At 45.3% G+C, this 72,089-nt stretch overlaps 3 non-coding genes and 2 pseudogenes across 3 annotated transcripts; 1 reads left to right on the top strand and 4 right to left on the bottom strand.

Annotated features, from left to right (window-relative positions):
* Positions 1 to 13,037: 13,037 nt before the first annotated feature.
* trnar-acg (transfer RNA arginine (anticodon ACG)) lies at positions 13,038 to 13,110 on the bottom strand. The gene has a single exon. It is a non-coding gene; the product is annotated as a tRNA-Arg (tRNA).
* Positions 13,111 to 13,192: 82 nt separating this feature from the next.
* On the bottom strand, positions 13,193 to 13,265 carry trnav-uac (transfer RNA valine (anticodon UAC)). Its single transcript has one exon. It is a non-coding gene; the product is annotated as a tRNA-Val (tRNA).
* A 2,863-nt stretch (positions 13,266 to 16,128) lies between these two features.
* Positions 16,129 to 16,201, bottom strand: trnav-aac (transfer RNA valine (anticodon AAC)). Its single transcript has one exon. It is a non-coding gene; the product is annotated as a tRNA-Val (tRNA).
* Positions 16,202 to 29,019: 12,818 nt separating this feature from the next.
* On the bottom strand, positions 29,020 to 49,702 carry LOC140422616 (uncharacterized; annotated as a pseudogene).
* Positions 49,703 to 50,261: 559 nt separating this feature from the next.
* On the top strand, positions 50,262 to 62,047 carry LOC140422615 (uncharacterized; annotated as a pseudogene).
* The last annotated feature ends 10,042 nt before the right edge of the window (positions 62,048 to 72,089 follow it).

Here is a 72,089-nt window from a genome sequence, read left to right as displayed (position 1 = left end):
GGGTTATTGGGAAAGCGCAGGGGATGGAGCCTGGGCGCAGTACACATTTCAGAGGTTGGTGCAAGTTCGAATGGCCTCCATTTGCACTGATTCTATGATTGCCTAATAACGCCTCTATTTCAGCATTCTCCCGATTGTTTCAATTGCCTCATTGCCCTATTAGACTAGTCCCTCCCCATTCCTGTGCCACCCTGCAGCCCAATAACAATTTGTAGCAAATGGTTGCAATGCTTAACAATATAACGTCCGTGCAATGCTAACCATTATAATTCATATTTCTGCAGTCTAATAAACAGTTGTTCTATAAGTGTGACGGGTAATTTATTGACCATTTATTGTCCTGCTCTGTAATAAAAAATTAGTTGATGCACTCTAATATACCACAATGCAATAACGTTTCCAGCACGATCCTTAAAAGGAAGAGACAAGATTTCTGGAGATTCAGAAGAAAAACAAATATTATAGTTGAGATTCCTCTCTTACCTGGGACACCAATAATAGCGAGTGCTGGGTATTAAATGACATAAAATGGTCCATTCGCTGGTCCATGCATCGTCTTTCAGGAACCAATTGAATTATGCCAGGTGTACATACTCGCTCTGCAAGGCGTGCAAAGGGTCCCTCACTTATAACAATGAGAGTCTCCAGAGGGGCAATTAACTTCCAACATGCACTTTAGTTACAGATCGGTGAACAAACAAATTAAGAAACGAGTCCATGCCTTTCATTTGTTCCCTTAGGAAGGGGAGTGAATTCATTGCCAACGTGGCAGCACGGTAGCATTGTGGATAGCACAATTGCTTCACAGCTCCAGGGTCCCAGGTTCGATTCTGGCTTGGGTCACTGTCTGTGTGGAGTCTGCACATCCTTTCTGTGTGTGCGTGGGTTTCCTCCAGGTGCTCCGGTTTCCTCCCACAGTCCAAAGACGAGCAGGTTAGATGGATTGGCCATGATAAATTGCCCTTAGGGTCCAAAATTGCCCTTAGTGTTGGGTGGGGTTACTGGGTTATGGGGATAGGGTGGAGGTGTGGACCTTGGGTAGGGTGCTCTTTCCAAGAGCCGGTACAGACTCGATCGGTGGAATGGCTTCCTTCTGCACTGTATATTCTATGAAACTGCTGACTGCAGCTTCTGTGGTCCCTCCTAGCCCCAAGATAGTTCTCTGCATCTCCATCAATCAGAATTCCTCTTGTTAACTCTGAGCTGAAGTTTGGTCTCTGATAAAAATCTGCCTCTTTCAATCTCTGACATATTGTGCTTTTAGTTGATGGATACGTGGTTTGCGTATTTGTAAGTGTTCTGGTGTTTAGTGTTGCATTGATACACTAATATTGAAAGATATTTGCAATGAAGGAACTTGAAATAACTCATCGCTAACATGGGAGGGCGGATGAGGTCGAGCCGATCGCAGGCAAATGCTTTGTCCTAATAAACCGTACATACTGAAAGTGCCTTAAAATGGTTCAGTATGAATTTAAAGTTTTAGTGAAGGAACAATTGATACCTGGCTGGTGGAATATCAATTCCGATATCATTGGGGCAAGTAATTATCGAGACATGACTCAGAAGCAATAGCACCAAGTGCAGTGAAAATGGAGGCACGATCTATAAAATCTAGAAATGAACATTTTTCGGTCAGTGAGCTGTGGTGGCAAAATTACTGAATATATTTAAGAAGGAAATAGATTTCTGAACACTAAATGTGTCAAAGTGTATGGGGAATGTGCTGGGGTATAGTTTTAATAGAGAACTATTGAAATGAAATGAAAATCGCTTAGTGTCACAAGGAGGCTTCAATGAAGTTACTGTGAAAAGCACCTAGTCGCCACATTCCGGCGCCTGTTCGGGGAGGCTATTACAGGAATTGAACCGTGCTGCTGGCCTGCTTTGTCTGCTTTCAAAGCCAGCGATTTAGTCCTGTGCTAAACAGCCACATTGTGATCATGTTGGATGGAGGAACAGGCTCCAAGCGCCAAATGGCCTACTCCTACTACTATCTAAAATGTTTTGATATTTCGATGATGCACGGTTCTGTGTGGTATTACCTGAGATTGTACCTCGTAAACTACAGAGGCATTGTCTAGCTTAGTGCATCATTTCATTATAGTATAAAAGCAAATTACTGCGGATGCTGGAATCTGAAACAAAAGAGAAAATACTGGAAAATCTCACCAGGTTTGGCAGCACCTGTAGGGAGAGAAAAGAGCTAACGTTTCGAGTCCGATGACTCTTTGTCAAAGCTTTGACAGTCATTGGACTCGAAACGTTAGCTCTTTTCTCTCCATTCTGATGCTGTCAGACCTGCTGAGATTTTCCAGCATTTACTCTTTTATTTCATTATAGTAGGTGCAGTATCAGTTACTGCTGCACACACCATGCCATTGCTCATATCGCACTTGATTTGGCCACTGTTTATACTACACTGTGTTATGTTGTTATTAATACTCCACGTCGGAGGCATGTTGGTGACAAGATCTAATGCAATATAAATGTACATATGGTCTCGTGGACTTTATTTTTAATTTTTCCAATTAAGTGGTAATTTAGCATGGCCAATTCACCTTTCCTGCACATGTTTGGATTGTGGGGGTCAGATCCACCGTCCCTCTGAAAGAGCATCCTACTTGGCCCACTCCCCAGCCCTAAACCCTGCAACCCCACTTAACCTGCACATCCTTGGACATTAAGGGACAATTTTCGCATGGCTAATCCACTTATCCTGCACATCTATGTTGCTGATGGTGTAGCCACTGGGATGGCCACGTCCCGATTACAAAATGGACACTTGCAAAGAATGCAGGAAAAATTGGTCAATGCTAAGAAACAAGCAGGTGCAAGCTCTGTCTGTTGATTAGAAACTTAAACTCTCAGACAGGACAGAAACAACCAATGAATCTACATACTAATGAGCCATCTCCGGGGACAAAAGGGAAACATTTAGATACACAATGTTAAGGCAGGCTCCCCGGCGCCAGAAGAGGCTAATACAAAGCAGACTGACAGTCACCAGGACACGCCCAGCGATCAGGGAACCACCCCTCTATTGGAGGAAAATCGATGCAACTGATTGAGAAAGACCCAATTAGTTGAGGTCAAGTTCAAGGTCCGCCCAAAAGCGCGCGGAGCCCTTTTCAGTATAAAAGATATTCCCCAAGGGAGAATCTTCCTCCTTTGGCTTTGGCTCTCACCGAGAGAGAGACGAGCCTAGCAGCTGCACCAGACCAACTAAGTTCCAAGTTAACGCACGCTACGAGATAGACGCTCCTAGTGGCTACACTGTAAACAGCTCAACCTATCAGCCTCAGAACCGAGCAACGGCCATTGTTCCTCTGACTGAGTGGGCACCCGAAAGTAAGTATAGGCTTTAGTAATAGTGGTAGTCTAATTTGTAGAGTTTATGCATGAGTAGATTTGACTGTGTGTAAATAAATGAGCATTGCTTTTGAACATGCTAACTGGTGTATCGAGTCATTGATCAGTATTCGGTTCTGAACCTTGTGGCGGTGTCAAAAGATACCTGGCGACTCTTGAGTAAACATAATTAAACAAAGCCAAATTAAGAGCCAAACAAAGAGAGCAACAATGGCTCAGTATATCATCATATTCGCAAGGCCTAATGTTCATGCAAAATACAGAGTTCTCATCCAAACACCCATTGTTTACAACAATGCCCACCAAATTCATTAGCATTTCATTTGTTCCAGCTCTGGGCGAAAGAACTGCCCACCTCACATTATAAATAACCTGTTCCTGTCAACCAATTTAAAGATTGCTCCTGAGGAAGGAGCAGTGCTCCGAAAGCTAGTGATATCGAAACAAACCTGTTGGACTTTAACCTGGGGTTGTAAGACTTCTTACTATTTAAAGATTAGCATGGGGATGAACAAATTCACGTTGTCGCTTTCGATCTGCGCCAACAGGATGAACTGGAGATCCAATGCCCTGTGAGAACATTGATTCAATTGAAGAGAAAAGGAGCTTACAGGCAATTGGATGTGACTCGATGACGTTGTGAGCAATGTACCAATCAGCAGGCACTCGGATGTGACTCAACCTCTTCTCAACTCTTGGCGAAAACAATTTCAGCCTCAACCAGTTCTGCTGAAAGCTGCCACGATCTCTCTGCAAACATGTCACCTGTTACTTTGTATTTATTCCTCACAGCGGTCTCGCTTTTAACCGGTAAGTTCACCGTTTACTCAACTCTTTGTCACAACTTTTCTACACATGACATTCCGTCAGGCAGTTCGCTCAATACAAGGGGGTGGTGTGGGTGGTCGGACAAATAGATTGACCCCAACTTCGAAAGGTCATCCGAATTTCGCTGGTCCCAGCACGGAACACTGCTGGAAGTCGGCACATTTCCCGAGGGGATGAGAGCGGAAGAGTTGGGCTGAGATTGAAGCTCCTCTGGTGCCAGTGAATGACCTTGACAAACAGCAGACTGTCAAACACACAGACCGTTAGGACTTTGCGCTTCCAGTTACAGTGACTGAAGGTGAGGACCGGATCTCGTTAGAAAGAACGGAATCTTTGTGTTAGAAGATTTATTTAATCCGTCCAAACATTTTCCCGTTGCAACCACTGAGCTGTGGAAAATATATTTCTATTGTCTTGTCTGATCACTCTCTGAGGTTATTAGTCAGGATGACGGGACGAATCTGCGGTATAGACTTAGTGAATTCGCATTGTTTAATTTATAATCATTCTGGGTTCTTACAGGACATTGTCGAGGAGATTCCGTTTCACAGACACCGGCTGCAGTCACAGTGAGTGAAGGAGATGATGTTCAGTTGTTCTGTAATTATACAGCTACAAGCACGAACACTTATTACCTATTTTGGTACCGTAAGTATCCCAGCGGATCCATGGAGTACCTGCTGCAGATTAGTAAATACACCGGGAACACAGAGAGATCCCCAGGGGACCGTTTTTCAGCGGAGCTCAATGATACAATCCGCACCGTCCGGCTGAGCGTGACTAATACGGAGCTGACAGACTCCGCGGTGTATTACTGCGCGCGGAGACGCACAGAGACACAGAACTGGGCTGAACGTGTACAAAAACTGTCAGCACTCAGCATAACAGAGCGTTAGGCACACACTGTGATGAGCGGCGTGTCTGAAATGGAGCCTGAAATCGAGGTGAGATCTCAACTTTTCAATTCTAACATATACTTTTAGCACTAATAAATTTATTGCCAAAATAAAGCAATGGAATGGGGCAGTTTCGAGAATGAAAATTAGAATATTGATAGAGCTTCAGGTTCCAAAGTGTTTCACCATCCCTGTTACAACAAAATGTAGAAAACCCAGCAGATAATTGAACTCAGCATATCATCCCATACAGTAATGTTTAACCGTCTCGCTGTTACAGGAATTGTGATTGGTGGATGGATATTGGACAGGGCGTCTCTCCTGCTCTTTTTTTGGAAATGGTGGCCATGCGATGTAAATACCTCCATTGGTATGTGTTCCACTGTGTCTGCTTCGCACAGAGATACATTCTGGAGGAAGGCAGTGTCCTCAATTTAACATATCATCCAGAGGCCAGGAACTCTGAGAGTGCAGCATTCCCTGAGGAATGCACCGTCTCCTCGATAAATTCCAGGATTGTTGTTCCTGACGGACTGCCCGTGTCCTGTTGAGGGGGAAAAAAACTCTGAACAGGCTGGAGACAGAATCCTGGAAAATCCCAGGAGATGGTGACCACTTATTTATCCAATCCGGGAAAAGGAGACTGGAATAAAGAATAGGAAATTAATAACAAATTAATGATCCCCATGGGAAAAGGAGGAGAATTAATTTAACCCCTGGAGTAAAATATGACTTGGCAAGCGAAAGTAAGACTTTTACTGATGTCGCCCCTGTTACCCACTCCGGATGGCCGAAAACATTTTCAAACCTCAGGAAGTTCATTTCCACTGCAGTCGGTGTCGTGATGTTGGAGATATTATTAACACAGAGGGCTTTGGGAATGTTTAATTCTCCGACAGAAAGTGTTGTTATCCTAATGCTTGAGCAAAGGGATTTGAGAGTCTAGGCATTTCCCTGGTTACCTTGTCGCAAATAGTAACCAGAACATTCTGTAACGACTTGGTGGACATCCCTTTCTCTTTCTCTCTGATATATTGCGGAATCACATTGATTAGAAACCTGCTAAATCTTAGTCAGACCACCCAGTGATATTGGAATACAACTATTTATTATGTTCACTGTCTCAGTCTCCACTGCCACCCTTCACACCCTCCAGGTACCACCATCGCTGGTTGACCACGGGCTTCCATTAGATTGACCTATGATTATGTTTGAGTGCAGTGGTTTCAATTGCCTCCTGCAGTTTGGTTGACGAGAAAACTCTCCAGCTCTTACGACCTGTCATTGGGCATAATGGAAGAGTTTACAAGCTGATCATCAGTCGGTTTAACCAGGCTACGAACCAGAAAGTCCTGAAGTGGGACTGGATTTCAGAGCCTCAGGACCAGAAACGTGCTCTGTGCGAGAGCTTCTGTAAGTCATACATAGGTTTTTGCCCTAAATACATGAAATGGCACGAAGCACAGATATTTCCTGTGCTCCTCAGCTGTCAGTTGTAACGGCGGTGAACTGACGCCTCTGTAAGTTTTGAACACAGATAAAGTACTAGCGCGCCATCCAGTGGAGTGTTGTCTGTGAAACATCGATTCTAAATTTATCCTCGAATATGGCGGGATTTTTATTGTGACAGCTTATTACGGGTTTTATTACTTTGATTATTTTATCACCGCATCTGATAGATTTTTCATTGCATTACCGGATCCGCTCTGTGCCTCACTGTGTCTGCTTCACACAGAGATACATTCCGGAGTCCTGGATCGCGCTGCCATCCATAGATATGGTATTGGACTTCTTTGTTCTGTTAAAGGACAGGGTGTAGCGTCCTTTGGTCTGATTCCCCTGGTAAATGGAGGCGATAAATGTGGGAGCTCCCTGTCAGTGTCTGTCTGTACCAGACTATGGAATAGCCATAACCAATGGAGAGCCGACAGTTCATTTCAGCCCGATCCCCTGCCCGAGACAACTCCTACTCAGGGTGGGAGCTCTGATCCTCACACTGAACGGCTACGATAAAAAAGAATCACGCATAAACCACACGGCATGAAGAGATTGTTAAAACAATGCATCAGATAAGAAAATGAACTCACCCAACATCAGTAGCATCAGAGCTCCAGCTGGAAACAGCTCTTTCCTGGGGTTTCTGGTCACGATGATGATGGTGGACAAAAGGCGGATGAATCCGGGTCTGATTTCCAGACTGGGACTTGCTGCCGAGTCCGGGACTGAATGCTCTGCGGGTGAGGAGAGGGAGAGCTTTACATTCTCCCCCTGAATGTGAGACTGATGGGCCATATTGTCACCGATTGGACTATTATGGGATGTCGTTATCTGCCGTTACTCACGGTGCCACTGTGCGATTTGTTGTTTCTCAATTCATGGACCACGCGAATCGTCACTGATTCCAACCCTCTCTGCTTCCTGTGTGTAAGAGCAGGTTAACATGATTCATATAGTCAGTGCTCTGTTGTCTTTATAACAGAACAGAACCGTTCGTTATCTTCGAATCATAGAGTTTGACAGTCCAAAAAGAGGACATTCGCTCAGTACATATGTACTGTCTCGCATAAAGAGTTATCCACTGATTAATCATGATTGTTTCCATACATTTCATCATTTTAAAATTTCTATTTACTGGTCAGATATTTCTTCCTTAAGCTGATTGATAGATTCTGTTCCCGGCCCTGTTTCTCGTGCACTTGCTCCAGTTGCTGAAGTCTCTGCTCAGGATTATTGTCTCTTCACCTTTCCCAATCCCTCCCACACTGTCTGTGAAGTTAATACCAAACGAAAGAAGAGTCACAGAACCGATCCACGTGTTTGAACAGCATTTCCATCAGTGATCTGTACATATTTATGTGTGTCTGTATCTGTTCGAATATCTGCAACGCTGTTGATAAAACCGGGATCCTTTACCTCTTTAACGTCATCAGCAACGTGTCAAATTTCTGCATCGAACCCTGAATGCTTTCTCCTCTTTGACTCATTCAAATTATATTTACTTCTTAGTTCCTTCCTCGTTCTATCTACTTTATGTGTGTATATGATATAAACAGACACAACATTTATGGTTGTACTTTAGATCATCAGCTCTGTTGTTTGGTGGTTATTTAATGCAGGAAAAGATATGCTGGAGCAGACATACAGATTCCTGCACCATTGCATTGTTTACAGAACCAATGATAGGAAGAGGCCAGACGCAGTGATGTCTCCACCAGCACAATCGGTTCAGATCGAGAGCAGCAAACGGAAGTTGTGCGGTGGACACCGCAGTCTCTAAACTGAGCAAACTGTGCGGCGGTTACCAGCTGCCGTCACAAGTGCTGGAGCGGAAATAGCGACCACCCCGGAAGTCTGTGACCACCCTGCACCTGCTCGCTGCTCAAGTGACTGAGAACAAAGTGTGGGAGTGATATGAACGGCCCTGAACCATAGAGATTTAGGGAACGGAATGAGGGTTCAGTTTTCCTGTGTCTATTTGAAAACGCTGTCCCAATCGACTTTCACACCCCACATTACCCATGCTGCTTTCCCTTCACAATTCTCTTTTGAAAGTTGCCGTTGAATCTTCTTCCTTCGCCATTTCATGCGTGGAATTACGGACGGTACCATATCGTAACGTAATAAATAAAATATCTGCTGCTTTTGGAAACAATTAGTTGTGTTCTATACTACCCAAAATACATAATTTTAGAACATCGTTTGAGTGTCGCTTCTACTTTCTTTGTTAAAAACAATGAAGGCAAGCATCTCTAGCCTTGTGCAAAGATGTGCCTCATGCCTCCTATTCTGATATACAACCCGCACTTTCTCCGACGCCTTAACAATAAAGAACAAAGAACAATACAGCACAAAAACGGGCCCTTCGGCCCTCCAAGCCTGTGCCGGTCATGATACCAACCTTTGTTCCTACTTTGTCCTGCACAGGTTTTGGACAGAGCCGGTCAGCAAATAATTCAACAGGTTTCGCGTCACATTTAGAATCATCTGACATAAACATCAACAGCACTATAAGCTGAGTGTAAGAAGCTCCAATTTGCGTTTCTGGGAAACATTCGTATCTTGTGTGTTTCCGTGCACGCGGAATTCATTCAATGGCCGCATTCTAACAGCAATGAGATAAATCCGGCAGCAGAGGGCGCCATGTTCAAGCAGGGGCGTGATGACGTCATGCGACGGAACTGTCAAAGCCGATAGGTTTGGGAGACGAGGCGATGTCATAATGGGTTTGGTAGCCTGGGTGATGTCGCAATGGGCCTGGTCCCCTGCAGTGTGTGGGTGGAACAATGAGCTGAACAGAGCCCGGGTTCCCTCTCTCCTCTCAATCTCTGCCTCATCCCATTCCCATTCACTCACAGAGATTCAGCCAGACATGTTTCGGCTAATACTGGCGGCGCTGTTGGGCGGTAAGTACTGGATAATGTTCACCATGCCTGATTAGCCGATAATAGATTGTAATAATTAATGATCAGAAATGTCTATCTGATGGGTAGAGTAGAGCTTCCACAAACTCACACATTTGCAAACAAATTTAGGTATCTTATGTTTAAACTCTTGATATTTAATTCCGCCACTATCGCAGGCTAACAATACGCAGATCCAGTAACTCAGTCACCGATGACAAAACCCGGGGCAGAAGGGGATTCGGTGCAGTTGCATTGTCAATATTCAGAGCCGGACACTCGCTACGCCCAATGGTATCAGCAGCAAACGGCACAGCCATCAATCTGGATTATTCGCAATGTAATAACTCTGAAGAAAGATGCAGTTTCAGACGATATCTGGCACTGCTGACAAGTCTGAACAGAACGGTTACCTCAATATAAGCGCCCTCAGTATGGAGGACGGGGCGGTCTATTACTGTGCAATGAGGCACAGCGTTGTATATAACATAACACGCCGTAGAAAAACATTAGCGAGTATTTACTGGACAGCCAAGCTTTATTTAGTGTCATTGCTTGCGGGAATAATTTCACGAAAGCAGTCAGGTCTATCTATTGCAGTTATATTGCTGTCTCTGTTCTTGTACAAGTCAACACAGAGACAGTTTGGTAAATCATAAGGCTCATCTCCATGCGGCGATTTCTACAGTAAATTTAAACATGGAAGACCCACGTACTAGCAGAGGTAGTGAAAACTATCTGATGTGGAGCTAATAATACCGACAATTATGGATAATATTTCCAAAACTTAAGGCAGCACGGTAGCCTTGTGGATAGCACAATTGCTTCACAGCTCCAGGGTCCCAGGTTCGATTCCAGCTTGGGTCACTGTCTGTGCGGAGTCTGCACATCCTCCCCGTGTGTGCGTGGGTTTCCTCCGGGTGCTCCGGTTTCCTCCCACAGTCCAAAGATGTGCGGGTTAGGTGGATTGGCCATGATAAATTGCCCTTAGTGTCCAAAATTGCCCTTAGTGTTGGGTGGGATTACTGGGTTATGGGGATAGGGTGGCGGTGTTGACCTTGGGTAGGGTGCTCTTTCCAAGAGCCGGTGCAGACTCGATGGGCCGAATGGCCTCCTTCTGCACTGTAAATTCTATGAAATTCTATGAAATTAACTCAGGTGGACCAAACGCCACAAACGCCACTGAGTCTCGGCCATCCCATCCTGTAATGAATCTAAAAATGTGAGAAAGTCTGAAATGCGCAATAACCATTTCAATAGAGCATCACAAAGCAACACGATTATTATTATCGTGCAGGACCATGTGACGTTTTGGTGTATAGTTTAGCCTTCAACAAAAATATAAATTTTTTGGTCGATGTTGATCGATGTTGACCATTTCTGCCCAATGATAAGGCGCCATCCAGGTTAGGGGCAGACTTCACCTGCTGAGAGACGGAGGGGCAGGTCCCAAGGTGAGTGCAACAACATCCCAGGGGCTATGTCGACTCCACCAGTTAAAAAAACCCTGAAGCGCCGCTGATGTGAATTTGTGCTGTCCCTACAGATCCTCACACTTGCTGCATTCACGCAGCTGTTGATCAATCTGCCCCGACAGCTCCTCCAAACACATCTTTTCATTCTTTGTTTCTTCCATTGCTCCAACAGAGAGCTGGCACAGACACGGCAGCCGGAATGGCCTCATTCTGTGGTGTAATCATTCTCTGATTCGATTCTAACCTCACCCTGTGGCCAGGAACACAAGGCCTTTTCTCATTTAATCTCTCCTGACTTGCGCATTATCAGAGCCCTTTCCTGTTGTTCTGTTTCCTCCCTCCGGGATTTCACTTGGTTAATACATCCTACATTTCTAACCTGTCCCAGTTTAAATGAAAGGTGATGGTGAAAGACGAGCTTTGTTGTCCTGTCGACAAATGCCGCCTGGCTCCCTGAGTTGTTCAAGTATTTTCCGCTTTCTCCGCAGATGTTAGATCGAATTTCGATGCCAATGACAGTCTGCTTAGGTTATTTTTGAGGGTCTCGTTGGTCTAGGAGTGTGATTCTCGCTTCGGGTGTCTCGGTGTCGAAATTTGCGAGAAATCCCGCCTTCAAATCTCGGATGAGCCCTTTGATGCTGTTTTCTGTTGGTCACGCGACATGTTTTCTTCATTTCTTTGCGGCGCAGACGGCGGGATTCATTCACATGGGGTTCGCATTGAGAAGCTGAGCTCACACTGCAGGGAGCCAGTACGTTCCCGAGGAAATCGAGACATTTTCGAAAAGCTTGTCTATGTGTGGACATTCACTTATCTCTATTGACTAATTCCAGTGGATTCAGGCAGCTCTCTGTCAGTTTCATTTTATTCAGTTCAACAACATCAGACTGTGTAATCTTTCTCCCCCCTCCACCATCTGTTTCCATCAACTTATTTTCATTCCTTCCATTGCTCCCCTCCCCCCGCCCATAAAATCCTGCTTGAGCAATCTGATCCCTGTTGCCAATTGTTCTCTGACACAGTGCTTACTTTGTTCTCCCATTAACACATTGTGACTTCTTAATGCGCCATCAGCACCTTTCTTAGCCTTGATTAGCCTCATTTACATTGCCTTTTTCTTTCTGTCCGAGACATTTTCGTCATTTTCCACCGATTGCTGACCACTCTATTGAGTCCCAATAGGGCACCCCCCCCCCCCCCCGCCCATCCACAATAGGCTGAATCTGACCCCATTTCCAGTTCTCCAGCTTTGACAAAGAGTCACCCAGACGCGGAACGACAGCTGCCATCTCGCTCCACAGAGGCTGTCAGACTTGCTGAGATTGTCCAGTATTTTCTGTTTTTGTTTCAGAATGAAGCATCCGCAGTAAGTTGCATTTGTCGTTCATTTAGACATGTTTGAGATGGTGAATAAGTATGTTCATCTGCATTTGTAAATGCATGAAATTATGTTGTGGGTGTACTAGCTCCGAATATCCAAAATAGGAAGATCCTTTTCTTCTCATTGCCTGTCGAAAATTCAGTACTTGTGACTTAATGTGGAATTTATTTGAGTGGCTCATGAGAGACTAAACCTCATAATCCTCGAACATACGAGATCGGGGAACAAAAGTACTTTGTGCAAACATTCCTCACACAACATGAGAAGCACTTGATGTTTCTACCCGGTATGGACCCGGGGACCTTTCGCATGTTAGGGGAATGTGCTAACCACTGCACTACCGAAACCGCTGGCGGTGCAGTAATCAATGGACTTGTGCAATGTTCAACCTCACTGTGTTGCCGCCTCTTCTCATGGTTCGGCTGAGATGCCATGTCACTTATTACAAGAAGACAGCCGTTTCTCTAAAACCGATGTCTCAACTTATAAACAATCAGGAATGGAACTTTACAGACCTGAAGATAAGTTATGTTTTGCTTGAAGTGGAAGTTAAATTGAGAAGGCAGGGCTTTCGTAAATAACCACAACCGATACGAGAATGGAAGATGTCCTGCTCACTTTGCTCTGCATCAAGAATCAGCTGTCCCACCCACTGAGTTAAAGCGCAGGCCAAAATTCAGAAGTCCGAGCCAGCCAGGAGTCGAACCAGGAATCTCCTGATTCGTAGTCAGGCGCGTTATCCATTGCGCCACTGGCCCATTCGAGTGCATGCATTTGGCTGTTCCTCGTTGACGAAGACCAGTTACGAGATAGTCTGCAGACTAAACCGGAAGTATGAGATGTTTCTGCCCGGTTTCGAACCGGGGACTTTTCGCGTGTAAGGCGAATGTGATAACCGCTACACCACAGAAACAGCTGGCAATTAACGGACGTGTACAATGTTCAACCTCACTGTGTTGCTGCCGATTCGCATGGCGAGGCTGAGAGTCCAGGCCAGGCCACTTGTTACAAGACGACAGCTGTTTATTAAAAAAAACAGATGTTTCAACATATAAAACCATTGGATGTAGAAATTATATCGAACTGAACATAAGTTCTATTTTGCTTAGCTCGGTCTTAAATTTGTGCCCTGTGGTCTCGAGCTATGGTTCTCGTTTACGGATTTTTAATCAATGCGAGCGGTCGTGGGTTTAAATCCAGGACAAGCCCTTTACTCCAGGTCAGGCATTATGAATTGTTTGCGACGCTGACGGCGGCGTTGGTTTGCATTGGCCCACTCTGAAAAAGGTTTCTCGGGACTCGGGATGTTTACGTCGTTTCTCTCCCCACAGATGATGCTCGAGGGAGACAGTGTCTGAGCTGGAGTGCGTTTGGATAGAATTGATGCTCCAGATCTGCGTTAACTTCACAAGGACGTGACCCATCTAATCCACAGAGCCAAAGTGGAGAATTGAACTGACTGGAGAGCTGCATCTTAACGCTGACCTCCCGGACCTCGGCCTCCTGAAATGTTCCAAAGAAGCTCAACAAACACTCGAGGAACAGCTGCGCATCTTTCCACTGGGCTCAATACAGCTTTCACACTCAGAGTGTGTGCAACAGTCTCACACTGTAAATGCTGCCCCCATTCTGTGTGTACTTCCATCGCAGATTTGGGTTTGAATCTTGTTTCCACTTGTTCTTTGTATCCGGGCGGTAGTTGTTGAGAGCTGGCACAGACACAGCGGCTGGAATGGCCTCATACTGTGGTGTAATTATTCTCTCATTCGATGCTAACCTCACTCTGTGGCCAGGGAACCCTCGGGCTTTTCTCATTTAATCTCTCCTGACTTGCACCCTATCAGAGCCCTTTCCTGTTGTTCTGTTTGCTCCCTCCGGGATTCACTTGGTTAAAACGTCCGACATTTCTAACCGGTCCCGGCTTTAATGAAAGGTGACGGTGAAAGACGAGCTTTGTTCTCCTGTCGACAAATCCCGCCTGACTCGCTGAGTTGTTCCAGTATTTTCCGCAGATGTTAGATCGACTTTCGATGGCAATAACAGCGTGCTTCTGTTACTTTTCCAGGGCTCGTTGATCTAGGGGTATGATTCTCGCTTTGGGTGTCTCGGTTTCGAAAGTTGCGCGAGGTCACGGGTTTAAATCCCGGACGAGCCCTTTGATAAGGTTTTCTGTTGGTCAAGCGACATGTTTTCTTCATTTCTTTGCGGCGCATTCGGCGGGATTCATTAACATTGGGTTTCCTTTGAGAAGCTCAGCTCACACAGCAGGGAACCAACACGTTCCCGAGACAATCGAGACATTTTCTAAAAGCTTGTCTGTGATTAGACATTCACTTACCTCTATTGACTAATTCCAGTGGATTCAGGCAGCTCTCTGTCTGTTTCATTTTATTCAGTTCAACAACATCAGACTGTGTAATCTCTCTTCCCCCTCCACCATCTGTTTCCATCAACTTATTTTCATTCCTTCCATTGATATGTTTTACCCTCAGCATTGCCCCCTCCCCCAGCCCATACCATCCTATATGAGCAATCTGATCCCTGTCGCGAATTGATCTCTGACACACTGCTTACTTTGTTCTGCTATTAACACATTCTGATCTCTTGAGGCGCCACTGTCAGCACCTTTGTTAGCCTTGATTAGCGTCATTGACATTCCATTTTTCATTCTGTCCGAGACATTGACGTCATTTTCCACCTATTGCTGACCACTCTATCGAGGCCCAATACGGGACCCCACCCCCGCCCATCCACAATAGTCTGAATCTGACCCCATTTCCAGTTCTCCAGCTTTGACAAAGAGTCACCCAGACCCGGAACGACAACTGCCACCTCGCTCCACGGAGGCTGTCAGACCTGCTGAGATTGTCCAGTATTTTCTGTTTTTGTTTCAGAATGAAGCATCCGCAGTAAGTTGCATTTGTCGTTCATTTAGACATGTTTGAGATGGTGAATAAGTATGTTCATCTGCATTTGTAAATGCATGAAATTCTGTTGTGGGTGTACTAGCTCCGAATATCCAAAATAGGAAGATCCTTTTCTTCTCATTGCCTGTCGAAAATTCAGTACTTGTGACTTAATGTGGAATTTATTTTAGTGGCTCATGACAGACTAAATCTCATAATCCTCGAACATACGAGAACGGGGAACAAAAGTACTTTGTGCAAACATTCCTCCCACAACATGAGAAGCACTTAATGTTTCTACCCGGTATGGACCCGGGACCTTTCGCATGTTAGGGGAATGTGCTAACCACGACATTACAGAAACCGTTGGCGGTGCAGTAATCAATGGACTTGTGCAATGTTCAACCTCACTGTGTTGCCGCCTCTTGTCATGGTTCGGCAGGGAGGTCATGTCACTTATTACATGAAGACAGCCGTTTCTTTAAAACCGATGTCTCAACTTATAAAACAATCAGGAATCAAACTTTACAGACCTAAAGATAAGTTATGTTTTGCTTGAAGTGGAAGTTAAATTGAGAAGGCAGGGCTTTCCTAAATAACCACAACCGATACGAGAATTGAAGATGTTCTGCTCACTTTGCTCTGCATCAAGAATCAGCTGTCCCACACACTGAGTTTCAGCGCACACCAAAATTCAGAAGTCCGAGACATCCAGGAGTCGAACCTGGAATCGGCTAACACGTAGTCAGACGCGTAAACCATTGTGCCACTGGCTCGTACGGATAAATGCATTTGGTTGTTCCTCGTTGATGAAGACCAGTTACGAGATTGAGGTAATATTCAGCAACAGACGAAACTAGAAGTACGAGATGTTTCTGCCTGGTTTCGAACCGGGGACTTTTCGCGTGTTAGGCGAATGTGATAACCACTACACTACAGAAACAGCTGGCGATCAACTGACGTGTACAATGTGCAACCTCACTGTGTTGCTGCAGATTCGCATGGTGAGGCTGAGGGGTCAGGTCACTTATTACAACACGACAGCTGTTTTTTTTAAAAAACAGATGTTTCAACATATAAAACCATGAGATGTAGAAATTATATCGACCTTGACATAAGTTATATTTTGCTTAAGCTCGGTTTTAAATTTGTGCTCTTTGGTCTCGAGGTATGGTTCTCGTTTAGGATTTTCAATCAATGCCCATGCGAGCGGTCGTGGGTTTAAATCTAGGACAAGCCCTTTACTCCAGGTCTGACATTATGAATTGTTTGCGATGCTGACGGCGGGGTTGGTTTGCATTGGCCCACTCTGAAAAAGATTCCTCAGGTCTCGGGATGTTTATGTCGTTTCTCTCCCCACAGATGATGCTCGAGGGAGAGAGTGTCTGAGCTGGAGTGCGTTTGGATAGAATTGATGCTCGAAAAGATGCACACACATCTTTTGTTTCTTTGTTTGTTCCATTGCGCTAACAGAGAGCTGGCACGGACACAGCAACCCGAATGGCCTCATTCTGCGGTGTAATTATTCTCTGATTCGATGCTAACCTCAGCCTGTGGCCTCGGGCCCAAAGCCTTTTCTCATTTAATCTCTCCTGACTTGCACCCGGTCAGAGCCCTTTCCTGTTGTTCTGTTTGCTCCCTCCGGGATTTCACTTGGTTACAACGTCCGACATTTCTAACCTGTCCCGGTTTTAATGAAAGTTGATGGTGAAAGAAGAGCTTTGTTGTCCTGTCGACAAATGCCGCCTGACTCCCTGAGTTGTTCCAGTATTTTCCGCTTTCTCCTCAGATGTTAGATGGACTTTCGATGGCAATGACAGTCTGATTCCGTTGCTTGCGAGGGCTTAGTTGGTCTAGGAGCATGATTCCCGCTTTGGGTGTCTTGGTGTCAAAACTTGCGAGAGGTCCCGGGTTCAAATTCCGGACAAACCCATTGGTGAGGTTTTTTGTTGGTCAAGCGACATGTTTTCTTCATTTGTTTGCGGCGCAGACGGCGGGATTCATTCACATTGGGTTTGCTTTGAGAAGCTGAGCTCACGCTGCAGGGAATCAATACGTTCCCGAGAAAACGGGACATTTTCGAAAAGCTTGTCGTTGTGTGGACCGAATCCCTCAACAGGCCCAAAACCACCTTCGAGTACGGAAGGCCAAGTGCAACTGACAGTATTGCACAGAGTGCATCTGACAAGAAGCACAATAAGGAGGTGGAGGACAAATGGTAACGGTGTCAGGGAGGCGCAGCCAACCACACCTGCATGTTCTGGATATGCCCCATACTTGACGGATTTTGGGCAGCCTTCATTGAGGCAATGTCCAAGGTTGTGAGGGTGGACCCGTGCCCGCGGAATGGCAGTATTCGGGGTATCGAACCAGCCAAAGCTATTCATGGGGAAAGGGGTCGACCCCCTTGCCTTTGCTTCCCTAATCGCCCACCGAGGAATCCTGTTCAGCTGACGATCAGCAGCATGACTCACGACAGCAGACTGGCTGGCAGACGTGTCGCAATTTCTCCACCTGGAGTAAATAAAATTTGCCATTTGAGGGTCGGAGGAGGGCTTGCAAAACGCGAGGAGAGAATTCACCACGCGTTCCAACACCGTTACGAAGCCAACAGCCAAAAGAGCGAGGGGAGGGTAAGTTTGTGTATGAACAAAGAACACAGAAAATTACAGCACAGGAACAGGCCCTTCGGCTTCTCACTCTGCAGTATGTTTAGCACAGTGCTAAACCACTGGCTTTGAAAGCAGACGCAAGACAGCCAGCAGCATGGTTCTATTCCCGTACCAGCCTCCCCGAACAGGCGCCGGAATGTGGCGACTTGGGGCTTTTCACAGTAACTTCATTTGATGCCGTCTTATGACAATAAGCGATTTTCATTTCATTCATTATCTAAACCTTTCGCCTATTTTCCAAGGATCGACTTCCCTCTGTTCTCCGCCCATTCATATATCTGTCCAGGTGCATCGTAAGTGATGCTATCGTGCCCGCATCTACCACCTCCAGGCACCCACCACCCTCTGCATTAAAACTTTTCCAGGCACATCTCCCTTAAACATTTCCCCTCTCACCTAGAAATCGTGACCCCTTGTAATTGACACCCCCACTCTTGGAAAAAGCTTGTTGCTATCCATCCTGTCCATACCCCTCATAATTATGTAGACCTCAATCAGGTCCCCCCTCAACCTCCGTCTTTCCAACGAAAACAATCCTAATCTACCCAACGTTTCTTCATAGCTAGCACCCTCCATACCAGGCAACATCCTGGAGAACCTCCTCTATACCCTCTCTAAAGCATCTACATCCTTCTGGTAATGTGTCGACCAGAACTGCACGCAGTATTCCAAATGTGGTCTAACCAAAGTCCTAAACAACTGTAACATGACCTGCCGACTCTTGTACTCAATACCCCGTCCGATGAAGGCAAGCATGCTGTCTGCCTCCTTGACCACTCTATCGACCTGCGTTGCCACCTTCAGGGTACAATGGACCTGAACTCCAAGATCAATTTTCCCCAGGACTCTTCCGTTGACCGGTCTTGAATTGAATCTTCCAAAATGCATCACTTCGCATTTGTCTGGATTGAACTCCATCTTCCATTTCTCTGCCCAACTCTCCAATCGATCTATATTTTGCTGTATTCTCTGACAGTCCCCCTCGCTATCTGCAACTCCACCAATCTTAGTATCATCTGCAAACTTGCTAATCAGACCACCTATACCTTCGTCCAGATCATTTATGTATATCACAAACAACAGTGGTCCGAGCACGGATTCCTGTGGAGCACCACTAGTCACCTTTCTCCATTTTGAGACACTCCCTTCCACCACTACTCTCTGTCTCCTGTTGCCCAGCCAGTTCTTTATCCATCTAGCTAGTACACCCTGAACCCCATTCGACTTCGCTTTTTCCATTAACCTGCCATGGGAAACTTTATCAAACGCCTTACTGAAGTCCATGTATATGACATCTACAACCCTTCCCTCATCAATTAACTTGGTCACTTCCTCAAATAATTTTATTAAGTTTGTAAGACATGGCCTTCCCTGCACAAAACCATGCTGCCTATCACTGATAAGTCTATTTTCTTCCAAATGTGAATAGATCCTATCCCTCAGTATCTTCTCCAACAGTTTGCCTACCACTGACGTCAAGCTCACAGGTCTATAATTCCCTGGATTATCCCTGCTACCCTTCTTAAACAAAGGGACAACATTAGCAATTCTCCAGTCCTCCGGGACCTCACTCGTGCTCAAGGATTCTGCAAAGATAACTGTTAAGGCCCCAGTTATTTCGTCCCTCGCTTCCCTCAGTAACCTGGGATAGATCCCATCCGGACCTGGGGACTTGACCACCTTAATGCCTTTTAGAATACCCAAAACTTCCCCCTTCCATATGCCGACTTGACCTAGAGCATTTTAACATCCATCCCTAACCTCAACATCCGTCATGTCCCTCTCCTTGGTGAACACCGATGCAAAGTACTCATTAAGACTCTCACCCATTTCTCCTGACTACGCATAAATTCCCCCTTTTGTCTTTGAGTGGACCAATCCTTTCTCTAGTTACTCCCTTGCTCCTTATATACGAATAAAAGGCTTTGGGATTGGTCTGTGTGTGAGGGTGGGTGGAGGGGGGGGGGTGACGGGACGGAACGAACGAGACAGCAGAGAACAGATAGGGAGGGGATGAGATTTGGAGGGAGGCTCGGGAGAGAGGAGGGGAGGCTGGAGCAACGCCAGAACGGATAATGGGGGCCGAGAGCAAGGCCACAAAGACCAGAACTCCTAAAGAAACACCGAAAACGAGACGAGGGGTGGGGGGCGGAGGGGGCGGGGGGGGGGGGGGTGATTGTAGGGGATCACGGCCAATCTACAAAGTGGGAGAAGAGAAGGCGAAGGGGAAAGAGCTGCATATATGTAAATAGATGACAATCGCCTATTGTATGATATCTGATCGAATAAAGTATCTTTAAACAACAAAAACGGGGGGCAGAGATGGTCAATGAGTGGGTGGGGTGGGTGTAAAGTTCTTGAATATTGTAATCGCTTCGCATACCCTTGTCTATTGTACAATGTATGAAATAAAAAACTGCAATAAAAACATTTTTAAAAAATTGTTACATCTGCCATTGAGCGTGCAGTAAATAAAAGTGGTTTGTTCGACCACTCTGCCTGCTATTTCGTATGTACCTCATGTTACATCCGAATGCTGGAGTATACACTTTGTCTTGTAAATGGTTTATTTTGTTCAGGACCATGAACTATTGTGGCTGTAACATCTTTGTAAACAAGCATGATTGCAGATTCTGCCTAATTCTGGATATATTAATAGTCCTTAACTTGATCATGAAGCACTGTTCAACCTAAAGCAACTCGTGATAATGGCGAAGGGAAAAGTGAGCAACTTCTTCAGCTCATTTCGGAACTTGGTCTGGGCTACTGCATAGATGAAGGTGTTGTTGCAGGAACTGAGTAACTGAAGCATGTTGGTCGTTTCTAGAAAGATGAAGTGTGGGTCGTTGAAATCCAGACCGGTGAAGTAGGCCTCAGCTGTAACACGAACGTATAGGAAATGTCCAACATATGTGACCCAGAGGAGGAGGAAGCTGAGCGAGATGGCGAAGAGCAGGACAATCGACTACTTGCGATTGGCAATCGCTGGATCTCCGTCACTCGCGGAGCCCTTCAGCCTCCTGCGAGCTCTGCTGGCTTCTACAATGTGTCTTACAGTCAGGGCGTTGAGCAGCAGAATGAAGAAGAACGGGAGAAAGGGGGTTAATATGTGGTCGAGCCAGTCATAGGCTTGCCACGATGGTATAGTGTAATAGCTGGATTTAATATCACAGAACCAGGGCACCCCGTCCAATATGTACAGGGGCTGGTAGGTGAAGTAAAAGGGGACGTTCTTGACGTAGCTCAGGGTAATGGCCATTCCGATGACCAGCAGTGCGGTTTTCTCGGTGCAGTATCTGGTCTTCAGTTTCTGATAGCAGATGGAGACAAAACGGTCGAAGGTGAAGGCCATGGTCAGCCAGACTGAACCATTGCGGGTCGCATACAGGAGCACGGTGCTGACAGCGCATCCGGGGGTGATCGATAGGACACTGTATCTGAAGTAAATGCCACCAATCCGGCTCAAGATAACAGAGGTGACCATGACAAGGAGGTTAGTCACTGCTATCGCTACCAGGTAGTAGGTGATACACCGAGACAGTCCGCACCGTCCTCGGGATAGGATGATGATCGCCACCAAGTTGGCTGTAATAGAGAAAAGACAAGCGTCACTGAGCAGATTCCAAAAAACAGCTACTCCCTGGTCCATTCCGCTGCTGAATCCCTCCTGACCTGCCCATTTCGCACCTCCAGATTTCAATTAATCCAAAGGCATTACTACTTGATGCTAATCCAATGCTGGATTAAACGTTTGTCAATTCACAGAATATCGCAATCAGCCCCTGCAACAAACTCCGCTCTCCACTGGGTCTATTCCCGTGGCTGGCCCTCTTCTGAAGTTACAGACCATTTACAATATTCAATTCCTGCTTGACCGTGGGCTGAACTTCCAAACGCCCACATTCCCAAACCGACCAGAGGCCCGGACACTGCAAACTTCTACATTTCTCCACAGCCCATTGTATCGCCCGTCTGAAAGTCTGCCTTAGCTGAAGAGCTACTCAAACCCTTATTGACCACTTTCATATATCTACACTCCCGATCATTGTAATAGTTTTTGTGTGTCTCCTCGTGTCTGCGTGGGTCTCCTCCGGGTGCTCCGGTTTCTTCCTACAATCCAAAGATATGCAGGTTAGGTGGATTGGCCATGTTAAATTGCCCTTTAGTCTCCAGAAAGGTTGGGTGGGGCTACTTGGTTACGGGGATACGGTGGAGGTGTGGTCTTGGGTGGGGTGCTTTTTCAAATGCCGATGCGGACTCGATGGGCCGAATTCTGGCCTTGGGTCTCTGTCTGTGTGGAGTTTGTACTTTCTCCCTGTGTCTGTGTGGTTTCCTCTGGGTGCCTCCCACAGCCCAAAGATATGCAGGTTAGGTGGATTGGCTATTCTAAATTGCCCCTTCGTGTCTAAAACAGGTGTGTAGGTTAGGTCAGGCTCAGGGGTTATTGGGAAAGCGCAGGGGATGGAGCCTGGGCGCAGTACACATTTCAGAGGTTGGTGCAAGTTCGAATGGCCTCCATTTGCACTGATTCTATGATTGCCTAATAACGCCTCTATTTCAGCATTCTCCCGATTGTTTCAATTGCCTCATTGCCCTATTAGACTAGTCCCTCCCCATTCCTGTGCCACCCTGCAGCCCAATAACAATTTGTAGCAAATGGTTGCAATGCTTAACAATATAACGTCCGTGCAATGCTAACCATTATAATTCATATTTCTGCAGTCTAATAAACAGTTGTTCTATAAGTGTGACGGGTAATTTATTGACCATTTATTGTCCTGCTCTGTAATAAAAAATTAGTTGATGCACTCTAATATACCACAATGCAATAACGTTTCCAGCACGATCCTTAAAAGGAAGAGACAAGATTTCTGGAGATTCAGAAGAAAAACAAATATTATAGTTGAGATTCCTCTCTTACCTGGGACACCAATAATAGCGAGTGCTGGGTATTAAATGACATAAAATGGTCCATTCGCTGGTCCATGCATCGTCTTTCAGGAACCAATTGAATTATGCCAGGTGTACATACTCGCTCTGCAAGGCGTGCAAAGGGTCCCTCACTTATAACAATGAGAGTCTCCAGAGGGGCAATTAACTTCCAACATGCACTTTAGTTACAGATCGGTGAACAAACAAATTAAGAAACGAGTCCATGCCTTTCATTTGTTCCCTTAGGAAGGGGAGTGAATTCATTGCCAACGTGGCAGCACGGTAGCATTGTGGATAGCACAATTGCTTCACAGCTCCAGGGTCCCAGGTTCGATTCTGGCTTGGGTCACTGTCTGTGTGGAGTCTGCACATCCTTTCTGTGTGTGCGTGGGTTTCCTCCAGGTGCTCCGGTTTCCTCCCACAGTCCAAAGACGAGCAGGTTAGATGGATTGGCCATGATAAATTGCCCTTAGGGTCCAAAATTGCCCTTAGTGTTGGGTGGGGTTACTGGGTTATGGGGATAGGGTGGAGGTGTGGACCTTGGGTAGGGTGCTCTTTCCAAGAGCCGGTACAGACTCGATCGGTGGAATGGCTTCCTTCTGCACTGTATATTCTATGAAACTGCTGACTGCAGCTTCTGTGGTCCCTCCTAGCCCCAAGATAGTTCTCTGCATCTCCATCAATCAGAATTCCTCTTGTTAACTCTGAGCTGAAGTTTGGTCTCTGATAAAAACCTGCCTCTTTCAATCTCTGACATATTGTGCTTTTAGTTGATGGATACGTGGTTTGCGTATTTGTAAGTGTTCTGGTGTTTAGTGTTGCATTGATACACTAATATTGAAAGATATTTGCAACGAAGGAACTTGAAATAACTCATCGCTAACATGGGAGGGCGGATGAGGTCGAGCCGATCGCAGGCAAATGCTTTGTCCTAATAAACCGTACATACTGAAAGTGCCTTAAAATGGTTCAGTATGAATTTAAAGTTTTAGTGAAGGAACAATTGATACCTGGCTGGTGGAATATCAATTCCGATATCATTGGGGCAAGTAATTATCGAGACATGACTCAGAAGCAATAGCACCAAGTGCAGTGAAAATGGAGGCACGATCTATAAAATCTAGAAATGAACATTTTTCGGTCAGTGAGCTGTGGTGGCAAAATTACTGAATATATTTAAGAAGGAAATAGATTTCTGAACACTAAATGTGTCAAAGTGTATGGGGAATGTGCTGGGGTATAGTTTTAATAGAGAACTATTGAAATGAAATGAAAATCGCTTAGTGTCACAAGGAGGCTTCAATGAAGTTACTGTGAAAAGCACCTAGTCGCCACATTCCGGCGCCTGTTCGGGGAGGCTGTTACAGGAATTGAACCGTGCTGCTGGCCTGCTTTGTCTGCTTTCAAAGCCAGCGATTTAGTCCTGTGCTAAACAGCCACATTGTGATCATGTTGGATGGAGGAACAGGCTCCAAGCGCCAAATGGCCTACTCCTACTACTATCTAAAATGTTTTGATATTTCGATGATGCACGGTTCTGTGTGGTATTACCTGAGATTGTACCTCGTAAACTACAGAGGCATTGTCTAGCTTAGTGCATCATTTCATTATAGTATAAAAGCAAATTACTGCGGATGCTGGAATCTGAAACAAAAGAGAAAATACTGGAAAATCTCACCAGGTTTGGCAGCACCTGTAGGGAGAGAAAAGAGCTAACGTTTCGAGTCCGATGACTCTTTGTCAAAGCTTTGACAGTCATTGGACTCGAAACGTTAGCTCTTTTCTCTCCATTCTGATGCTGTCAGACCTGCTGAGATTTTCCAGCATTTACTCTTTTATTTCATTATAGTAGGTGCAGTATCAGTTACTGCTGCACACACCATGCCATTGCTCATATCGCACTTGATTTGGCCACTGTTTATACTACACTGTGTTATGTTGTTATTAATACTCCACGTCGGAGGCATGTTGGTGACAAGATCTAATGCAATATAAATGTACATATGGTCTCGTGGACTTTATTTTTAATTTTTCCAATTAAGTGGTAATTTAGCATGGCCAATTCACCTTTCCTGCACATGTTTGGATTGTGGGGGTCAGATCCACGCAGACATGGGGAGAATGTGCAAACTCTATACGGGCAGTGGCCCCGGCGGTTCGAACCCAGGTCCTCGGCGCCGTGAGGTAGCAGTGCTAACCACTGCGCCAGCGTGCCACCCTCGTGGAGTATCAATAACAACTGTCCCACCACGACACCCAGGTCTCGTTGCACTTCCCATTTTCCTAAACTTACTCCATTCAGCGAATAATCTGCCTTCTTGTTTTTGCCACCAAGGAGGGTAACCTCACATGTACAGTCCTTGAAGGTTGGCATGCAGGTACAACAGGCGACGAGGAAAGCCAATGGTATGCTGGCCATCAGATAGAGAAGGTTTGAGCATAGGAGATTGCATGGCTTTCTACAGTTATACGGAGCCTTGGTGAGGCCACACCTTGAGTATTGTGTGTAGTTTTAGTCTTCTAGTTTGAGGAAGGACATTCTTGCTTTTGAGGGTGTCCAGCGAAAGTTCACCAGACTAATTCCCGGGATGGCAAGACTGACAAATGAAGAAAGACTGGATCGGCTGGGCTTGTGCTCACTGGAGTTTAGAAGGATGAGAGGCGATCTCATAGAAACATGTACAATCCTGATGGGACTGCACGGGCTAGATGCGGGACGAATGTTCCCGATGTTGGGACTAGGGGGTCACAGCCTAAGAATAAAGAATGAGTCATTCAGGACTGAGACGAGGACGAACTTCTTCTCTCAGAGAGTTGTCAACTTGTGGAATTGCCGTTGGGGCCAGTTCGTTGGATATATTCAAGAGGGAACTGCTCGTGGCCCTTGCGGCTGAAGGGAGCAAGGGAATGGAGAGAAAGTGGGAGTGTGAGACGGAATTTGCATTATCAGCCATGACCATTTGAATGGTGATGCAGGCTCGAAGAACCGAATGGCCTACTCCTGCACCGGTTTTCTACGTTTCTATGTTGATAAATATCAGGAACCGAACAAATGCAGATATGAAGTAGAAGAAATTTAAACACAGGGTTGTGAGAATATGGACCCTGTTGCCACACGGAGCTTGGAGGAGAGAGTATTGATACATTTATGGGAAGACTTGGAAATACTGGAAAGAGAACAGAATAGACCGACACACGGACTGGATGGGAATGGTCAATTAGATGTCGCGCGGGAGGGGACAGTCTGGTCTGGAGCATATAGAACATAGAACAATACAGCGCAGTACAGGCCCTTCGGCCCACGATGTTGCACCGAAACAAAAGCAATCTAACCTACACTATACCATTATCATCCATATGTTTATCCAATAAACTTTTAAATGCCCTCAATGTTGGCGAGTTCACTACTGTAGCAGGTAGGGCACTCCACGGCCTCACTACTCTTTGCGTAAAGAACCTACCTCTGACCTCTGTCTTATATCTATTACCCCTCAGTTTAAGGCTATGTCCCCTCGTGCTAGCCATTTCCATCCGCGGGAGAAGGCTCTCACTGTCCACCCTATCTAACCCTCTGATCGCAAATATATGCGCAAATACAATTTAGTTGGGCCGAATGGTCTATTCCTCTTCCGCAATTTCTATACTATGCAAACCGCAGATAATACTGCGCACAGAGAACCATGGAGAGAATCAGTCAATGGGCGGAATGAATTGTAATTGTCAGAGAGCCGGAAGGGGCAGTTCCCAGTGAGTAGCAGTGAAACCCACTGCGGAAACTGAGCAGACTGAACCCAACCGACAACTGTGAGATTGGACAAGTTCCCACGATGACGAGAAACACAAACAGCACAAAGTAAATTTAGAAACAAATCGAAACTAACAGTAAATACATAAATCTAAAGAGAAACGGAGAAAAAGAATTATTGATAGAAGAAAATTGTCAAATCGATGAAAAGTCAATCAGAAACTCCGGGAAATGTTAAACCGCAGTCAGGGATTGACCGCTGACCACCGGTGTTCAATATCAGTTGCGCCCCACAGTTCCTGTTGATTCGCAATAAATTATGTTGGATCTTGCTGTGCCTGGTGATAAAAACCGCTTGGGTTACTGTCCGCCCAGTTATTTTAGGAACAGATTGGCTCACGGATGAAAAAATGATCCCTTGGGTTTGTCTCTCAGCAAGGAAAAAAGGAACTGAGTAGTGATATCCATGGTAGAATCAAACAGAAATAAGGATGACATTCGCTACCTCGGGTGAATGTCTTTCCTTCATGAATGAAATACTATTCGACCATGATTTTCCCATAGCCCTGTTATTATCCTTTTCCCGTATTTGAACTTTACCCGTTTGTAAATCACTGTTCAATCAGCTCCCACCTCCCATTCTGACAGTGCATTCCAGATCGTTAGAGCTTGCTGGCTGGAATAAAATATCACCTCAGTCCCCAGTGGTTTGCATTGTAAGAATTGTATTGTAACAGTGAATACAATTCAAATGCAATTAAAGTGATAACATTGCCACACAAACTGAGCAATTCACACGATTGGCAAATACCCCAGGTTAATCAGTGGTTAAACCATTTTTCTTGATCCATGCTCACGTTTTTGTACAGCTCTCCCCGTGTTCTGTGTCACCGTGTGGGTAATCCTCACTATGTTCAGGTTTCTGTACAGCTCTCTCTGTGCTCTGTATCACTGTGTGTGTAATGCTCACCATGTTCAGGTTTCTGTACAGCTCTCCCCGTGTTCTGTATCACTGTGTGTGTAATCCTCACCATGATCAGGTTTCTGTACAGCTCTCTCCGTGCTCTGTATCACTGTGTGTGTAATCCTCACCATGTACAGGTTTCTGTCCAGCTCTCCCCGTGTTCTGTGTCACCGTGTGGGTAATCCTCACCATGTTCAGGTTTCTGTACAGCTCTCTCCGTGCTCTGTGTCACTGCGTGTGTAATCCTCACCATGTTCAGGTTTCTGTACAGCTCTCTCCGTGCTCTGTATCACTGTGTCTGTAATCCTCACCATGTTCAGGTTTCTGTGCAGCTCTCTCCGTGCTCTGTATCACTGTATGTGTAATCCTCAGCATGTTCAGGTTTCTGTACAGCTCTCTCCGTGCTCTGTATCACTGTGTGTGTAATCCTCACCATGTTCAGGTTAATGTACAGCTCTCCCCGTGTTCTGTGTCACCGTGTGGGTAATCATCACCATGTTCAGGTTTCTGTACAGCTCTCTCCGTGCTCTGTATCACTGTGTGTGTAATCCTCACCATGTTCAGGTTTCTGTGCAGCTCACTCCGTGCTCTGTGTCACTGTGTGTGTAATCCTCACCATGTTCAGGTTTCTGTACAGCTGTCTCCGTGCTCTGTGTCACTGTGTGTGTAATCCTCACCATGTTCAGGTTTCTGTACAGCTGTCTCCGTGCTCTGTGTCACTGTGTGTGTAATCCTCACCATTTTCAGGTTTCTGTACAGCTCTCTCCGTGCTCTGTATCACTGTGTGTGTAATCCTCACCATGTTCAGGTTTCTGTACAGCTCGCTCCGTGCTCTGTGTCACTGTGTGTGTAATCCTCACCATGTTCAGGTTTCTGTACAGCTCTCTCCGTGCTCTGTATCACTGTGTGTGTAATCCTCACCATGTTCAGGTTTCTGTGCAGCTCTCTCCGTGCTCTGTGTCACTGTGTGTGTAATCCTCACCATGTTCAGGTTTCTGTACAGCTGTTTCCGTGCTCTGTGTCACTGTGTGTGTAATCCTCACCATGTTCAGGTTTCTGTACAGCTCTCTCCGTGCTCTGTATCACTGTGTGTGTAATCCTCACCATGTTCAGGTTTCTGTACAGCTCGCTCCGTGCTCTGTGTCACTGTGTGTGTAATCCTCACCATGTTCAAGTTTCTGTACAGCTCACTCCGTGCTCTGTATCACTCTGTGTGTAATCCTCACCATGTTCAGGTTTCTGTACAGCTCTCTCCATGCTCCGTGTCACTGTGTGTGTAATCCTCACCATGTTCAGGTTTCTGTACAGCTCTCTCCGTGCTCTGTGTCACTGTGTGTGTAATCCTCACCATGTTCAGGTTTTTGTACAGCTCTTTCCGTGCCCTGAATCACTGTGTGTGTAATCCTCACCATGTTCAGGTTTTTGTACAGCTCTTTCCGTGCTCTGAATCACTGTGCTGCGCGGCGGCTCAGCTCACAGCAATACACAGCAGAGTCGCTCTGTTGAAGTTTGGAGATCTTTAACCGGCTGATTCTCTTGGCAGTATCAATAGAAGCAGAAATTCTCCCACCGGCAGCGTTTTCTTTATTCTCCTGTCCTGAAGTGTGTCTCTGAAGCAGGTATTCCGGAGCCTGTCCTGAGGAGTGACGGTACTAGTGTACTGTGTACTGACAGAATCCTGAATATTCCCAGTTTAAAGTAACTGTGTCACCGGGAGCAGAAGTTTGGAGAGGCGGGTTCTTGGACACCAAGGGACAGGAATCTGGCGGATGAAAAAAACGACGTTTGTTTTATTCGGAGAGCCATTATTTGTCAATCACGCGAATAGCTCAGTTGTTTATAGCATTGTTTTTATTTTAATTCTGCTTGAACTGTATGAACTTTTATGTCAACACGAACCAGTGAGGGATGAGTGGTTATTATCTTTAACGCCACAAGCTCGAAAGTTCCGCCATGCACTGTCGGAATGAGTGGTGGGAGCTGATTCCACAAAGGTTTATAATCTGGCAATGGTCAATGACCGGGATAGGAAAATGCAGATTTATGGGAAAATTAAATGGTTCATGGGAAGAATTGTATTTCATTGTCAAAAGGGCAGCATCTGCCCGTGGTGCCTAATGCAATCCTTACTTCTGTATGGTTTTACCGTGGATGTGACATTTCTGCTCCTATTTTCCTTGCTGAGGGACAGACGCGAGGGAACATTGTCATATCAGTGAGACAATCTGTTTCCTGATATAATTGGCCGAGTGTAACCGAACTGCATTTATCACTTAGCGCAGCAAGATCCAACAGAAACTGATTGCGATTCATTGGCTATGGATACAAACCGACGTTGGGCATCCGTAATTATATGTCAATCACTGACTGCAATTTATAATTTCCCGGAGTTTCTGATTGTCTTTTACTCTATTTGTCTATTTTCTTCAATCAATAATATTTTTCTCCGTTTCTCTTTAAATTGAATCATTTACTGTTAGTTTCATTTTATTTCTACATTTACTTTGCGCTGTCTTTGCTTTTCGTGATCATGGGAACTTGTCCCAAAGTCTCTCAGTTGTCGGCTGGGTTCAGTCTGTTCAGTTTCCGCAGTGGGTTTACTGTTACTCACTGGCAACTGCCTCTTCCGGCTCTCTGACAATTACAATTCTTTCTCTTTATTAACTGATTCTTTCCCGGGTTCTCTGAGCGGACTTTTCTGTAAGTTTTACATTGTGTATAATTTACTGGAGAGGAATGAACGATTTGGCCCAACTGATTTATGTCTGTGCATACTCCAGGTCAGCCTAACCCGCCCGAAATCGAGTTGGCCATTTCCATCCAGCACCTTGTTTCGCTCCATTCTGTTTCCCTTCCTTTATTTTCAATCCTACCCATTTCTGAATCAATAGTCTCTGCGCCAACCACTCAATGTGGCAGCGAATTGTATATCCTGATGTCTCTGAGTTGAAATATCTGTTTTCAATTTGTGTCTGTTTTCTGTTAATGACTATTACATGTTCACCGTCCCTTCCTCTGGAAGAACGCACAAATCGCCATTGAGATTTATGTTCATAATTTAATTTATGTATCAATCCTCCTCGTGATTCTTCATCCTTCGGTGAAAATGGACCCAACATGTTGAATCTTTCCAGAGAGATTTGCATTGTTGCTGATTTCCGTCCGCTGAACTGCAAGATTCAAAAGATAATTTCTAACGGGTAGAAGCAAAACCGACGAGACCTCCTTTCAAAGTTGACCCGCAATTCATTTATATCATCGCTGATCCCCTACCTCAACAACTAGTCCCCCATTGTCGCCATTACCTTTGATACTTTTGTATCTAATCATCTATTGAACACTTCTATGAATAAACTCACATCTGAGAATCCAGAACTCCCTGAGGAACAGAAATCAAAGATTCACAAGAATTGATTAACTGAAGAAATGTATCCTTTTCTTTACTCTACTGCCGAAACACATATTCTGAAACTGGGATCCCAAGTTATAACCTAAACAGCGTGGATACACTTACCCAGTATCTGCTCTGCCAAGCCCCTTGAACACATTGTATGTTCTGGCGAAGTTACATCTCCGAGCTCTACATTACATGGAATCTCGGTCTAAAGAACTTAATTTCAACTCACAGTAATGTATCTCAGGAATATTTGTTAAATTTCCTCCCAAGCATGGAGATCGTTTCTGAACTGAGGAGACTGGATCCTATGCAGCATTCCAGACCGTAGTCCATTTCAGTCCTTTCATCTCCAAACCCGATAATGCACCCGTGTATCTGGCTGTATTCAGAGATCATCCAATCTTTCTTTCCCCTCCATTAATTATATATTGCTGGTTCTAAATTAACATTCCCGCAGCTTATAATTGTCCTCTATGTTACCGTTCTCCTTTATTATTTTAAGACATGATCCTCATTCTCGCACTGCACTGTCACTGTTTCATTTAACAATAATCAGGGATATTGATAATTATCGCATTCCCACCTTTCAAACATCTGCATTCAAAATAGGAAGTGTCTGCATTCCCAAACTATCACATTTACATCTGATGGTGGAAAACAAGGAGCAAAGTGAATCTTATATGAAGGCAAATGAAATAAATGGCTGGTACAACGTAACTAATTTCAGTGACGTATTGCACATTAATAAAATTCCATCTGGAGCTGCAATAATCTTTTTCTGGAGTATGCTGTGTCACGCTCCTGCTGTCTAGGGGCAGGTATTGGACGAGCCGCTGCAGGTCTCTAACCTGGCTGTAGTCCTATTACACCATAAGACCATAAATATGAGAATGACTAGAGCGAGGGTAGGTCCGATCAAGGACAGTAGCGGGAGATTGTGTATTGAGTTTGAAGAGATAGGAGAGGTCTTGAACGAGTACTTTTCTTCTGTATTTACAAATGAGAGGGGCGATATTGTTGGAGAGGTCAGTGTGAAACAGACTGGTAAGCTCGAGGAAATACTTGTTAGGAAGGAAGATGTGTTGGGCATTTTGAAAAACTTGAGGATAGACAAGTCCCCCGGGCCTGACGGGATATACCCAAGGATTCTATGGGAAGCAAGAGATGAAATTGCAGAGCCGTTGGCAATGATCTTTTCGTCCTCACTGTCAACAGGGGTGGTACCAGGGGATTGGAGAGAGGCGAATGTCGTGCCCCTGTTCAAAAAAGGGACTAGGGATAACCCTGGGAATTACAGGCCAGTTAGTCTTACCTCGGTGGTAGGCAAAGTAATGGAAAGGGTACTGAAGGATAGGATTTCTGAGCATCTGGAAAGACACTGCTTGATTAGGGATAGTCAGCACGGATTTGTGAGCGGTAGGTCTTGCCTTACAAATCTTACTGAATTCTTTGAGGAGGTGACCAAGCATGTGGATGAAGGTAAAGCAGTGGATGTAGTGTACATGGATTTTAGTAAGGCATTTGATAAGGTTCCCCATGGTAGGCTTCTGCAGAAAGTAAGGAGGCATGGGATAGTGGGAAATTTGGCCAGTTGGATAACGAACTGGCTAATCGCTGGAAGTCAGAGAGTGGTGGTGGATGGCAAATATTCAGCCTGGATCCCAGTTACCAGTGGCGTACCGCAGGGATCAGTTCTGGGTCCTCTGCTGTTTGTGATTTTCATTAATGACTTGGATGAGGGAGTTGAAGGGTGGGTCAATAAATTTGCAGATGATACGAAGATTGGTGGAGTTGTGGCTAGTAAGGAGGGCTGTTGTCGGCTGCAAAGAGACATAGCTAGGATGCAGAGCTGGGCTGAGAAGTGGCAGATGGAGTTTAACCCTGAAAAGTGTGAGGTTGTCCATTTTGGAAGGACAAATATGAATGCGGAATACAGGGTTAACGGTAGAGTTCTTGGCAATGTGGAGGAGCAGAGAGATCGTGGGGTCTATGTTCATACATCTTTGAAAGTTGCCACTCAAGTGGATAGAGCTGTGAAGAAGGCCTACTGTGTGCTCGCGTTCATTAACAGAGGGATTGAATTTAAGAGCCGTGAGGTGATGATGCAGCTGTACAAAACTTTGGTAAGGCCACATTTGGAGTACTGTGTACAGTTCTGGTCACCTCATTTTAGGAAGGATGTGGAAGCTTTGGAAAAGGTGCAAAGAAGATTTACCAGGATGTTACCTGGAATGGAGAGTAGGTCTTACGAGGAAAGGTTGAGGGTGCTAGGCCTTTTCTCATTAGAACGGAGAAGGACGAGGGGCGACTTGACAGAGGTTTATTAGATGATCAGGGGAATAGATAGAGTAGACAGTCAGAGACTTTTTCCCCGGGTGGAACAAACCATTACAAGCGGACATAAATTTAAGGTGAAAGGTGGAAGATATAGGAGGGATATCAGAGGTAGGTTCTTTACCCAGAGAGTAGTGGGGGCATGGAATGCACTGCCTGTGGAAGCAGTTGAGTCGGAAACATTAGGGTCCCAGGTTCGATTCCGGCTTGGGTCACTGTCTGTGCGGAGTCTGCACGTCCTCCCCGTGTCTGCGTGGGTTTCCTCCGGGTGCTCCGGTTTCCTCCCACAGTCCAAAGATGTGCAGGGTAGGTGGATTGGCCATGATAAATTGCCCTTAGTGTCCAAAATTGCCCTTGGTGTTGGGTGGAGGTGTTGAGTTTGGGTAGGGTGTTCTTTCCAAGAGCCAGTGCAGACTCAGGGGGCCGAATGGCCTCCTTCTGCACTGTAAATTCAATGATAATCTATGATTAATCTAGGACAAAGGTTCGGCACAACATCGTGGGCCGAAGGGCCTGTTCTGTGCTGTATTTTCTATGTTCTATGTTCTATGTTAAGACAATAAGAAGTAGGAGCTGACGTTGGCCACTCGGTCCATCGAGCCTGTTCCTGCATTCAATGAGGTCATGGCTAATCTAATATAATCAAAAGAACAAAGAAAAGTAGAGCACAGGAACAGCCCCTTCGGCCCTCCAAGCCGACCATGCTGCCCGTCTAAACTAAAATCGTCTACACTTCTGGGGTCCGTATCTCTCTATTCCCGTTCTATTCATATATTTGTCAAGATGCCCCTTAAAGGTCACTATCCTTCCTGCTTTCACCACCTCCTCGGGCAACGAGTTCCAGGCACCCACTAACCTCTGTGTAAAAAACGTGCCTCGTAAATCTCCTCTAAACCGTCCCCCCCGTCACCCCCGTTGCCCGCCCCCCCCCCCCCCCCCCCCCGCGCACCTTAAACCTATGCCCGCTAGTAATTGACCCCTCTACCTGGAGAAAAAGTCTCTGGCTATCCACTCTGTCTCTGTCCCTCATAATTCTGTAGACCTCTATTACGTCCCCTCAAACTCCATCGTTCCAGTGAGAACAAACATAGTTTATTCAACCTATCTGAATAGCTAATGCCCTCCATACCAGGAAACATCCTAGTAAATCTCTTCTGCACCCTCTCGAAAGCCTCCACATCCTTCTGGTAGTGTGGCGACCAAAATTGAACACTATACTCCAAGTGTGGCCTAACAAAGGTTCTATATAGCTGCAACATGACGTGGCTATTTTTATACTCAATGCCCCGGCCAATGAAGGCAAGCATGCCGTATGCCTCTTGACTACCTTCTCTGCCTATGTTGCCACTTTTAGTGACCTGTGGACCTGTACCCAAGATCTCTCTGCCTGTCAATACTCTTTAGGGTTCTACCATTCACTGTATATTTTCTACCTGTATTAGACCTTCCAAAATGCAATACGTCACATTTGTCCGGATTAAACTCCATCTGCCATCTCTCAGCCCAAGTCTCCAAAGGAAATAAATCCTGCTGTATCCCCTGACAGTCTTAATCTCTATCCGCAATTCCACCAACCTTTGTGTCGTCCGCAAACTGACTAATCAGACGCGCTACATTTTCCTCCAAATCATTTGTATATACTACGAACAGCAAAGGTCCCAGCACTGATCCCTGCGAAACACCACTAGTCACAGCCCTCCAATCAGAAAAGCACCCTTCCATTGCTACTCTCTGCCTTCTATGACCTAGCAAGTTCTGTATCCATATAGACAACATACACTGCCCTACCTGCAGCAACCATCTTTGTGACCTCCTCGAAAAAGTCAAGTTAGCGAGACACAACATCCCCTTCACAAAACCGTGCTGTCTTTCGCTCATATGTCAACATGCTTCCAAATAGGAGTAGATCCTGTCTCGAAGAATTCTGTCCGGTAATTTCCCTACCAGTGACGTAAGGGTCACCGGCCTGTAGTCCCCCGGATTATCCTTGCTACCCTTCTTAAACAATGGAACAACATTGGCTATTATCCAGTCCTCCGGGACATCACCGGAAGACAGTGAGGGTCCAACGATTTCTGTCAAGACCTCAGCAGTTTTCTCTCTTGCCTCCTTCAGTATTCTGGGGCAGATCCCATCATGCCCTGGGGACTTATCCATCTTAATATTTTTCATGACGATAATCCTCAACTCTACTGTCCCACCTTATGCCCCTAGCGCTCGATCCCCTCATTGATTAAATATCTGCCTCTCTCAGCCTTGAACATGCTTAGCGCCAGTATTCCACAGATTCACGGCTCTCTGAGAGAACAGATTCCTCCTGATCTCTGTTTTACCTGGCGTGCTTTGACTCAGATATCATGCTCTCTGGTTCGAGACACAAGAGGAAATCCTCTCAGCATCCAGCCTGTCAAGCCCCCAGAGTATCCTATATGTCTCAATAAGGTTACGTCTCTTTCTTTGAAACTCCTTCATAGAAATTACCTCCAAAGACGGGATCAACCTCGTGATTTTTCTCCGGACTGTTTCAAATGTCGGTATATACATTTCCTGAAATGTTGAGTTTATTCACACGGTGCATCAATCACATTGCGCAGTTTGGAGAACGAACGGCTGCCGTGAAGAGAGCTCTAAGACCCGACGTGGTCAGCACGGGGGGCAGCATGGTAGCACAAGTGGGTAGAACTGTGGCTGCACAGCGCCAGGGTCCCAGGTTCGATTCCCTGCTGGGTCACTGCCTGTGCGGAGTCTGCACGTTCTCCCTGTGTCTCCGTGGGATTCCTCCGGGTGCTCCGGTTTCTTCCCACAGACCAAAGATGTGCTGGTTAGGTGGATTAGCCATGATAAATTGCCTTTAGTGACCAAAAAGGTTAGGAGGGGTTATTGGGTTACGGAATAGGGTGGAAATGTGGGCTTAAGTGGGTCGGTGCAGACTCGATGGGCCGAATGGCCTCCTTCTGCACTGTATGTTCTATGTTCTTGGTGCCCAAATGGACAGACAGAGACCCCCCTGACAGTCCAACTCCGACAGCGGAGTCCGCACGATCGACAATCTGCTTTCATTAAAAACAGTTAGGAATGAGAGAGCCTGTGATGTTGAGCATGTGCCATTAAACCGAGTAATGGTCCACAAACTGTCAACCGCCGCCAACACCACCCATCCACAATTACCACTACCCCTATCCCTCTAACCTCCTGCTCCATATACAGTTTCCACAGGAAAGACCTGGACCCAACTCCAGAATCATATTCTGCTCTGAAATCAGCATGGAAACAGGCCCTTCGGCCCAACCAGTCCATGCCGCCCAGTTTTTACCAATAAGCTAGTCCCAGTTGCCCGCACTTGGCCCATAACCCTCTATACCCATCTTACCCATGTAACTATCTAAATGCTTTTTAAAAGACACAATTGTACCCGCCTCTACTACTACCTCTGGCAGCCCATTCCAGACACTCACTACCCTCTGAGTGAATAAATTGCCCCTCTGGGCCCTTCTGAAACTCTCCCCTCTCACCTTAAACCTATGCCCTCTAGTTTTAGACTCCCCTAACTTTGGGAAAAGATGTTAACTATCTACCTTATCTATGCCCCTCATTATTTTATAGACCTCTATAAGATCACCCCTAAGCCTCCTACGCTCCAGGGAAAAAAGTCCCAGTCTATCCAGCCTCTCCTTATAACTCAAACCATCAAGTCACGGCAACATCCTAGTAAATCTTTTCTGCACTCTTTCTAGTTTAATAATATCCTTTCTATAATAGGGCGACCAGAACTGCACACAGTATTCCAAGTGTGGCCGTACCAATGTCTTGTACAACTTCAACAAGACGTCCCAACTCCTGTATTCAATGTTCTGACCAATGAAACCAAGCATGCCGAATGCCTACTTCACCACCCTGTCCACCTGCGACTCCACCTTCAAGGAGCTATGAACCTGTACTCCTAGATCTTTTTGTTCTATAGCTCTCCCCAACGCCATACCATTAACTGAGTAAGTAGGTCCTGGCCTGATTCGATCTGCCAAAATGCATCACCTCACATTTATCTAAATTAAACTCCATCTGCCATTCGTCGGCCCACTGGCCTAATTGATCAAGATCCCGTTGCAATCCTAGATAACCTTCTTCACTATCCACTGTGCCACCAATCTTGGTGTCCTCTGCAAACTGACTAACCATGCCTCCTAAATTCTCATCCAAATCATTAATATAAATCACAAATAACAGTGGACCCAGCACCGATCCACTGGTCACAGGCCTCCAGTTTGAAAAACAACCCTCTACAACCACGCTCTGTCTTCTGTCGTCCAGCCAATTTTGAATCCAATTGGCAACCTCACCCTGGATCCCGTGAGCTTTAACCTTCTGCAACAACCTACCATGCGGTACCTTGTCAAAAGCTTTGCTAAAGTCCATGTAGACAACGTCTACTGCAATGCCCTCATCTACCTTCTTGGTCACCCCCTCAAAAAACTCAATCAAATTTGTGAGACATGATTTTCCATGCACAAAGCTATGCTGACTGCCCCGAATCAGTCCTTGTCTCTCTAAATGCTTGTAGATCCTGTCTCTCAGAATATCTTCTAGCAACTTACCTACTACAGACGTTAGGCTCACCGGTCTGTAGTTCCCAGGCTTTTCCCTGCTGCCCTTCTTAAACAAGGGCACAACATTCGCCACTCTCCAATCTTCAGGCACCTCACCTGTGGCTGCCGATGATTCAAATATCTCTGTTAGGGGACCCGCAATTTCCTCCCTAGCCTCCCACAACATCCTGGGATACATTTCATCAGGTCCCGGGGATTTATCTACCTTGATGCGCTTTAAGACTTCTAGCACGTCCTCCTCTGTAATATGCACACTTCTCAAGACATCACTATTTATTTCCCTTAGTTTCCTAACATCCATGCCTTTCTCCACCGTGAATACCGATGAGAAATATTCATTCAGGATCTCACCCAACTCTTGTGGCTCTGCACATAGATGTCCTTGTTGATCCTTAAGAGGCCCTACTCTGTCCCTAGTTACTCTTTTCCCCTTTATGTATCTGTAGAATCTCTTTGGATTCTCCTTTGCATTATTTGCCAAAGCAATTTCATGTCCCTTTTTTGCCCTCCTGATTTCCCTCTTAACTCTATTTCGACAATCTTTATACTCTTCAAGGGATCCACTTGATCCCAGTTGTTTATGTACGTCATATGCCTTCTTCTTGTTTTTGACCAGAGTCTCAATATCTCGAGTCATCCAGGGTTCCCTACTTCTACCAGCCTTGCCCTTCACTCTAAAAGGAATGTGCTTACCCTGCACCCTGGTTAACACATTTTTAAAAGCCTCCCATTTACCAGCCGTCCCTTTGTCTGCCAACAGTCTCCCCAATCTACCTCTGAAAGTTCCTGTCTGATACCATCAAAATTTGCCTTGCCCCAATTAACAGAAGAACATAAGAACTAGGAGCAGGAGTAAGCCATCTGGCCCCTCGAGCCTGCTCCGCCATTCAATGAGATCATGGCTGATCTTTTGTGGACTCAGCTCCACTTTCCGGCCCGAACACCATAACCCTTAATCCCTTTATTCTTCAAAAAACTATCTATCTTTATCTTAAAAACATTTAATGAAGGAACCTCTACTGCTTCACTGGGCAAAGAATTCCATAGATTCACAACCCTTTGGGTGAAGAAGTTCCTCCTAAACTCAGTCCTAAATCTACTTCCCCTTATTTTGAGGCTATGCCCCCTAGTTCTGCTTTCACCCGCCAGTGGAAACAACCTGCCCGCATCTATCCTATCGATTCCCTTCATAATCTTATATGTTTCTATAAGAACCCCCTCATCCTTCTAAATTCCAACGAGTACAGTCCCAGTCTACTCAACCTCTCCTCGTAATCCAGCCACTTCAGCTCTGGGATTAACCTAGTGAATCTCCTCTGCACACCCTCCAGTGCCAGTACGTCCTTTCTCAAGTAAGGAGACCAAAACTGAACACAATACTCCAGGTGTGGCCTCACTAACACCTTATACAATTGCAGCATAACCTCGCTAGTCTTAAACTCCATCCCTCTAGCAATGAAGGACAAAATTCCATTTGCCTTCTTAATCACCTGTTGCACCTGAAAACCAACTTTCTGCGACTCATGCACGAGCACACCCAGGTCTCTCTGCACAGCAGCATGTTTTAATATTTTATCATTTAAATAATAATCCCTTTTGCCGTTATTCTTACCAAAATGGATAACCTCACATTTGTCAACATTATATTCCATCTGCCAGACCCTAGCCCATTCACTTAGCCTGTCCAAATCCCTCTGCAGACTTCCAGTATCCTCTGCACTTTTTGCTTTACCACTTATCTTAGTGTCGTCTGCAAACTTGGACACATTGCCCTTGGTCCCCAACTCCAAATCATCTATGTAAATTGTGAACAGTTGTGGGCCCAACACTGATCCCTGAGGGACACCACTAGCTACTGATTGCCAACCAGAGAAACACCCATTAATCCCCACTCTTTGCTTTCTATTAATTAACCAATCCTCTATCCATGCTCCTACTTTCCCCTTAATGCCATGCATCTTTATCTTATGCAACAAACTTTTGTGTGGCACCTTGTCAAAGGCTTTCTGGAAATCCAGATATACCACATCCATTGGCTCCCCGTTATCTACCGCACTGTTAATGTCCTCAAAAAATTCCACTAAATTAGTTAGGCACGACCTGCCCTTTATGAACCCATGCTGCGTCTGTCCAATGGGACAATTTCCATCCAGATGCCTCGCTATTTCTTCCTTGATGATAGATTCCAGCATCTTCCCTACTACCGAAGTTAAGCTCACTGGCCTATAATTACCCACTTTCTGCCTACCTCCTTTTTTAAACAGTGGTGTCACGTTTGCTAATTTCCAATCCGCCGGGACCACCCCAGAGTCTAGTGAATTTTGGTAAATTATCACTAGTGCATTTGCAATTTCCCTAGCCATCTCTTTTAGCACTCTGGGATGCATTCCATCAGGGCCAGGAGACTTGTCTACCTTTAGCCCCACTAGCTTGCCCATCACTACCTCCTTGGTGATATCAATCCTCTCAAGGTCCTCACCTGTCATAGCCTCATTTCCATCAGTCACTGGCATGTTATTTGTGTCTTCTACTGTGAAGACCGACCCAAAAAACCTGTTCAGTTCCTCAGCCATTTCCTCATCTCCCATTATTAAATCTCCCTTCTCATCCTCTAAAGGACCAATATTTACCTTAGCCACTCTTTTTTGTTTTATGTATTTGTAGGAACATTTACTATCTGTTTTTATATTCTGAGCAAGTTTACTCTCATAATCTATCTTACTCTTCTTTATAGCTTTTTTAGTAGCTTTCTGTTGCCCCCTCAAGATTTCCCAGTCCTCTAGTCTCCCACTGATCTTTGCTACTTTGTGTTTTTTCCTTCAATTTGATACTCTCCCTTATTTCCTTAGATATCCACGGTCGATTTTCCCTCTTTTTACCGTCCTTCCTTTTTGTTGGTATAAACCTTTGCTGGGCACTGTGAAAAATCACTTGGAAGGTTCTCCACTGTTCCTCAACTGTTTCACCATAAAGTCTTTGCTCCCAGTCTACCTTAGCTAGTTCTTCTCTCATCCCATTGTAATCGCCTTTTTTTAAGCACACAACACTAGTGCTTGATTTTACCTTCTCACCCTCCATCTGTATTTTAAATTCCACCATATTGTGATCGCTCCTTCCGAGAGGATCTCTAACTATGAGATCCTGAATCAATCCTGTCTCATTACACAGGACCAGATCTAGGACCGCTTGTTCCCTCATAGGTTCCATTACATACTGTTCGAGGAACCTATCGCGGAAACATTCTATAAACTCCTCCTCAAGGCTGCCTTGACCGACCTGGTTAAACCAATCAACATGTAGATTAAAATCCCCCATGATAACTGCTGTACCATTTCTACATGCATCTGTTATTTCTTTGTTTATTGCCTGCCCCACCATAATGTTACTATTTGGTGGCCTATAGATTACTCCTATCAGTGACTTTTTCGCCTTACTATTCCTGATTTCCACCCAAATGGATTCAACCTTATCCTCCATAGCACCGATGTCATCCCTTACTGTTGCCCGGATGTCATCCTTAAACAACAGAGCTACACCACCTCCCTTACCATCCACTCTGTCTTTCCGAAAAGTTTGATACCCTCGGATATTTAACTCCCAGCCGTGATCATCCTTTAACCATGTTTCAGTAATGGCCACTAAATCATAGTCATTCACGATGATTTGCGCCATCAACTCATTTACCTTATTCCGAATACTACGAGCATTCAGGTAAAGTACACTTATGTTGGCTTTTTTACCTCTGTTCTGAATCTTAACACCTCGATCAGTAACCTCTCCTAAGTTATAATTCCTCTTAACCTTTCTCCTAATTTTCCTTGTCGTCGAACCCACATCTTCCTGTAACAACCTGCCGCATCGCTTACCATTAATGTTTTCACTTCCCGTTTTATTTCTTTTGGTATTCCTGGTCCTATTCACTGAGCTCCCCTCAGTCACTGTACCTTGTACTGTCGCCCTTTTTGATTTTTGACTATGGCTTCTCTGCCTTACACTTTCCCCCTTACTGCCTTTTATTTCTGTCCCTGTTTTACTACCTTCCAACTTCCTGCACCGGTTCCCATCCCCCTGCCACATTAGTTTAAACTCTCCCCAACAGCTCTAGCAAACAACCCCCCTAGGACATCGGTTCCAGTTCTGCCCAGGTGCAGACCGTCCGGTTTGTACTGGTCCCACCTCCCCCAGAATCGGTTCCAATGTCCCAGGAGTTTGAATCCCTCCCTCTTGCACCATCTCTCGAGCCACGTATTCATCCTCTCTATCCTGACATTCCTACTCTGACTAGCTCGTGGCACTGGTAGCAATCCTGAGATTACTACCTTTGAGGTCCTACTTTTTAGTTTAACTCCTAGCTCCCTAAATTCAGCTTGTAGGACCTCGTCCCGTTTTTTACCTATATCGTTGGTGCCTACGTGCACCACGACAGCTGGCTGTTCACCCTCCCCCCCCGCAGAATGTCCTGCAGCCGCTCCGAGACATCCTTGACCCTTGCACCAGGGAGGCAACATACCATCCTGGAGTCTCGATTTCGTCCGCAGAACCGCCTGTCTATTCCCCTTACAATTGAGTCCCCTATCACTATAGCCCTGCCATTCTTCTTCCTGCCCAGCTGCGCAGCAGAGCCAGCCACGGTGCCATGAACCTGGCTGCTGCCGCCTTCCCCTGGTGAGCCATCTCCCTCAACAGTATCCAAAGCGGTATATCTGTTTTGCAGGGAGATGACCGCAGAGGACACCTGCACTGCCTTCCTACTCTTGCTGACTTTTGGTCACCCATTTACTACCTCCCTCAGTACCTTTCACCTGCGGTGTGACCAACTCGCTAAACGTGCTATCCACGACGTCCTCAGCATCGCGGACGCTCCAAAGTGAGTCCATCCGCAGCTCCAGAGCCGTCAAGCGGTCTAACAGGAGCTGCAACTGGACACACTTCCTGCACTTGAAGGAGCCAGGGACAGTGGACGTGGAATTTTAACTCTTGGGCCAGACCTATCATTCTCCATAGCTATCTTAAAACTAATGGAGTTATGGTCACTTGTCCCAAAGTGATCCCTCACTAACACTTCTGTCACTTGCCCTTCCTTATTTCCCAAGACGAGGTCAAGTTTTGCCCCCTCTCTAGTCGGCCCATCCACATACTGAATGAGAAATTCCTCCTGAATACACTCAACAAATTTCCCTCGATCCAAGCCCCTAATGCTATGGCTGTCCCAGTCAATGTTGGGAAAGTTAAAGTCCCCTACTATTACCACCCTGTTTTTCTTGCAGCTATCTGTAATCTCCTTACATATTTGCTCCTCAATTTCCCGCTGACTATTTGGGGGCCTGTAGTACAGTCCTATCAAGGTGATCTCTCCCTTCTTATTTTTCAGTTCCACCCATATAGACTCAGTGGGCGAACCCTCGGATATATCCCCTCTAAGTACTGCCGTGATGTTCTCCCTAATCAAAAACGCCACTCCCCCTCCTCTCTTACCTCCTGTTCTATCCTTTCTATAGCATCTGTACCCCGGAACATTGAGCTGCCAGTCCTGTCCCTCCCTTAGCCATGTTTCAGTCATAGCTATAATATCCCAGTCCCATGTGCCCATCCATGCCCTGAGTTCATCCGCTTTGCCCGTCAGGCCCCTTGCATTGAAATAAATGCAGTTTAATGTAGACTTTCCTTGCTCTCTGCCCTGCTTTCTCTGGTCATGCTTTACACACTCTCCCTTCCTGCCTTTTATTTCCGTCCCCACTGACTTCCTACATCGGTTCCCATCCCCCTGCCACATTAGTCTAAACCCTCCCCAACTGCACTAGCAAACACACCCCCGAGAACATTGGTTCCGGTCCCACGCAGATGCAGACCGTCCGATTTGTACAGGTCCCACCTCCCCCAGAACCGGTCCCAATGTCCCAGGAATTTGAAACCCTCCCTCTTGCACCATCTCTCAAGCCACGTATTCATCCTAGCTATCCTGTCATTCCTACTCTGACTATCACGTGGCACTGGTAACAATTCTGAGATTACTACCTTTGAGGTCCTACTTTTTAGTTTAACTCCTAACTCCCTAAATTCAGCTTGTAGGACCTCATCCCATTTTTTTACCTATATCGTTGGTGCCTATATGCACCACGACAGCTGGCTGTTCACCCTCCCCCTCCAGAATGCCCTGCAGCCGCTCCGAGACATCCTTGACCCTTGCACCAGGGAGGCAACATACCAACCTGGATTCTCGTTTGCGTCAGCAGAAACGCTTGTCTATTCCCCTTACAATTGAATCCCCTATCACTATAGCTCTGCCACTCTTTTTCCCGCCCTTCTGTGCAGCAGAGCCAGCCATGGTGCCATGAACCTGGCTGCTGCCACCTTCCCCTGGTGAGCCATCTCCCCCAACAGTTTCCAAAACGGTAAATCTGCACGGCCTTCCTACTCTTCCTCTGTCTGTTGGTCACCCATTCCCTATTTGCCTCAGTAATTTTAATCTGCGGTGTGACCAACTCACTGGATGTGCTATCCACAACTTCCTCGGCATCGCGGATGCTCCAGGATTCCTCAGCATCGCGGATGATCTGCAGCCAATAATATTACTTATAACACAGATGAGCTCCAGTTTCAATCGGTTTTAAGAAATACAGATCATAATTATAAATTGAACATTCACCGACACACTCTGTAACACAGCGGGGTTTGGAGACACTTACCGGCTGTGACAGTCACCACCGTCCCAGATCCCTCTGCAGAAGCATCGTACCAGTTATCACACAGTGATACGGTTCTCAGACTCCCCGGTACAATAACCACTGACACCTCAACCCGCAGGAAAATGATCACCAGTCATTCGAAGCTGCCCAATTATTCGGAGGTTTGAAATACATAAACAACACCCAACGTTTCAAAGACTTTGTTGATTTAAACCGTTCTCTGTGAGGCCCTGAGCTATGACTAAATTGTACGAGGCAGGAAATATTCGCTTCATGTAAACCAAGAAAAATGGAAAAGAAAGATGAAAATGGTGGAAATTACAATGAAACGTAACCAGGTTACAGCCACAATAACATCAGCCCGAAAATTCGCTGCCAGGCCGGGCGAATTGTTATTTGCTTTGTACGGAGGAAATTGTCCAGATCTCCGTCACTGTGAATATCCCAAAGTAGCACCGTATGGCAAGTCAATATAAAAACCCCGGCTATATGGTGAACGTGGGGACATAACTTCAGCAGTGGGGACTGCGGTTCCCGGTTCCAGCTGTTGGAACAGGATCCGACTGGTCTGAGGGTCTGTCACTGGGATCAGTCATTCCCAATCTCCATTCACTGACACTAATTCCGGGAAAAGCATCAACATCCACACACACTCAGCGTTTATAAAACTCAAGATGTTAACGGGAATGATCCAGTCTCATTATAAACCAGAGCATGGAATAGACAGTGTGAGGCGGAACTGTGGAGGTTTCAGGGCAGATTAACTCCGCTTTTACATTTGTTTATGTGATAATCCGCAGTGAGGGATTTTGTATCGCGGGAAGCCGAGAACCATCACCGTGTGTTCCAGTATTCGTACTGAGCTTTACAGTAATATGTGACGCTGTCTTCAACTTTCACATCCCGAATTTCCAGCCAAAATGTCCTTGCTGCTTTATTCACCGACACAACAAACCTCCCTCCGCTGGAGACCCGCTCCCGCTGTGTGCCGGGCTGGGTTTGTCTGAAGAAATCCCCGCTCTTCAATTTAACAGTATAGCCTCCACTATCTAAAACACAGGTGATGGTGAGGGACTGACACTCCTCCCTGGTCACCGCTGCCGGGCTCTGTGTCACTGACTGACTCAAACATCCTGGAAATTAAACAGAGACAGTTTAATGGACCATCATAGCCAGAAACACACATCAGGGCTAAAACCCCAGACAGGGTCTGTAATTGGAATGGATTCGGGCAGCTTTATATTAAATCCACACAATGTGGGTTAGTTTGATTGGTACTCACCGGGTAAACAGACACACAGGGTGAAAACAAGGAGGCTTCCCATCGTTCTGCTGCCTGGAGCTGATAGTTTAGATGACGGGGATCTGGAGACTGCAGACCTGGACTGCTCTGGAGCACTGTTCCACCGAGCTGAATTGAAATTAAATTACGCCCTCATATCGGCAAATTAGGCCACGCCCACAGTCCACCTCACAACAGAACTTGAGTATTTAAGGGGGACAGTCGGTTGTGAACACTCAGTCGAAGATCCACAGCTCCTGCTACCAGGGAGCCTCCAGTTTCCTGTCGCTTCATTGGATTTGTGAGCTGCGGTTGAAACGGAGCTCAAACTGGGCGCCAAGGTAGCACAGTGGTTAGCACTGTTGCTTCACAGCGCCAGGGTCCAGGGGTCGATTTGTGACTTGGGTCACTGTCTGTGCGGAGTCTGCACGTTCTCCCCGTGTCTGTGTGGGTTTCCTCCGGGTGCTCCGGTTTCCTCCCACAAGTCCCGAAAGACATGCTGTTAGATGAATTGGACATTCTGAATTCTCCCTCTGTGTACCCGAACAGGCGACGGAATGTGGCGACTAGGGGATTTTCACAGTAACTTCATTGCAGTGTTAATGTAAGCCCACTTGCGACAATAATAAAGATTATTATGATTATTATAAAAATCCCCTCCCACCTCAGTCTATTGAACAGGGGGGTTGAGGACGTGTTGTTTTGTCACTGGAGGCTCCCGCCCCCTATCCCTTAGTGCAGTGAGTTGGGAGATTGGTCCATGTGATTTTGTTGGGTGGTCGTATTTCCACTATTATTGCAATGGTGCCGGTAATACCTTTAACAAACCCTGAACGGGTTCACGGTTAAGTGACTGATCAGAATGCCGGAGCCTCAGAACCAGCAGCTTCCTTCAATCCAGAAACTGATGATCAGGTTACAATATGATACAGACCACTGATAATATCCAGGTAGATATTTATAATATACATGATGATTACTGCACCATCGCCGTCTATGTTTTATAATACCAACAATGCTTCAATTTAGTAATGATTACTTTCCAGTTCTGTCATATTCAGAATGCTCATTTGTAGTGACAGAGAATGGACAAATATTCAGAAGGGCAGTGCACACTGTGGGATCGGTTTAGGGGCTTGGAAGAATGAGGACAGACAATATAAAGTGAATGCTGCAAGTTGTAAGGCACTGTGGAAAGAGCGAGAGAGATGATGTGACGGGAGGAAAGGTTGCGACTTCTGTTAAATGCATTTTAGGTTATTGGCTTGATCAACAGGAAGCTTGTATCGAAGGTGAAACTGTTGAAGGCAACTATGCATTTGTATACCGTTGATAATATCTCGGCTAGATTAATGTTCAAATCTGGTCTACACATCTGAGAATGATTTGAGGGTCTCAGAAAGGGTGCGGGTCAGAATCATTAAAATGGAACTAATGAAGAAATGCTTCCGCTTTGTGCAAAGATTGGGGAATGTGATCCTGTTCTCTGTAAAACAGGGAAGTCTGAGCGAATATTTGGTTGATATTAGACCACAAGACCATAAGACATAGGAGCAGAATTAGGCCACTCGGCCCATCGAGTCTGCTCTGCTGTCAACAATTCCGGTTGAATAAATAAGGAAATATTGCCTCTAGTGGCAGAAGGTTCAGTCACCAGAGGATTTTCATTTGAAGGATTGGCATCTGCCAAAGAACCAAAGACAAGTTGCGCATGTATTTCTTTTGCAATGTGAGTGTTTCTGACGTGTTCACTGACTAAAAGGCTGGTGGAAGCGGATTTAAAAGTAAAAAAAGGAATAGGATAACGTCCTGAAATTGAACCTTTAGCAAGGCAGCGGAACGGAGCAGTGGAGTGAGAGTAATTTAGTAGTTCTGCTCAGAGATCAGATAGGCACCTTGTGCTGAATGATCTGATTGTGGGAATGAATGATGCGGGAATGGAACAGGAAGTTCTTGATGATTCCAGTATCCAAATATTTACCTATTTCCTGTGCAGTTACTTTTCGAACGTTTGTGTTAATCTCATGCGATTGAGCAACATATGGCGTGAGTAACATATTTGGAGAAAGAAGGCATGACTTTACCGAGTTCATAGTCCAGAGACAACCACCAAGATCTGGCACTGTCCAAGGACGGAGGAGGCTGTGTTTTAATCAGATGAGTTCTGAAGGAGAAGCAGAGAAAGCAATTTTCTTTAACACACCGAGTACCTGATCGTTTGAGTGAAACATACAGATAAAGCAGAGAGTTGGGCGCACATTGCTTAAAGACCATAAGACCATTGGGGCTGGTTTACCACACGGGGGCTAAACAGCTGACTTGTAATACAGAACAAGGCCGGCAGCACGGGTTCAATTCCCGTACCGGGCTCCCAAACAGCCGCCGGAATGTGGCGACTAGGGGCTTTTCACAGTAACTTCATTGAAACCTATTTGTGACAATAAGCGGTTATTATCATCATCATCATAAGACATAGAAGCAGAATTAGGCCACTAGACCCATTAATCATGGCTGATATTTTTCTCATCACCATTTTCCTGCCTAGTCCCCATAACCCCTGATACCCTTTTTAATCAAGAACCTATCTATCTCTGTCTTAACGACACGCAGTGATTTGGCCTCTACAATTGTCTGCGACAAAGTATCCCATAGATTCACCACTCTCTGGCTGAAGAAATTCCTCCTCATCTCTGTTTTAAAGGATCGTCCCTTTAGTCGGAGATTGTGTCCACTGATTCTAGTTTTTCCTACAAGTGGAAACATCCTCTCCATGTCCACTCTATCCAGGCTTCGTAGTATCCTGTAAGTTTCAATAAGATCCTCCCCCCCCCCCCCCCCCCCCCACTCATCCTTCTAAACTCCAACGAGTACAGACCAGGATTCTCAACCGTTTCTCATACGACAAGCTTTTCACTTCAGGAATCCTTCTTGTGAACCTCCTCTGGACCCTTTCCAAGGCCATCACACCTGTCTTTAGATACGGGGCCCAACACTGCCTAAAATACTCCAATTTGAGTCTGACCAGAGCCTTATACAGCCTCAGAAGTACATCCCTGGTCTTCGATTCTAACCCTCTTGGCACGAATGCAGTATTGTATTTGGCTTCCTAACTGCCGACTGAACCTGCACGTTGACCTTGATAGATTCGTGAACAAGGACATCCAAGTCCCTTTGTGTTTCTGGTTTCAGAAGCATTTCCCCATTTAGAAAATATTCTATGTCTAAATTCCTCCTTCCAAACTGCATAACCTCACACGTTTCCACATTGCATTTCATCTGCCACTTCATTGCCCATTCACCTAGCCGTTCCAAATCCATCTGCAGCCCACTTGCTTCCTCAATACTATCGTTGTATCATCTGCACACCTAGCAACAGTGCCTTCAGTTCCTTCTTCCAGATCATTAATGTATATTCTGAAAAGTTGTGATTCCAGCACGGACCCCTGATGCACACCACTAGTCACCGGCTGCCATTCTGAAAAAGACCCCTTTATCCCCACTCTCTGCCTTCTGCCAGTCAGCCAATCCTCTATCCATGCCAATGTCTTTATCTTAACACCATGGGCTCTTAACACTTTGAACAATCTCCCAGGCGGCACCTTGTTAAAGGCCTTCTGAAATCTAAATAAATCACGTCCACTGATTCTCCTTTGCCGCAGTTCCTTGTTACCTCCTCAAAGAGCTCCCACAGATTTGTCAGACATGACCACCCTTTGACAAAGCCGTGCTCATTCCTATTTTACCATGCACTTACAAGTACTCGGTGATCTCATCTTCAACAACAGACTCTAAAATCTTACCAACGACCAAAGTCAGGCCAAACGGCATATAATTTCCCGTCTTCTGCCTCCCATCCTTTTTAAAAACTTTTTAAAATTTAGAGTGCCAAATCCATTTTTTCCAATTGAGGGGCAATTTTAGCGTGTTCAGTCCACCTACCCTGAACATCTTTGTGTTTTGGGGATAACCCCACGTAAACACGGGGAGAATGTGCAAACACCACACGGACAGTGACCCAGAGCCTGCAGAAGAGAAGGTGGAATTGATCCTGTGCAGCACTTCGATCCGCATCTTCCCCCTATCTCCAAGCCTATTTCCTCCCCCCATTTATGCTGCGTTTTATCCAGTGGCATCCTGACCTCTTGTAAAGGTCGCCCATATATTTCACCACATGTGCGTCCTCCTAGTTTGACACGTTTTAGCATCCTGTCCAGTAGGGTGTGTCCGGGTAGCTGGGGTCTCTTTGTGGAGAAACACCCGCTGCTGCAGCTATCGAAGTTCCTTCCCTTTCGGGAGTTAGAACTTCTGGAAATTTCGCCAATCTATCTAATGTAAGTTATGAATTAGTAAGTTAAAAAAATAGAATTTTATTATCGTCAAGTCAAGTATGGGGTCTACTGCAATTTTCCATCACTTCCATAAGTCATCACATACTCGAGATATATATCAGAAACTTCCCGTGATGGTGAGATGAAGCCTTGCTAACAAAGCAGCGTATGGTTGATTGCTGCTCCTTATATTCGATCTGATTTATTTGCATTTTCACCTGGAAACCCAGGGATTGCAGGTTCAACTTTGTAATAGAATGACCACTGCGACGTTACGTTGTAACTAAGAAAATTAGGAGAATTGTTTATCAATGCATGATACCGCTCGTAAAAAGTCTATACCCTAATCATGTGCTTGAGTTCACCTTAAAATCTTAATTGAGAAACATTCAATTATTAGTACTCTTTCAGAATATTTGTAAAGATTTGAGGTGTATTGATGTTAGACTGTGCTGTAATCTGAATATTATTTGCACGTTTTCCCGTTTTCTGCGTGGATCTCCTACGAGTGCTCCTGTTTTTCGCACAGCCCAGAAATGTGCAGATTAACTGGATTAGCCATGATCAATACGCGAGGTTATGATTATAAGGTGGGCGAGTGGGCCGAGGACTCCAGTTCTTTCGCAGGGTGGGTACGAACTCGATGGACTGAATGGTCTCCTTCTGCATTGTCGGGATTCATTGGATATTGACAGCATCTTTGTGCTTGACCTGACATTGCTGACGATGACTTTAATGATCAGCATCATCGGCCTCTCTAGCAATACTACCGGCCATAGGGACATTTGTTTACCTTAACAGTGCTATACAGGACACGTTTTTCGCGTGGTAGCTAGGAGGATAAACAGTTTCATGCTATTTGTTGTTCGGCCTGCCAGGTTTGGGAAAATACATTCAAGAATACCATTCAAAATCTGAAAAAAATTGGATAAACATTTAATGTGCAAAGCTTATGTATGAAGTAAAACATTGTGTGTGTGTATTCGTTATTCCCGTGCACCAGATGAGGTTTCTGTCTTTGACTGGACATTCGTGCTCAGGGGCAACCCATACCGAACTGCTCTGAGGTCGATTAAACCGTCGACCCACTTTTTGTGGTGTTGGCCAGTTCATGTCTGCGTGACTTACAGTTAACAAACTGGTGTGAAGTCCCGAAATCCTCAAGTTTGTTTTTAAAATTATCTTCTCTCCTTTCCATGCCACTTTAGATTGTTGATCAGGCCTATTTCTATCTTTCCCGGATATTGGCAATGCAAGGCGCGTGTCTACTGCTAGAACACGATCCTCAGGCGATGGACTCAGGGAAGTTGTCAGGTCTAAGGCCTTTGGATCAAAGGTTGAACTGAAACCTCAACAGTCCATTTAGAGAGATGTTTGATCATTTTCGGCAGTCAGCTATGAAAGGAGCCAGACAGACACGAAACGTTGACTCTATTTATTTATTCGCAGATTCTATCTGGCCTGCTGAGATTAATTATACAGCATTTTTTGTTGTAAATACAATTGCAAGGTGAGATTCTGCCATATCCCACCCTCAAAACATGCCGCTTGCTAAACAGACAAAGGCGGACCGACAGATTATTACTGTGGGGCAATGAGGGAGGCAGGCATTATCAACAGAAACAACTGAAAATCCCTCACCAACCCGGTAGGCCACTGAACAACACACAAATAAGCTGACTTCACGTCAGACTTCCAGACTCGGCGGAACAACACGAGACCGCAGGTCCCTTTATAAGCCTGTCACTTATTCAAAGAACGCACACTCAGAGAGAAACAGGGCACCCTGTGACCCATCGGGGATACGCGTCACACCGTCATTTGCAAACCAGCACTACCCCCTAAAGTATTTCAGTCCAGCTCTGAGGCCCACTCTCCCAGAGCAGTCTCCATCTCCTCGTCATATATACCATCAGCTCCAAGCAGCAGAGCGATGGAAATCCTCCTTGTTTTCATCCTGTGTGTCGTCTTACCCCGTGAATACGATAAGACTGTCCCATGTTTTGTGAATTTAATCTAAAGCTGCCCGAGTCCATCCCAATTACAGACACTGTCTCGGATTTCATCCCCGTTGTGGTTGGGCTTTGATGGGCCATTAAACTGTCTCTGTTTAATTTCCAGGATGCCTGAGTCAGTCAGTGACACAGAGCCCGGTAGTGGTGACCAGGGAGGAGTGCCAGTCTCTCACCATAAACTGTGTTTTCAATGCTGGTTATCGGGCTTTTTTCAAATTGGGAATTTCTTTCGACAATCTCGGACCGGGACATGTTGGACGCCGATCTGGAGTGGAGGGAGATTTGTTGTCAGGACTCAAAAAGCAAAACAGTCATTTTCGCTGGAAGTTCTGGATGTGAGAGTTGAAGACAGCGCCACCTACTACTGCAACGCTCATCACTGGTACTGCACACATGTTGGATGGAACTGTCACCGTGGAAGGGCCCTGAGCAATTACCGCCACAATTGAAATATATTTTCAAGAGCACGGAGAGTGAATTATCCGGTTGGTCTTATTATTATTGTATTCCAGTGTGATTTTATTTATTTTCGCCATTCAGTTATCTTTCTGGAGGACAACACTCTTTTTTTATGTCAGTTCGGATTGTCCTCAGTTAATATGAAGATCACATCTCCGGGCAATGTTCTTGGGGCGATGTTATAAGGGCCCAAGGCCTCACACAGAATCCTTTGAACCGACAGGTAGCTTGAAACATTGATTATTGTTTATTTATCTAAAACTCCTGAATAATTTTGCAATTCAAACTGTCCAGTGATGATTTTCCGACAGGTTGACGCAAAGGCGGTTCTTGTACTGGTGAGACTGAGAGCCGTGTCACTGTGATACGTTTTGAAAGATGGTGATGCAGATGGATCCGGAACGGTTGTGACGGTCACTCCCGGTAAGTGACTCCAAACCAAACCGTATTACAGACGAGAAAGGTTGGATGTGGAGAACTAGTGATAATGTAATTGGACCAGTAATCCAGAAACCATGCCAATACTCCGGTAACATGGGTTCAGATTTCAGCACATCAACGTGTGGAATTTAAATTCAATAAATAAAACAAATAGAAGTAAAAGCTAGTCTTGGTATGGTGAGCGTGCAACCATTGTCGATTATTGCAAGCCATCTGGTTCAGTAACGCTCTTTATGGAAGGAAATATGTCGTTCTTGTCTGATCTACTCGGTATTGGACGGCAGACACAAAGCAATGTAGTTTACTCTTTAATGACCAATACAATAATGACCTCGCAAGCCATTTAGTTTTATCAAACCGTTGCAAAGTCTAAAGAGTGACATTTGAACAGACCACTCGGTACACCATCTTGCACCCGCTTTGGCATCGGAAATACTATGGCACTAGCAGCTGCATGGGCTTGTCATTGTGTTAACTCTGCTATAAATGCAAGTTGTCTCTTTGGTAACTATGAGGAAGATTTATGCATGAGCTGCTCGCCTTTGCAATATATACACCTCACTCGCCACCTCAGCTGATGAACCTATTGAACACAATTGAAAGAAGCATTGATTGTGGCAGTGACCGAAATGAATCCCAGTCTAGAATTCTATGTAAAGGATTTGGGCTCCTACTTGAGAAAGGATCGACATGCTTTGAAGGAAGTGAGGAAATAATCATCCATCTATTTCCAGAGATAAAAGGATTATCCTCCGAAAGAGAGTATGAAGCGAAAACAGACGTTTAGAGGAATGAGAGTTGATCTCTTTAGAAAATATAACATTTTTATGCGGCTTGTTGGGACAGATTCTGGGTTGCTTCTTCCTCAGGCTGCGAAGTATAACTCGGGGTCAGTTTGAGAATACAGGTTCAAATATTAAAACTGAAAAGAGGAGAATTTTCTTCAGTCAAATTCATTGTTGTGAATTTCTGAATTCCATATCTCAGAAGCGGTGAGTACTCCGTGGTTGACTATATTCAAGGCAGTGTTGGATAGAGTTATAGAACCTAAAGGAATCAAGGGACGTAGAGAAACTACGGGAAAACGTAGTTCAGGCTTGAGATCAGCGGGTTATTTCTGAAAGGCCGAGATGGGTTCAAAGTTAAATGGAAGCCCCTGCCGATTTGTTCGATTCTATGTTGCAATTTATTAAATTTCTGAGGAAAGAGATCAGCAGCAATATACATCTCACAGGAAAAGGTGAAGAAGTTGTGCCACCATTCTCTGCGGACAGAGATCCTTGAGGAGAATTGAGATAAATCTCCAATAATTTGAAGAGTATAATGAGATGGTGGTGGTGCAAATAATTTTCCTGACTGATCCAGGTAAATAGGGCATTATGCAGGGGGGTGGTTTAGCTAAACAGCCAACTGGCTCGTGATACAGAGCAAGGCCAACAGCGTAGTTTCAATTCTCGTACCGACTGATGTTTTGATGTTATTAATAAAGAAGCATTGATTGTGGCAGTGACCGAAATGACGTTTCCCTCGCCTGAGGTGCGGTGATCACGTTAAATCACCACCAGTCAGCTCTCCCCCTCAAAGGGGAAAACGGTCTTTGGTCATCTGGGATTATGGTCTGAGGTGAGGTGGCAAGATGGATACAGAACTGGTTCGGTCACAGAAGGCAAAGGGTAGCAAAGGGGGTTTCTGAATGGAAGGTTGTGACTAGTGGCGTTCCACAGTGCTGGGGCCTCTGTTGTTTGTGGTGTACATAAACAATTTGGAGGACTATGTAGCCAGTCTGATTCGTAAGTTCGCGGATGACACCAAGGTTGGTGGAGTGGCAGATAGTGTTGAGGATTGTCAGAAGATGCAGCAGGACACAGATAGTTTGGCGACTTGGGCAGAGAAATGGCAGGTGGAGTTTAATCCGGACAACTGTGAGGTAATGCATTTTGCTAGGTTGAACATAGAGGGGAAATATACAGTAAGTGGCAAAACTCTTCGGAATATAGAAAGTCAGAGAGATCTGGTCGTGCATGTCCACAGATCTTTGAAGGTGGCAACAGAAGTGGACAAGGTGGTCAAGAAAGCATACAGAATGCTTGCCTTCATTTGTCGGGGCATCGAGTATAACACCTGGCAAGTCATTCTACAGTTGTATAGAAACTTTGTAAGGCCGCACTTGGAATATTGCGCACAACTTTGGTCACCACACTACCAGCAGGATGTGGAGGCTTTGGAGAGGGTGCAGAGGACGTTTACCAGGATGTTGCCTTGTCTGGAAGGTGTTAGCTATGTGGAGAGGCTGAATAGACTTGGACTGTTTTCATTAGAAAGACGTAGGCCGTGGGGTGTCCTGATAGACGTCCACAAGATTATGAGGGGCATGTATAGAGTGGACGGGCAGGCACGCTTTCCCAGCGTGGAGGGGTCAGTCAGCAAGGGGCATAGGCTTATGGTCCGTGTGGTAACATTTAGAGGAGATGTGCGAGGCAGGTTTTTACACAGTGGGTGGTGAGTGCCTGGAACGCGTTGCCAGGGGAGGTTGTGGAAGCAGATACATTAATGACGTTCATAAGGCATCTTTGCAAACACATAGATAGGATGGATATAGAGGGATACGGCACAAGGAAGTGCTGAGGGTTTTAGCAAAGGTTGGTATCATGACTTGTACAGGCTTGGAGGGCCGAAGGGTCTGTTCCTGTTCTGTATTGTTCCTTGTTCTTTATTCTTTTTTCTTTGCCTGCAGAATACTCACAATATAAATCAGTTGGAGTGAATGGCCTCTTTATGCTCTGCCGATTTTGCATAATGTAAAAGTTAGGGAAAAAAAGACCCAGGAGAGAATCAGTTCATGACGGAAAGAATTGTTATTGTCAGAGAGCCCGAAGAGGCAGTTCCCAGTGAGTAACAGGAAAACCCACCGCGGAAACTGAACACACTGAATCCAACCGACACCTGAGAGATTTTGGGACACGTTTGCACCATTGCAAAAAAGGCAACAAGTACAAAGTAAATGTAGAAATAAAATGAAACTTATCGGAAATATTTCACATTGAAGTGATATACGGAAAAATGATGCTAATAGAAGAAAGCTGACAGACCGACAAATAGATGGAAAAGCAGATCGAAACGTCGGAGAGATGTTGAACTGCAATAAATTTGTGGTCATCAAAGTTTAACTTAGGTTAGACCCAATTGGTGCTGATGAATCGCAATAATTTCGCTGTACGGATTGACGCAATACAGTTGGCTTCGTATCAGACAACCGTTTTGGAAACAGATTGCCTGTGAAAGTAACATTTTCCCTCGGTTTGTCTCTCTCCAAGGAAACTGAAAACTAAAATGTAATATACATCATGGAATCGAGTGCGGCAGGATTAAAAGACAGGACCTCGAGGGTTGTAATCTCGGGATTACTCCCTGTGACACGTGCCAGTGAGGCTAGAAATAGGAAGATAGAGCAGATAAACACGTGGCTAAACAACTGGTGTAGGAGGGAGGGTTTCCGTTATCTGGACCACTGGGAGCTCTTCCGGGGCAGGTGTGACCTGTATAAGATGGACGGTTTGCATCTAAACCGGAGAGGCATAAATATCCTGGCCGCGAGGTTTGCTAGTGTCACACGGGAGGGTTTAAACTAGTATGGCAGGGGGGTGGGCACGGGAGCAATAGGTCAGAAGGTGAGAGCATTGAGGGAGAGCTAGGGAATAGGGACAGTGTGGCTCTGAGGCAGAGCAGACGGGGAGAAGTTGCTGAACACAGCGGGTCTGGTGGCCTGAAGTGCATATGTTTTAATGCAAGGAGCATTACAAAGAACAAAGAACAAAGAACAAAGAAATGTACAGCACAGGAACAGGCCCTTCGGCCCTCCAAGCCCGTGCCGACCATACTGCCCGACTAAACTACAATCTTCTACACTTCCTGGGTCCGTATCCTTCTATTCCCATCCTATTCATATATTTGTCAAGGTGCCCCTTAAATGTCCCTATCGTCCCTGCTTCCACTACCTCCTCCGGTAGCGAGTTCCAGGTACCCACTACCCTCTGCGTAAAAAACTTGCCTCGTACATCTACTCTAAACCTTGCCCCTCTCACCTTAAACCTATGCCCCCTAGTAATTGACCCCTCTACCCTGGGGAAAAGCCTCTGACTATCCACTCTGTCTATGCCCCTCATAATTTTGTATACCTCTATCAGGTCGCCCCTCAACCTCCTTCGTTCCAGTGAAAACAAACCGAGTTTATTCAATCGCTCCTCATAGCTTATGCCCTCCATACCAGGCAACATTCTGGTAAATCTCTTCTGCACCCTCTCTAAAGCCTCCACATCCTTCTGGTAGTGTGGCGACCAGAATTGAACACTATACTCCAAGTGTGGCCTAACTAAGGTTCTGTACAGCTGCAACATGACTTGCCAATTCTTATACTCAATGCCCCGGCCAATGAAGGCAAGCATGCCGTATGCCTTCTTGACTACTTTCTCCACCTGTGTAGCCCCTTTCAATGACCTGTGGACCTGTACTCCTAGATCTCTTTGACTTTCAATACTCTTGAGGGTTCTACCATTCACTGTATATTCCCTACCTGCATTAGCCCTTCCAAAATGCATTACCTCACATTTGTCCGGATTAAACTCCATCTGCCATCTCTCCGCCCAAGTCTCCAGACAATCTAAATCCTGCTGTATCCTCAGACAGCCCTCATCGCTATCCGCAATTCCACCAACCTTTGTGTCGTCTGCAAACTTACTAATCAGACCAGTTACATTTTCCTCCAAATCATTTATATATACTACAAACAGCAATGGTCCCAACACTGATCCCTGTGGAACACCACTGGTCACAGCCCTCCAATTAGAAAAGCATCCTTCCATTGCTACCCTCTGCCTTCTATGGCCTAGCCAGTTCTGTATCCACCTTGCCAGTTCACCCCTGATCCCGTGTGACTTCACCTTTTGTACTAGTCTACCATGAGGGACCTTGTCAAAGGCCTTACTGAAGTCCATATAGACAACATCTACTGCCCTACCTGCATCAATCATCTTAGTGACCTCCTCGAAAAACTCTATCAAGTTAGTGAGACACGACCTCCCCTTCACAAAACCGTGCTGCCTCTCACTAATACGTCCATTTGCTTCCAAATGGGAGTAGATCCTGTCTCGAAGAATTCTCTCCAGTAATTTCCCTACCACTGAAGTAAGGCTCACCGGCCTGTAGTTCCCGGGATTATCCTTGCTACCCTTCTTAAACAGAGGAACAACATTGGCTATTCTCCAGTCCTCCGGAACATCCCCTGAAGACAGCGAGGATCCAAAGATTTCTGTCAAGGCCTCAGCAATTTCCTCTCCAGCCTCCTTCAGTATTCTGGGGTAGATCCCATCAGGCCCTGGGGACTTATCTACCTTAATATTTTTTACGGGTAAGGCAGATGAACTTAGAGCTTGGATTACTACTTGGAACTATGATGTTGTTGCCATTACAGAGACCTGGTTGAGGGAAGGGCAGGATTGGCAGCTAAACGTTCCAGGATTTAGATGTTTCAGGCGGGATAGAGGGGGATGTAAAAGGGGAGGCAGAGTTGCGCTACTTGTTCGGGAGAATATCACAGCTATACTGCGAGAGGACACCTCAGAGGGCAGTGAGGCTATATGGGTAGAGATCAGGAATAAGAAGGGTGCAGTCACAATGTTGGGGGTATACTACAGGCCTCCCAACAGCCAGCGGGAGATAGAGGAGCAGATCGGTAGACAGATTTTGGAGAAGAGTAAAAACAACAGGGTTGTGGTGATGGGAGACTTCAACTTCCCCAATATTGACTGGGACTCACTTAGTGCCAGGGGCTTAGATGGGGCGGCGTTTGTAAGGAGCATCCAGGAGGGCTTCTTAAAACAATATGTAAACAGTCCAACTAGGGAAGGGGCGGTACTGGACCTGGTATTGGGGAATGAGCCCGGCCAGGTGGTAGATGTTTCAGTAGGGGAGCATTTCGGTAACAGTGACCACAATTCAGTAAGTTTTAAAGTACTGGTGGACAAGGATAAGAGTGGTCCGAGGATGAATGTGCTAAATTGGGGGAAGGCTAATTATAACAATATTAGGCGGGAACTGAAGAACATAGATTGGGGGCGGATGTTTGAGGGCAAATCAACATCTGACATGTGGGAGGCTTTCAAGTGTCAGTTGAAAGGAATACAGGACCGGCATGTTCCTGTGAGGAAGAAAGATAAATACGGCAATTTTCGGGAACCTTGGATGACGAGTGATATTGTAGGCCTCGTCAAAAAGAAAAAGGAGGCATTTGTCAGGGCTAAAAGGATGGGAACAGACGAAGCCTGTGTGGCATATAAGGAAAGTAGGAAGGAACTTAAGCAAGGAGTCAGGAGGGCTAGAAGGGGTCACGAAAAGTCATTGGCAAATAGGGTTAAGGAAAATCCCAAGGCTTTTTACACTTACATAAAAAGCAAGAGGGTAGCCAGGGAAAGGGTTGGCCCACTGAAGGATAGGCAAGGGAATCTATGTGTGGAGCCAGAGGAAATGGGCGAGATACTAAATGAATACTTTGCATCAGTATTCACCAAAGAGAAGGAATTGGTCGATGTTGAGTCTGGAGGAGGGGGTGTAGATAGCCTGGGTCTCATTGTGATCCAAAAAGACGAGGTGTTGGGTGTCTTAAAAAATATTAAGGTAGATAAGTCCCCAGGGCCTGATGGGATCTACCCCAGAATACTGAAGGAGGCTGGAGAGGAAATTGCTGAGGCCTTGACAGAAATCTTTGGATCCTCGCTGTCTTCAGGGGATGTCCCGGAGGACTGGAGAATAGCCAATGTTGTTCCTCTGTTTAAGAAGGGTAGCAAGGATAATCCCGGGAACTACAGGCCGGTGAGCCTTACTTCAGTGGTAGGGAAATTACTGGAGAGAATTCTTCGAGACAGGATCTACTCCCATTTGGAAGCAAATGGACGTATTAGTGAGAGGCAGCACGGTTTTGTGAAGGGGAGGTCGTGTCTCACTAACTTGATAGAGTTTTTCGAGGAGGTCACTAAGATGATTGATGCAGGTAGGGCAGTAGATGTTCTCTATATGGACTTCAGTAAGGCCTTTGACAAGGTCCCTCATGGTAGACTAGTACAAAAGGTGAAGTCACACGGGATCAGGGGTGAACTGGCAAGGTGGATACAGAACTGGCTAGGCCATAGAAGGCAGAGGGTAGCAATGGAGGGATGCTTTTCTAATTGGAGGGCTGTGACCAGTGGTGTTCCACAGGGATCAGTGCTGGGACCTTTGCTCTTTGTAGTATATATAAATGATTTGGAGGAAAATGTAACTGGTCTGATTAGTAAGTTTGCAGACGACACAAAGGTTGATGGAATTGCGGATAGCGATGAGGACTGTCTGAGGATACAGCAGGATTTAGATTGTCTGGAGACTTGGGCGGAGAGATGGCAGATGGAGTTTAATCCGGACAAATGTGAGGTAATACATTTTGGAAGGGCTAATGCAGGTAGGGAATATACAGTGAATGGTAGAACCCTCAAGAGTATTGAAAGTCAAAGAGATCTAGGAGTACAGGTCCACAGGTCATTGAAAGGGGCTACACAGGTGGAGAAGGTAGTCAAGAAGGCATACGGCATGCTTGCCTTCATTGGCCGGGGCATTGAGTATAAGAATTGGCAAGTCATGTTGCAGCTGTATAGAACCTTAGTTAGGCCACACTTGGAGTATAGTGTTCAATTCTGGTCGCCACACTACCAGAAGGATGTGTAGGCTTTAGAGAGGGTGCAGAAGAGATTTACCAGAATGTTGCCTGGTATGGAGGGCATAAGCTATGAGGAGCGATTGAATAAACTCGGTTTGTTCTCACTGGAACGAAGGAGGTTGAGGGGCGACCTGATAGAGGTATACAAAATTATGAGGGGCATAGACAGAGTGGATAGTCAGAGGCTTTTCCCCAGGGTAGAGGGGTCAATTACTCGGGGGCATAGGTTTAAGGTGAGAGGGGCAAGGTTTAGAGTAGATGTACGAGGCAAGTTTTTTACGCAGAGGTTAGTGGGTGCCTGGAACTCGCTACCGGAGGAGGTAGTGGAAGCAGGGACGATAGGGACATTTAAGGGGCATCTTGACAAATATATGAATAGGATGGGAATAGAAGGATACGGACCCAGGAAGTTTAGAAGATTGTAGTTTAGTCGGGCAGTATGGTCGGCACGGGCTTGGAGGGCCGAAGGGCCTGTTCCTGTGCTGTACATTTCTTTGTTCTTTGTTCTTTGATTACATTCGGCCCTTTGCGTAGATGCTTATCCTCTTTCAATGCAATCAAATTGCTCCAACTAATCCAAAATTTCAAGGTTGCTCTGCATTTTTTACAGGTCCAGCACAGGTTGATTTTCAGTTTGAAAGTTACTCCTAAATGTGATCCCGACACGCTGTCTGCCATTGCATTCCAGATCGGAAGAAATCGTGTGTAAAATAAAATATCACTTATTAACCATTTGAACATATTTTATATTTCGAAAAAGCATAAACTGTTCGAACCGGCTGCAAATTCAGACAAAGACACCAGTGGGATGCACTTCACAAACACCCGGGAACCAGCGGATATACGAACAAATAATGTTTATTTTTATCCTGCAGATTCCAATTCCCTGGGGTCCAAGACCACGCCTTTCCAAACCTCTGCTGCCGGTGACACAGTTACTTTAAACTGGGAATATTCAGGGTTCTGTCAGTACACAGCACACTGGTACCGCCAGTCCCCAGGACAGGCTCTGGAATACCTGCTTCAGAGACACACTTCAGGGGAGGAGAATAAAGAAACCGCTGCCGGGGGAAGAATTTCTGCTTCTGTCGATACTGCCAAGAAAATCAGCCGGTGAAACATCTCTGAGCTTCAACTGAGCGACTCCGCTGTGTATTACGCTGCATTGAGCCGGCACACAGCACAGTGATACAGAGCACGGAGAGAGCTAGCAAAAACCTGAACATGGTGAGGATTACACACAGTGACACAGAGCACGGAGAGAGCTGGACAGAAACCTGAACATGGTGTGGATTACACACACAGTGATACAGAGCACGGAGAGAGCTGTACAGAAACCTAAACATGGTGAGGATTACACACACAGTGATACAGAGCACGGAGAGAGCTGTACAGAAACCCGAACATGGTGTGGATTACACACACAGTGATGCAGAGCACGGAGAGAACTTTAGAAAACCCTGAACATGGTGAGGATTACAGACACAGTGATACAGAGCACGGAGAGAACTTTAGAAAACCCTGAACATGGTGAGGATTACAGACACAGTGATACAGAGCACGGACAGAACTTTAGAAAACACTGAACATGGTGAGGATTACAGACACAGTGATACAGAGCACAGTGATAAGGGGCTGCTTTAGCACAAGGGGCTGCTTTAGCACAGGGCAAAATCGTTGGCTTTGAAAGCAGACCAAGGCAGGCCAACAGCACGATTCAATTCCCGTACCAGCCTCCCCGAACAGGCGCCGGAATGTGGCGTCTAGGGACTTTTCACAGTAACTTCATTTAAAGCCTACTTGTGACAATAAGATATTTTCATTTTCATTTTTCAAAGCATGGAGGGAGCCGCAGAAAGCCCGAATGTGAAAGGTTTACAGTAACATCTTGACAAATGTGAGGTTATCCATTTTGGTAGGAATAACAGCAATAGGGATAATTATTTAAATTATAAAATATTAAAACATGCTGCTGTGCAGAGGGACCTTGCTGTCCTGGTGCCTGTGTCGCAAAATGTTGGTTTACAGGTGATTAAGAAGACGAATGCAGTCTTGTCCTTCGTTGCTGGAGGGATGGAGTTTAAGACTGGGGATGTTATGCTGAACTGTATAAGGTGATAGTGAGGCCAGACCTGGAGTTTTGTGTTCAGTTCTGGTCTCCTTACCTGAGAAAGGACGTCCTGGCGCTAGAGGGTGTGCAGAGGAGATTCATTTGGTTAATCCTAGAGTTGAGGGGGTTGGATTACGAGGAGAGGGTGTGTAGACTGGGACTGTACTCGTTTGAATTTGGAAGGATGCGGGGGGGGGCGGGGGGGGGGGTGGGGAATCGTATGGAAACATATAAAATTAAGAAGGAATAGGTGGGATAGATTCGGTGGGGGGGGGGGGGGGGGTGCTGTTCCCACTGGCGGGTGAAAGCAGAACGAGAGAGCATAGGCTCAAAATAAGAAGAAGTAGAACATAAAAGAACATAGAACATAAAAAAAGTACAGCACAGTACAGGCCCTTCAGCCCACGATGTTGTCCCGACCATTTACCCCAATCTAAGATCAACGTAACCTACTACCCCTTCAATTTACGGCTGTCCATGTGCCTGTCTAAGGGTCGCTTAAATGTCCCTCATGACTCTGACTCCACCAGCTCTGCTGGCAGTACATTCCACACACACCACTCTCTGTGTAAAGAACCTACCTCTGACATCTTCCCTATACTATCCTCCAATCACCTTAAAATTATGTCCCCTCATGACAGCCATTTCCACCCTGGGGAAAAGTCTCTGGCTATCCACTCTATCCATGCCTCTCATTACCTTGTACACCTCTATCAAGCCACCTCTCTTCCTTCTTCCCTCCAGTGAGTAAAGCCCTAGCTCCCTCAACTTTTCTTCATAAGACATGCCCTCCAGTCCAGGCAGCATCCTGGTAAATCTCCTCTGTATCCTCTCCAAAGCAGCCACATCATTCCTATAATGAGGCGACCAGAACTGGACACAATATTCCAAGTGTGATTTAACTCGAGTTTTATTAAGCTGCAGCAGAACTTCGCTGCTCTTAAACTCAATCCCCTTGTTAATGAAAACCAACACACCATACGCCTTCTTAACAACCCTATCAACCTGGGTGGCAACTTTGAGGGATCTGTGTACGAGGACCCAAAGATCCCTCTGTTCCTCCACACGTCCAAGAATCCTGCCTTTACCCTGTATTCAGCATTCAAATTCGACCTTCCAAAATGAATCACTTCACGTTTATCAAGGTTGAACTCCATCTGCCACTTCTCAGCCCAGCTCTGCATCCTGTCAATGTCCTATTGTAACCTGAAACAACCCTCAACATTATCTACAACTCCACTAACCTTGGTATCACCGGTAAACTTCTCACCCACCCGTCCACTTCCTCATCCAAGTTATTAATAAGAACTACAAAGAGCTGAGGCCCCAGAACAGATCCTTGCGTGACATTGGTCACCGATCTCCAGGCAGAATAATTTCCATCCACTAACACTCACTGGCTTCTTTCGGCCAGCCAATAATGTATCCAGACAGCCAAATTTCCCTGTATCCCATGCCCCCTAACTTTCTGAATGAGCTTACCATGGGGAACCTTATCAAATGCCTTTGTGAAATCCATATACACCACATCCAGTGCCCGACCTTCATCAATGTGTCTCGTCACATCCTCAAAGAATTCAATGAGGTTTGTGAGGCATGAGCTGCCCCTCACAAAGCCTTACTGACTATCTTTAATCAAACTGTTTTTTCTAAATAATCATAAATCCTATCTCTCAGAATCCTTTCCAATAATTTGCTCACCACAGACGTAAGACTGATGGGTCTGTAATTCCCAGGGATTTCCCTATTCCCTTTCTTGAATAGTGGAACAACATTTGCCTCTCTCCAGTCATCCGGTACTACTCCAGTGAAAAGTCAGGGCGCAAAGATTATCGCCAACGGCGCAGCAATCTCCTCCCTCGCTTCCCGTAGTAACCTTGGGTATATCCCGTCAGGCCCAGGGGACCTATCTATCCTGATGCTTTTCAAAATTTCCAACACATCCTTCTTCTTAATATCAACCTGTTAGAGTCTATTAACCTGCTTCACTTTGTTCACATGGGCAACAAGGTCCCTCTCTCTTGAATACTGAGGCAAAGTATTCATTTAGGCCGCCCCCATCTCTTCCGACTCTAGGCACAAGTTCCCTCCACTATCCGTGAACGGCCCTATTCTCACTCTGATCATCCTCTTATTTCTCACATAAGTGTCGAACGCCTTGGGGTTTTCCCTAATCGTTCCCACCAGGGCTTTTTCATGCCCCCTTCTATCTCTCCTCAGTCCATTTTTGCTTTCATGCCTGGCTACCTTCTAACCCTCTAGAGCCGAGTCAGATACTTGTTTCCTCAAACTTACATAAGCTTGCTCCTGACTAGAAACTCCACTTATCTTGTCATCCAAGGCCCCTTCACCTTACCATTCCTTCCTCGTCTCAGTGGGACAACACTACCCAGCACTCGCAGCTAGTGCTCCTTAAACAATCCCCACATTACTGTTGTGCATTTCCCCAAGAACAATTGTTCCCACTCTATGCTCCTCAGCTCTTGTCTAATAGAAGTATAATCTCCCCTCACCCAATTAAATACCTTCCCATACTGTGTGTTCCTATCCCTCTCCATGTCTATGTTAAAGGTCAAGGAGTTGTGGTAACAGTCACCGAAATGCTCTCCCACCGAGACATCTGACACCTGGCCTGGTTCGTTGCCGAGCACAAAGTCCAATATGCCCTCCCCCTCGTCGGCCTATCTACATACTGAGTCAGGAATCCTTCCTGTACACACTTGATAAAATCTGCTCCATCCAAACCATTTGCACTAAGGAGGTTCCAGTCAATATTAGGGAAGTTGAAGTCACCCATGACAACAACTCTGTTACTTCTGCATTTTTCCAAGATCTGCCACCCAATCTGTCCCTCTATCTCTCTGCTGCTATTGGGTGAAAGTGGATTTAGGACGGAGGTTAGGAGGAACCTCTTCACTCAAAGGGCCATGAATCGATGGAATTCCCTGCCCAATTAAGCAGTTGAGGATCCATCATCAAATGTTTTTAAGATAAAGATAGTTTTTTGAAGAATAAAGGAGTAAAGGGTTATGGTGTTCGGGCGGGAAAGTGGAGCTGAGTTCACAAAAGGTCAGCCATGCTCTCATTGAATGGCGGAGCAGGCTCGAAAGGTCAGATGTCCTCCTCCTGCTCATACTTCTAATGTTCTTATGTTCTAATGTTTAACAGTGATACAGAGCACGGGGACAGTCTAAGGTCTTCGCCATTTCGGGGATTGGAGACAGGTGACAGGAACAGACAAGCACTCCCACACATAGACACAACGAAAATGCATTGAATCTTGACGAATGTATTTATAATTAACTTTGCATATTTAGAGCAGAAAACAAATTTGTTACACTCGTCAAGTTTTCACATTTCTTTTTGTTCATTGGAACTGTCAATATGCTTCTCTCTGTCCTCACAAAATAATTAAATCACTTAAAGTTTAAACTGCATGAAAGAACAAAGGGACCTGAACTATTTGGGCAAAATTCGTTGACTGTAGCTGTTCAAGTGATTATTAAAACATACGGTTTGGTGGGCTTCAGAACACATGTGCATGATATAAAAGAGAGGAATTGCTGGTGACCGTTGATAAACAACTGGTCTCCCTGAAATGGAAAATTGGGCGCGGTTCCGGAAATCGCACTTCAGGTTCTGTATTAACTCTTTAGAACGTGTACCCAGACGTTGGCGAGGAGTCTTCGAAACATATGTAGCGTAGACAAAATAGGAGCAGGGAGAGGTCATTCGACTCTTCAATCGCGCTCTGCCATTCATTATAATCATGGCTGATCATCCAACTCAATAGCCTAATCCCAGTTCCCCCCATATCTTTTGATCCCCTTCACCCTAAGTGCTATATCTAACTGCTTCTTGAAAACATACAATGTTTTGGACTCAACTACTGCCTATGGTAACGAATTCCACAGGCTCACCACTCTCTGTGTGAAGGCATTTCTCCTCGTCTCTGTCCTAAATTATCTACACCGTATCCTCAGACTGTGACCCCTGGTTCTGGACACACCCACCATCGAGAACATCCATATGCCCTGTCCTGTTAGAATTTTACAAGTTTCTATGAGATGCCAACGCATTCATCTGAACTCCAGCGAATACAAGTCTAACCAATTCAATCTATCCTCGTATGTCAGTCCTGCCATCCCAGGAATCAGTCTGGTAAACCTTCGCTGCACTCCCTCCATAGATAGAACACCCTTCCTCAGATAAGGAGACCAAAACTGCACACAATATTCCAGGTATGGCCTTGCCATAGCCCTGTATAATTGCAGCAAGTTATCCCTGCTCCTGTACTCGAATCCTTCGTCATGAAGGCCAGCAGAACATTTGGCTTCTTTACCACCTTCTGTACCTGCATGGTTACCTTCAGTGACCAGGTATTTTTGCATGTTCCCCTCTCCTAATTTATGTCCAACCAGACAATAGTCTGTCTTTTCTTTTCTACCAAAGTGCATAATGTCGCATTTATTCATATTATACTGTCATTTCATTTGCCCACTCACTCAACTTGTCGAAATTACACTGAAAGATATCTGCATCTTCTTCACCCTCCCACCCAACTTGATGCCATCTGCAAATTTGGAGATTTAACATTTTGTTCCCTCATCTAAATCGTCAACATATATTGTGAATAGCTGGGGTCGTAGCACCGATCACAGGTACCCCACTGGTCACTGCCTGTCAATTTGAAACCACCCGTTAATTCCTTCTGTTTGTTTCCTATCTGCCAACCAGTTTTCTATCCATCTCGCTGCCCGCAATTTTTTGCTGTTTAGCTTTACACGCATTCAATTAATAGTCTTCTTGCCCATTTGGACGGGAGATGTCGGAGCTTACAAAATCACAGAAACATGGCCCACTATACGTCATAGAAATACGTCTGCCATTTTCCTTCAATGTTAGATAGCAATGTCCTGCCAGCTTGTGAGGTTCATGGTAACTGCCTGTGTCTCCCATTTATTCGGGGTCAGGAGATCACGGCGTATCTACAGACTGCGCTCAGCATTAGAACACCCAGTTTTCAAACCCTGTTAATCTTGATCCAGACCTTAAAGGAAGGGGTTAGGTCAGGACATTAGAAGAGGCCTGCATAACTCGAGCTGTTTATATTTAGAATTTGAGGGGAGCTAAGGTTGTTTGGAATACGATTGAGAAGAAAACGATATTGTAAATATATTTATTCGGGGTGATGACTGAATATCAAATGTTTATTTTCGCTAAATATAAATGATTTCATACAAATTATTTCATGTAAAGCGGAATCAGTGTTTTTCAAGGATTACATGTCATTACATGTTAATAAGACCATAAGACATAGGAGCGGAAGTAAGGCCATTCGGCCCATCGAGTCCACTCCACCATTCAATCATGGCTGATTTCAACTCCATTTACCCGCTCTCTCTCCATAGCCCTTAATTCCTCGAGAAACAACAATACAGATAATCTCGATTTTGATTATCCATGTATCGGTATAGACCAAAGCGTAAGGTTTAGGATGCAATTATAATCAGTAAATGGAGGAGCAATAATATAGACAGAGCCCGTTGTATTAATATCGGACCCAGGGTCCAAAAATCAATACTTAGCGCATTCAAACCTACAGAGATACAGTGTAATGCAATAATGTTGATCCAGAATGATAGAGTGCAATGCAATAATGTTGATCCGGCTATGCATTAACAGTGAAACAGCCAATTATAATAATGAAGCGGTCTAGGATACATACAAAAATATCCTTAGATTTTCTGAAGTGATTCAGTCTCAATTTAGTCTCCCACGTGAGACACATTGTGCTGTTTCATGGCGTCAAACTCATGGCGTTTCATGGTGTAAATTCAAGTTCTGATAAGAGTTTGTATGGTCAGTATAGTCGTTGGGGCGTGCCGGATAATTTATATTATGTGTGTTTAATTTGGGTTACTTGGAAGCCGATATCTTGCATGTAAGTCTAACTTCCATTATGCGAGCACATTCGACAGCACGTGACTGTGACAGTCATTCTGATTGTTTCCTGCTCTAATGTCACTGAGCTAAGCTGGCTTCGGTCTCGTGGTTATAATATTTCTTTGTTGTCTGACAAAAATGACCATTCGACGTGAGTAAGCGGTCATATATTTGCCCAATTATTATCATTCAGGAATATACTGGGCTGCCCAACACACAAAGACTGGTTGTCATCTTCCTGGGGTCTCCCAAAATTCTAACTCCTCCAAATATGAAAATGAAAATAACTGCTGAAACTGTTTGTTCACGCAACTGTAAATAATTTTAGATACTAATTGCCTCCCTGTAGATTTCAGACTGTATAAAGGCGGACTTTTTGACTTTCTCATAAAGAATCTGTGTGACTGACTGCAGAATGCACGGCCAAATAACTGGTGTAGTTTATGCCATTTATTACCCAATTCTTGCTGCCATTGGAGTTCCGGGTAAGTCGCTGCACTAACTCATTGACTTGACGAATCACTGTTTTATGAAGTTACTTCAACCCATTGTAACTAACAGCATGATATAATCGTCCCCACGTGTTTTTAAACCTTATTTGAGAAAAGGAAGCTTAGATCATCCTTATTAAATTATGTCTTCATTGTTAAAAGCTCGACCTTAATCATTAATTTCTGACACATCAGTGGATCTGGGACTATTCCTTGCCATATCGAGGCTCGGCTGCCAATGTCAGTTGCCTGGATAAAATTAATAATATTTGGTCACCTTTTCGAAATCAATAGTACCTGATCTACAGGTATGTAACTTAAGAATGTAACCTTTAGGTAGATTTTGAATTCGTATTAAGTCTCAATCAAGCAGTAGCAAATTATTACCATGTAATACAATTGATGAATTGCGATAGCATTGCTTTGAGGTGAACTACATTTCTGGGGGGATGCGGAACGAGCTGCAGATTCACTGTCAGCTATTTCATCCTTTCGCTTAAAATGAAGATTCACCTGGTTAAAAAAGATGGGGGATTGAAATTGTTATTGCGTTGTAATGTTCACTGGCGTCCAGTTTTGCACTTGATCTGCTTTTCTGTCGCATTGATATCACAGGAGAAGAAAACCGGACCGAGCGTAAAACAAGCTAATTTATTCGCCATTTCCCTGAAACATTCGTCCAGCTACTGCATTACTAGACTAGTGACACAGCCACTTCATTCATCTTCCCTGTGCGGTTGCGAGTACTCTTACTGTGCTCTTCAATAACTGCTTTACAAACCCATTGTTGAGGTTGAGCAAAGGATATTACAGACGAATCATAGATATTTGGTGGGAATCATGTAATGTTCGGTGAAGGGGAGATTGCGGTCATGTTCCTGGATTAATTATCCAGAGATACGAGATCAAAACGCAGAATTTAATTTAAATTCAGATAATAAATAAATCTGGAATGAACTGATATTATCATTAATGATGGTTTTGAAACTATCAGTGACTGCAGAAAGTTCACCAGGTTCCATAACGTCCTTTATTGAAGAACATCAACACTGGCAGATACATAATTCCAGATTCACAGTGATATAATTGAACATTAACAATTCTCTGAAATGACTCATGAAACCACTCAGTCGGTATGTCGTGGCTCACGAATAGCCTTTCAATGGTTAGAATCGATGGACAATAAATACAATAAATGATGGTTCTTCTAAGACGTCAAATCAATTGAATGAACAACTTAAAATGATCTGCCGTTTTATAAAAAGGTCATTTTTAAAGGATGTGGCCGTCGCTAGCTAGGCCAGCAATTTTTTCCCATCCTTAATTGCTCTTGAGAATGTGGTGGTAGTGATCTGCCTTCTTGAGCACTGCAGTCCCTGTAGTGTAGACACACCTAATGTGCTGTTAGGGAGGATGTTCCACGATTTTTATCCAGCGACAGTGAAGGGACGGGAATATATTTCCAAGTCAGGATGGTGAGTGAATTGTAGGAGAACCTCACAGTGGTAGGTATCTGCTGTTTTTCTCCTTCTCGATGGTAGCAGTCGTGGGTTTCGAAGGTGTGTTGCTGAAGGAAAGTTACTGAGTTCCTGCAATGAATCTTCTAAATTGTACACACTGATGCTACGATGCATCCGTTGTGAATGGAATTAATGTCGGTGGAATGGGTGTCAATCAAGTGGACTGATTTGTCCTGGATGATATTGAGCTTACTGAGCATTATTGGAGCTGCACTATTCTAAGCAAGTATTCCATTCCGTTCCTGGCTTGTGCCTTGTAGATGGTGGGCAGGTTTGGCGCAGGGCGAATGGCGGGGGGTGGGGGGGGGGGGGGGTGGCAAAGAGATTGCTGTCAAAGGGTGAGGTAATCACCGTAGGATTCCGAGCCTTTAACCTGCGCACGTCAACATAAGGCAGAGTGCAGCATGCAGCAGGTTGCGCCTGTTGTTCCATTCAATAAACTCGTGACTGATATTCATAGAACATAGAATATTACAGCGCAGTACAGGCCCTTCGGCCCTCGAAGTTGCGCCGACCTGTGAAACCACTCTAAAGCCCATCTACACTATTCCCTTATCGTCCATGTGTCTATCCAATTACCATTTGAATGCCCTTAGTGTTGGCGAGTCCACTACGGTTGCAGGCAGGGCATTCCACGCCCTTACTACTCTCTGAGTAAAGAACCTACCTCTGACATCTGTCCTATATCTATCTCCCCTCAATTTAAAGCTATGTCCCCTCGTGCTAGACATCACCATCTGAGGAAAAAGGCTCTCACTGTCCACCCTGTCCAATCCTCTGATCATCTTGGATGCCTCAATTAAGTCACCTCTTAACCTTCTTCTCTCTAACAAAAACATCCTCAAGTCCCTCAGCCTTCCCTCATAAGACCTTCCCTCCATATCAGGCAACATTCTGGTACATCTTCTTTGCACCCTTTCCAATGCTTCCACATTCTTCCTATAATGCGGCGACCAGAATTGCACGCAATTCTCCAAATGCGGCCGCACCAGAGTTTTGTACAGCTGCAACATGACCTCATGGCTCCGAATCTCAATCCCTCTACCAAGAAAAGCTAACAAACCTTACGCCTTCTTAACAACCCTCTCAACCTGGGTGGCAACTTTCAGGGATCTATGTACATGGACACCGAGATCTCTCTGCTCATCCACACTGCCAAGAATC

This window comes from Scyliorhinus torazame, chromosome 5 (genome assembly GCF_047496885.1).
Source record: "Scyliorhinus torazame isolate Kashiwa2021f chromosome 5, sScyTor2.1, whole genome shotgun sequence".
In the NCBI taxonomy this organism is placed as follows: Eukaryota; Metazoa; Chordata; class Chondrichthyes; order Carcharhiniformes; family Scyliorhinidae; genus Scyliorhinus; species Scyliorhinus torazame.
This window is presented reverse-complemented; position numbering and strand designations above follow the sequence as displayed.